General features: G+C 42.8%; 1 protein-coding gene across 1 annotated transcript; it reads right to left on the bottom strand.

Moving 5' to 3' along the window:
• Nucleotides 1-30,495: 30,495 nt before the first annotated feature.
• Nucleotides 30,496-67,633, bottom strand: MINDY4B (MINDY family member 4B). Its single transcript, XM_045503281.1, has 12 exons — nucleotides 67,530-67,633; nucleotides 67,268-67,295; nucleotides 65,451-65,618; nucleotides 56,949-57,068; nucleotides 56,125-56,216; nucleotides 53,190-53,355; nucleotides 52,583-52,648; nucleotides 48,145-48,215; nucleotides 45,748-45,820; nucleotides 44,768-44,929; nucleotides 33,643-33,823; nucleotides 30,496-30,638 (listed from the first exon to the last, which is right to left on the bottom strand). Exons 1-12 carry the CDS (start codon nucleotides 67,631-67,633, stop codon nucleotides 30,496-30,498), a joined length of 1,374 nt encoding a protein of 457 aa, XP_045359237.1.
• Between the last annotated feature and the right edge of the window lie 4,456 nt (nucleotides 67,634-72,089).

The raw sequence follows: 72,089 nt of genomic DNA, 5'->3' as shown, positions 1-72,089 counted from the left end.
TTTTATTACTGCTGTAACAAATTACTGCAAATTTCATAGCTTAAAACAACAGAAGCATATTTTTACAGCTTTGAGAGTCTGAAGTTATCTCCTTAAGCTAAAATCAAGGTGTTGGCCAGACTACATTTCTTCTCACCTTGGTTCCCTCTGGTTCCATCATCACATGGCCTTCTCCTAATCTGACCTTCGCCTTGGGACCAATGTGATTACATTGGGTTTACTTGGATAATCCAGGATAATCTAGCTCAAGATGCTTAATTTAACGACCTCTGCAAAGTCTCTTTCCCTGTGTAAAGTAACATATTCACAGCTTCCATGGCTCAGGACATAGACATCTGAGGAGTCATTGTTCAGCCAATCACTATCTGAGGTCCTTGATTAGACATCGACTTTGGCAGTGGACTTGTCGAGCTGCCCTTTGCCTACCCGAGCCAGACCCTGCAGTCACAGCCTGATTAGTTGGGAAGGGAAAAGGTCAGTTATCTGGAAGGGAAAAGCTTTGCCTCAAACACAAGACGGGGAGGTATAGGCCACATGGGCTTTTTAATAACCTCAGATAACTAGAAAGCCAGCCCCGCCCAGAATGTCGCGCCACCCAGTGGGGAAAGAAGAGTTAACATTTGGCAGTTGGGGTTGAGTGATGAAAACCCCACAACGATTCCGTGTTTGTGTCACCAGCAAGGGCAGGCTCCTCAGTACGCTGGTCAGGTTTCTTCGTGGCGGGGCCGGGACTCCACTGAGGGAATAAAGAATGGTAAAAATACTAAGTCGCAGCAACCATCTTGGCTTGACTGCTGCTTGCAGCGCCCCCAGAGTTTCTGCTCTCCCTCTAGACCCACATTCCCCACAGTTCGGTGTGGTTTTCCGCATCCTTGAAGAGTGTGGGGCTCTTCTGGCAGAAGTGGAGAAAGGGGTTTCCAATCTGATGGTGATCAATTAACATTTCTAAAGCAGCTGTCTTTCTGGAGGGAACCCCAACTGAGCCTCCAACTTGCCTGGAAGGAGGCATTTGAAAATTATCACCCAGCTTACTCCCTCGCCCCCTATTCCATCTCTGCAGCTCTGTTTCTTGCCTTCCGTGAATTCCCCGGGAGGCCCTGGAGTAGCGCACTTAAGAGGAGGGGTTTTCGGGGCAGACAACCCCAGGTTCCAATCCTGGTGTGTCCCCACCAGGTGTGTGAGTATGAGCGGGTTTCCTAACCTTTTATGCCAATATTCCAAACCCAGGTGGGCCAAGCACAAACTTTTCCCAGTAGATGTGGGTGGGGTCCGCTTTGATATTTGGGGGTGGGGTGGGGACCACATTACATTAACCACTGTCACCTCACTACTGAGTGGCAAGGGGTAGAGGTGTCAGGTTGACTTCTGCTGCATGTAGACGTTCACTAGCCGGTAGGTAAGGAGCACGCACACTCCCTGTCCAGTGACCGTGATGGAATCCCAGCTCTGGACTCCTTCTAAGGGGCCCCTTGGGTGAAAGTTGCCTCAGAGACAAATGCAGCTATGTTCTAGTGGCAGGATTCTGTGAAGCAGTTTGTGGGAGTCGGGCAACCAGAACTCCACTGGAATCAGCAGGTGGGCATAGGACCTGTCACAAGGCCTCGTTAGCCGTAGGGGTCATTGATACGGGTTAAGTTTCTCGTGTGCCATTCACGCAAGTGGATTCTTTTTTTTTTTTTTTTAATTTTTTTTTTTTTTTAACATTTATTTATTATTGAGAGACAGAGAGACACAGAGCATGAGCAGGGGAGGGGCAGAGAGAGGGGGAGACACAGAATCTGAAGCAGGCTCCGGGCTCTGAGCTGTCAGCACAGAGTCCGACGTGGGGCTCGAACTCACAAACTGTGAGATCATGACCTGAGCCGAAGTCGGTCGCTTAACCAACTGAGCCACCCAGGCGCCCCTGGGTTTTTTATTTTAGTTGTCCATATGTGTTGAGCAAACTGTTCAATTACTAATGGAAACTCATGTTTAGTGTCCATTATGTTAACGAAAAAAACTTCAAGTGCTGGTTAGAGATAAAAATAGCTGAGGAGTTTACGGTAGCCCCCCCTGGAGTGGGGCCTTTTGATCAAGCCACCCCTGGAGTGTATATTCCTGATTAGGGCATGACTGTTACAAGGGTATAGCCTAAACTAATATACACATTTATAGCACACTTCATGTTGACCTATTTTAAAGCACACTGCAGAAGACACAATACCTCTCACACCTTAGTTTCCTCTCCTACAAAATAAGAATAATAATACTTATTTCACACAGTTGTCACCAGACTGTACAATTATACTGAATTATACTGAAAGCTTAGTATAATGTTTGGTAAGTAGTAACGGCTCAGAAAGTGTTAACTGATATTATCATTGTTATTTTTTGCTTAGATACGCCCAAGCAGACTTCTTTAAAAAACTGTGTACACATGGAACACTTTGAAGTTGCCATCTAAATTTTTTTTATTAGAGACCTGCATAATAGCAAAGGAAATCATTTGTAGCATGTAGTAATTATTCCCTGTAGTTAAAACTGATGTATTGGTCCTTTAAATCTGTCCAATGGAATCTAAATAACACGATGATTTGATGCACTATCCTTACTTTAAAAACACGCAAACAAGCTTCTCTTTCTCGTAGAAGCTCTTCTGTCACGTTTAAAGCAGGACATTTTATTTCTTTACTTTCTCTCCTTGAACTTGTATTTCCATTCCACTCACCCTACAAAATTTTATTTTAGCATATTTTTATGCTTAAAAGACTTTTATTGATTGCTCTGTCGTATTTTCTGCCACAAATTTATGCATGTAAATAAAAGTTTCATCATTCATTTTATTTCCTATTACCTTAAGGCTCTGAAGGTTAAAATCATTATTTAGACTGGGTTATCTTTACATTCATTTTTTAGTGTAGAGTTGATCAAGATAATATAAATGTATTACAAATTTTGACAAATACATACTAAAGAAAAATTAAACTTGTCTCAGAAATAAGCAATATGATTTTAAAAACTAATCCATAATCTGGATAAATATTGTTCATTTCTAGAATGAGACAAGGTTTATCATCAATTATTTCCCAATTTTATTTTTATTGATACAAGAAATGAGCACATGTATTCATGTATATAAGTAGATGGGAGAGGAAGGAGTCTTGCTATCGCAACAGCATTCAATTCTTTGAACTCTGCACATTTCAAGAGCTATTATGACAACTGCTGAGAGATAACTTGTAAGCTAGATAGTGAAAGCAGAGAGGTTATTGTTTAAATCACGTGGACCTGACACAACTGGCTTATCCACCCCACTTGGCAAGGAACCACGATTAGCTGAGGTGTTGGCTGAAGGGAACCGGAACACGACACGAAAGGTAGGAAGGATAAGCTCATGCCCAGTTGCAAAAATGTAATACTTATGGGGTGTTTCTTATTTTGATACATCATCAGCCAAATATTTTTTGTTTTTCCTCCCTTATCCCTTTATCATCTAACATAAAATGTGTCAACAGTATTTGACTATTAACTGAGATAGTTCTATCTCAGAATGTCGGTTACAGGATAGCAAAAGGGGACTGTGAATCAGCTGGGAGAAGAACAAACATCACCCATGGACAAAGCGAGGGGGCTTTGCATCCCCTCCTTGGGAAACGATCAGTGTATTTCTGGTTGTGTGTGTGATAGTTGTATTGTGTCAGGTGGAAGCATGACTTTGCTTTTGTCTTTATTTGGAGATAAAGGATGGTTTAAAGACATGTGTCTCAGTGCCAAGGTGATGGGTGGGCCCCTGTGGCTTTGGAATGTGTCAAGTTGGCCAGGCTGAAATACAGTCCCTAGGATTCCCTTTCCTCTCTGTCTCCCCTTAGGGGGCACCCCAAGGGAGATGCCTGGGGGATTTGGAAGGTGAAAGTGAAATAGTGCTATTTTGTAGCTCACACAAGTGGTTATTTATCTGCAGATTCACCTTGTTGGCAAGAGGCAGCAACTGGGTCTATTTTAGCTTTTCTGACTTAGGGGCGCCTGGGTGGCTGAGTTGGTTAAGCATCTGACTTCAGCTCAGGTCATGGTCTTGCGCTTTGTGGGTTTCAGCCCCGCATCGGGCTCTGTGCTGACAGGCTCAGAACCTGGAGTTTGCCTCAGATTCTGTCTCTGTCCCTCTTTGTCCCTCCCCCACTCTGTCTCTCTGTCACTCAAAAATAAATGAACGTTAAAAATAAATAAATCAAAAACAATGAGCTTTTCTGACTTCTTACGTGTGTTTAGCTACGTGAGGAAAGGCCCTGGCTTCTGTAGGACGCCATTAAGGTCAGATGCAACAAGAAATGCCATAGGCCGTTGTCTGCTTTTGTGGGATCCAGCTCGTGCTTGTGGGTTCAGGCTTGTTCCTGCTCTCCCGGACTTTACATCCGTCTTCTCTTCCTGATTGCCTGTCCAGCATCAGTCAGAATAACAAAAACCTTACTCTGAGGGTTGATTATATGTGTCAACTTCACTGGGCTAGGGGATGGCCAGGAAACATTATATCTGGGTGTGTCTGTGAGGGTGTCTCTGGAAGAGATTAGCATTTGAATTGGTGGCCTGAGTAAAGCAGCCCGTCTTTCTCCAATGTGGGTGGGTATGATCTAATCCAATGAGGACTCAGGGCTGGAATAGAACGAAAAGGTGCAGGAAGAGCAAATTCTCGCTCCCTTTGAGCTGAAGCATTCATTTTTTGCCCTTGGAATTTAGTGCTCCTGGTTCTCAGGCTTTTGGACTTAGATCAGGACTTCCTCCATTAGTCCCAGATTCTCAGGTCTTCAGACTCAGACCGAATGATACCACTAGCTTTCCTGGTTTCCTGGAAACTGACTTCTTGGCATCTGTACCTGTATAAGTCAATTCTTATTATGCCCCCCCCACCCACCTCCTGCCTCTCTCTCTCTGTACTTGTGTGTGTGTGTGTGTGTTTATATATATGTGTGTTATATACATATACATATATACGTCTATAACACAATATATAACTCCTATTGGCTCTGTTCATTTGGAGACTAATACACTTAACAAAGATTACTTAACCAGCTCCCACAATTGCATGAGGTGCAATTGCTATAACAAACCCCATCTTAGTGATTCTACTTCTTTGATAGAACCCTGACTGGTGTGGTAAGTTGCAAAAATAAATTAAATATGCTATCTTTAAAAGTTTGTAATAACGCAATGGAATTTGTGGCTTACATTATAGGTTATTTTATTGTTGAAGCCAGTTGTCTGATAAAGGCCTGGTGTTCCTTCTGAAATTGAATGTGCGAATGAATACATAGGAACCCTGGTGTTCTGTCTTGGAGAATAATTATGTCGAATTTAGCATAATAGTCAGAAATAATTTTGATGCTTTTTGTACACTGTGGTCAAACATTTCTAGTTCATTTTATTTTATTTATTTATTTTATTTTATTTAAAAAAAATTTTTTTTTCAACGTTTATTTATTTTTGGGACAGAGAGAGACAGAGCATGAACGGGGAAGGGGCAGAGAGAGAGGGAGACACAGAATCGGAAACAGGCTCCAGGCTCTGAGCCATCAGCCCAGAGCCTGACGCGGGGCTCGAACTCACGGACCACGAGATTGTGACCTGGCTGAAGTCGGACGCTTAACCGACTGCGCCACCCAGGCGCCCCTCTAGTTCATTTTATAAGAGAAAGTTGCTCAAACTTTTCTAGTTCATTTTAAAAGAGAAAGTTAAAGGGGTGCTTGGGTGGTTCATTCAGTTAAGCGTCTGACTTCAGCTCAGGTCATGATCTCACAGTTTGTGAGTTCTGTGCTGACAGCTCAGAGCCTGGAGCCTGGTTCAGATTCTGTGTCTCCCTCTCTCTCTCTGCCCGTCCCCACTCATGCTCTGTCTCTCAGAATATGAATAAATGTTAAAAAATAATAATAAGAGAAAGGTAAATATCAGTAAAAACTAATTGGCCCAATAGCTAGCATACCATTTTATTATTTGTTAATAAGAAATTAAAAATATTAACTATTTAAAAAAATGAAACAAGTGAAATTTACTCTAATTAAATGTTTCGTGATATATAACAAAATATGTTTTAACTGGATGATTAAAAATATACACTGAATCTAGGAAAATGTGATATATAGGTTAATTCCAAAGTGTCTTAAAAATCTGACTAACCTAGAAAATATTCTTGTTACATTTAAAAGAAGCAGCATCATTAAGCTTTTCCATTTTGGCTGCTCAAAGTTGCTTTTCTTCCCAGCTAATGACAAGTTCTAAGGATGAGTATTGAGAATAGCAGAAAATATTTGCTTGTGTTTAAATACATGAAGAAAAGTTATTTTTAGCATTCAGGAATTCTAATTGATGATCTCTTTGCTTTGCTTTCATGAAATTCTCCCTTAGTTGATTCATCCTTTGAAAATAGGTTCATTTAAAGGGGGATGGGGGAAGGACAAGAGATATGAACAAAGAGTCTACAGGAAAAGAATTGAAAATTGCTTCTAACCTTAAGAAAAAAAATATTTCACTTCATTCAAAATAAGGGAGATGCAAATAAAACTGCCCTGAGGGACATGAACGTCCCAGAGAAGTGAGAGGCTGGGGGTGGGGGTGGGGTGGGGTGGCAGGTGATGGGTCAGTAGGTGGTGAAAATGGGTAATGAGATTCAGAGCTGGGATTCAAGGAAGAGAGAGGGACCCCGGCTTCGCGGTGGCAATGATGAATGAAAAGGACACATACTCCAAGCGTTAGTGATATGCGAGAGCAGCTAAAAACAAAACTCAAGGCCAGAAAAGAATAATGATAACCACTCTCCGAGATGTAAAACTGGCCAAAAATCAGATGCTAGACAACTCTGTTGCAGGTGTCTAGGGAAACAAACTCTTTTTCATTGCTGGAGGGAATGTGCAATGGCACAACCCCAATGGAGGGGATTTGACAAAATCTAGCAATATTACATATACATTTACCTACTCTCTTTACCATCCTACTTCTAGAAGTCCATTTTTAAAGATTCACTGGCAAATTAAGAAATTATACACACACACACACACAAAGATTCTTCGTTGTGGCACTAAACTATACGTGTAAATGGGAAGAAAACACATGTCAATGAATGAAGGACTAGTGGAATAACTGATACACACTCACAATGGAATACCATGTAGTTATAAAAACGAAATTTTTATTTGCCCATAGGACAAATGATGCATTTCTTTCAATAAATGGCAGGAATAAAAAACAGGAAAGGGAAATTGTTATTAATGCAGTCAGATAAAGTGCATGGACTTTGTTTGGATCCTAATTCCGACAAACCAACTGGAAAAAAAGATATTTTTGAGACAATTAGAAAAATTTAAATGTAGCCTGGGTATGTGATGATACTGAAGAATCATTATTTTTGTTAGGTGTGGTAATCACGTTGTGACTATATTTATAGAAAGTTGTAGAAAGATGTTATCTCTTGAGCTGTGTACAGAAATACTTATAGGTAAGATGATATATAGGGTGTGGTATTTGCTTCAAGATATTTCTCCCACATTACCACAGTGTGTGTGCATGTCCATGTGTCTGTGTGCAAGGAAACAGGTGAAACAAGGTTGGCAACATGCTGATTTATTTTTAAGTTTATTGATTTATTTTGAGAGAGAGAGAGAGAGAGAGAGAGAGGGCAAGCATGAGTGGGGGAGGGGCAGAGAGTGACTGAAAAAGAGAATCCCAAGCAGATTCTGTGCTGTCAGGGTGGAATCTGATTTGGGGCTCAATCCCACAAAGTGTAGATCAATGACTTGAGGTAAAATCAAAAGTCGGATGCTTAACTGACTGAGCCCTCTAGGCTCCTAAGCATGCTGATTATTGTTGAAGCTTGGTGATGGGTGCCTAAGGGTTTATTCCACTGTGCTATTTTTGTATATGTTTATATAAGACATTAAATGTTTTTAAATTGAAACAAAAGAGATAGAGGCTTATTAAGTAAAAAGTATTATTTCCCCCTCCATTCTACCGTATATAGATCTCTCCCCACCCCCGTCTGAAAGCAGATCATTCCTGTGAAACCTTTCCTAAGCTGAAATGGCATGAATTGAAGAAGCAATTACCATTAATTTATATGGAAATTTTTTTGAGTGTTCCCAAACCCCCCAAAATAACCTCTCTCAGGCATTTCTGATACCTTAGGACACATTCTGCTAATGGATGCACAAAATCAATGGTGATACAGCACAGATGCTCACAGGCAGTTCAAAGCTATGGCGGCTTGATGCTGAGATGCTGAGTGTAGGTCCCATGGAAGGAGCTCGATGGGGCCACTCTCGCTGCTTCGGGTGTGCACGGCCTCTAGGACAGCTTCTATAGAACAAACCCAGAATGCTATTTTTGCCTTCTGCCTTTTTTCATAAAACTGAAAGCCTTCTTCGAACTTCTTTTGGTTAGCCAACACAGGTATTAATGTGGGCCTTTCATAAAAGCAAAGTGGTGTAACTCAAGCTTTTGAAAAGTGGAGGATACCTGTATTTTAATACCTAACATCTCGACGGGAGCCAAAATACCCAGTTAAATTTAAAAATTACAGTTCTATTGAACAGACCCCTCGAACCATTGGCTCTCTCTGTTCTGAATTTAGAGTGCCAATGCCAGCTGGCCCATTATACGGCTGAGCATCACCTTTAGCAGAATGGCAAACGAGACAGAGAAAGATGGGATGGGTTATAGGTTCCTAATGGATTCATTAAAAAGACATCCCTTTTATATCTTCAGGGGTTTTTGTACCTCGGGGCAACGCAACCATTATATTTGGGATGGGTGTGGGGTAGTGTGGGAGAACGCTGCTGTGAGTACAGCCCCCTTTCCCAGATGGATAGGTTTTAGCAGAGCGTGAAAGCCAGCACAGGGTCTGGAAATCAGGTGTCTCAAAACGATCCATGCCTGTTCCAGTGCTTCCAGGAAGGTCTTTGTCCACCTGCAAAGGCTTACGCTCTCACATGAAGACTGCTAATCTACAGCTTGGTGTAGGTTCTCAGCACTGCCGAATGTCTTGTTTCTTTGGCCACGGGCAGGGCGATCTCTGGCCAGGTCTCAGCATAGGGTGGCAGTTTGTGACCTAAACAAAGGTGCCAGTGTGCAACAGTGGGCATTAAGTCCAGCCCCAGTCTCTCCAAGCCTATAGCCTGGCAAGGAAGGTGTCTTCATGCAACTCATCAGCTGGGGAGTTTTCTGTAATTTACAGGGGCTCCATAAGTGCTGGTGGAGGCTTTAGCCCTGGGTGTCCTTACTTTACATTCTTCTTCCGGTCTCATCACCTGACTAGTATCAGCATCTGCTGGTAAGAACCGAGAATCATCTGCAGTTTGAGGCTTCTGTAGCTTTGTGTTGATTGTGGGGGTGGAGGTCTTCTTCATATAGTCTATCCAGCCATGGTAAGAAGGCAGCAACATTTGGCGTCTCAGGGAAACACAGAATGTAATGTATCTTCATCTGAATCTCTTTTCTCCTTTAAACTCTTTCTTTTACGTTTATTTATTTATTTTTGAGAGAGAGAGAGACAGAGAGAGAGAGAGAGAGAGAATGAGCAGGGGAGGGGCAGAGAGAAAGGGAGACACAGAATTCGAAGCAGGCTCCAGGCTCTGAGCTGGCAGCACAGACCCCCATGCAGGGCTCGAGCCCATGAACTGCAGGATCATGACCTGAGCTAAAGTCAGACGCTGAACCCACTGAGCCACCCAGGCTCCCCTCTCTTTTAAACTCTTATGCCCTTGTTGTAAAGTTAGATGCTTTTAGCATCTTGAAAAGTATACATGGATCCATTTAACACTTTAGATTTACAATGCTTGTTACAGAAATATTTTTAGAATGAGATTTTTCTGATTATCGAAATAATATGTATTCTTCAAACACAAAACCCCTACAACACCTTGGACATTTTGTGAATAAAGACAAAAAACATCTACCACTCAGAATAAGTATTGTTAATGCTTTGGTGTTTTCTAACTACCTCCTTTTTCTGCATAGACCTCTACCTAGCTATATTTGATAATAGGAATAACCTATATTGACAATTTTATATCTTGTTTTTGTCATTAGGTCTTTGAGCTCATTTTTTTTTGTTTTTATTTTTTTTGTTTTAATTTTTTATGTTTATTTGTTTTTGAGAGAGAGACAGAGACAGAGACAAAGTGTGAGTGGGGGAGAGACAGAGAGAGAAGGAGGCACACAATCTGAAACAAACTCCCGACTCTGAGCTGTCAGCACAGAGCCCAATGTGGGGCTCAAACTTGAGAACAACGAGATCATGACCTGAGCCAAAGTTGGACAACCAACTGACTGAGCCACCCAGGTGCCCCTCATTTTTTTTTTTTTTTTTGGTTTTTAATAGTTGAAGAGTGTAATAGGAAAGACAACATAGTGTACATGTATTTGTGCCTTTGTGTGTGTGTGAATTTGTGTATGCATAATTATAGATTTCAGCTTGTTTCCAAAAGAAAAAGAGCAATAGATGTTATCCTGCCTTCCCAGACTTTCCAGTCTAGTAGAAGAAATAATACATGTACATAATTAACTTCAATACGGTGGCAGCGTATAATAAATCACGAATTCCTCAGAGATAACTTGGAGATGGGATGAATCTACATATGCATACTCTGGGCATTTTCCTGTTCTAGTAGCTGACATTGAAGAACTGTAACAATAATCTTGAAGCTTACCCCAGTCTGTGAATGAACAATTTCTGTTCTCAAATGCAGAAATCATTGAAAGGTTTGGTAAGCTCATGACAAAGGGATGTTGGAATCAACCGAATTTGTGTCATTTTCATTGTTTGCCATCTCGAAAAGGTCACGCTGCCTATGCTTTGTTTTGTCAAAGGCAGTCAGAGTCCTGGGCAGCTATGGCACCTGTGTCTGGAATGTTTTGAAGGTGAGGAATAGAGGGGGCATTCAGAGAGTGAGAATAGTTTTTGCTCCTCCCTTCTTGGTGTGCCATGGGAAAACACTAATTTAGAATAATTAAAGCTAAGTAATGGAGCAGCCATAATGGGACGTTAGCCATGCATGTGGCACAACAGGAGACTGCCCCTGCTAATGAGGAGACAAGACCCAGTCACCGGTAATTCAGAGACCAACTGTGAATTCTTGTCTGAGAAGTTAGAATTTCGGATAAGAGAGGTCTGGGAAATCAGAAGAGAACCAATAAAGGGTACATGTTTTGCATGCATCTCTGCATCCAGAGGCAGAGAATATCCCAGGAAACATGTGTGTTTGTGTGTGTGTGCCTTTCATGTCATTTTCCTCTTCTTTAGTGCGTAATCAGCATTATTTATAAAATGTATAATCCAAAGACCAAAGGGTTGCTTTGAGAGCTGAGGGTCTGCAGACCTGACTGGTTCCCCTTCCAGAAAATGAAAGTGGTATTCTAGTGCTTTTTACTATCTTTCGTGGGAAGCTTTCAGGATTTTGGTGAATTTGCTTGTACTCACTGCCCTTGGGGAAATCCCATTAAATCTTGGCTCATGGTGATTTTACCTGGGGAAGAAACCACTTCCCCCACCTTCCAGCAAGGATTTGCATGTGTTATTTATTCTCCCTTAGTGCAGATACGCAGATACTTTACAGAAAAGTGTGCAGATCCTTATTTGGCATCCTTTATTTAAGGGAGAGTCACAATTTTATTGGTATTCACCATTTCGCAAGGAAGGAAAATCATTGCATGATGAGGCTTGGGTGATCCAACACCAGGTAGAGATACTTTGGAGAATCCCCCAGCAGGAGCACTCAGCTCCCAAGGCTCTGTTCAACACACTTGGGTCTTCTGAAGGATGTAAACAAATGGACAAAGTCCTGAGTATTTTTCTCATGTGCTTGTGTGGAAAAATCAGACTAATAAGAAAGTCAGGTTTCATCTTGAGAAGAGCTTCAGTGAATTTACCCTGAGGGAGCCTTGGAAAATGATATTCTTGGTCACCTGACCATGGATATTTTCCTTAGCAAGACAGGAAGTGGGAATCTAGGCTGTTGAATAATCATGGCGAAAGCAATCATAGGTTTTCCTTTTAAGCAGAGACAAGGCAGTGAGCCCCCATCAGACAGAGTTGTGAATTGTCATTACAGGGTAAGTAATCTGTTTATACATAACTCAGGCCACCCATTTTCACCATCTACAATTCACAAAAAGATACTTGTCTAGGGAGTGCAATGTGCACAATAAAGCTTTCCTTTGTGCAGGGTTGAGATTCACTTAGAGCAAAGGACTGACCCCTTCTGACCCATGTGTCACTCTACTGTCAAAGTGAGCCCTCAAAATCTATCTGACTGTGTCAGTTTCCTGCTTAAAATCCCTTAGGCTTCAGGATGAAATCCAAGGGCTTCAGAATGAAATCTTCACCTAAGGGCTAAACTAGGATTTGAACCCCTGTAGTCTGACCACAGACCCCATACCCCTAACTGTTTGGTTCTAGTGCCTTCTTACCTGACAGTACGATGCCCTCTCTGGCCTCGCTGTCTTTGTTTATGCTGTTCCTTTCATTCTTCATACCTTATTAACCTCCCCCCCACCTTACGTTTAGAGGCCCATGTAGACATCGCCTCCTTCAGGAAGCCCTATGCATATATTCCCATAGCACCTACGGTTAATTCTTTCTTAGAATTTGTCACACTTGTGTGTGTAATTTTTTTTCTATAGCCTCCCTCCTCACTAGGCTAACAGCTTCCTTTAGATTGGAACTACATCTTTTATCTCCGTATCCCTACTTGAGTTTCTAGAACTTAGGAAATCCTAAGTGTAGCATATAACAGTCAATACAGCTTTTCCTTTTAGGCAATGAATGCGTGATGTTTACCTTAACTTTTTCTTACCTACCAGTCTGGATGTAAGCATTCCGGGCTCGGCTAGCAGCACCAGGGTGAAGTGCCCCAGGCTCCTTCTATCTTTTTGTTCTAGCGTCCCAATGGTGCTGCTCTCGTTCATGTGGGCCTAGGTCAACTGTCACCACAATGTCCACCCATGTTCAAACCAGTGCAAAGAAAGAAAAGAGTAAGGAGATCACTTACTCTTTCCCTTTAAGGACCCAACTTGGCATTTGAGCTATTCACTTCGGCTTACATTCCATTGGGCAGAACTGAGTTACATGGCTTTACCTTACTACAAGGGAGCCTGGGAAATGTATTCAGGAAGGCATGAGCCCACATAAAAACTATTAGTATTACTATATTGCTGTAGGAGAAAGGGAATGCATATTTGGGAATAACTATCGATTTCTGCCACAGTGAACAAGAATTTTAAAATCACTGTATCTTAGGTATATATTAATGCTGTGTTGAGTCAAATCAACATGTGGATTGTTGAATTTTTAGTTTACTGCACAATAATTTATTTTATAGACTCTAAAGCCTTTAAATGATGTGTTTTCTGGTGGAATAATTTGTCAGTGTATGTATTATTAAGTGAATCAATTTGGTGGAGGAGAGGTTTGTCAGAGAAAGTTTCCTGGAGGATGAGTATCTTGTCTGATTCTTAAAACATGTGGAGGAGTTAGCCAGGTGGAGATGAGCCTGTGACTCCAAGTCCAGCATCTGTGGTGGTGACCAACGTTGCATGGGCCACTGTCAACTTCATGCCATTGCCATATGGCAGCACCCAACCTCATGCTTGCACCTGAGACCTCTTGCCTTCTGTTTCGGAGCTTCCCTGTTAATGTCGAGACGTGGAAAGTTGTGGACCCCCACTTGGTGCCCACATATACACAACTGAAAGTGCAGGGCAGATAATACCCCGTGAAATGGGCCTTCAACCTGAGATGAGAAGCGATGGATAGTTTTTTACCCCTTTCTCTCCCATACGAATGGTCCTGAGGCACATTTTATTTTATTTATTTTTAAAATATTTATTTATTTTTGAGAGACAGAGAGTGCAAGTGGGGGAGGGGCAAAGAGAGGGAGACAGAGGATTCAAAGCAGGCTCTGCGAGCAGCGCCCAATGTGGGGCTCAGAGTCACGTGAGATCATGAGCTGAACCGAAGTCAGATACTCAACCGACTGAGCCCCCCAGGTGCCCTCTGACGCACATTTTAAATGGCTTCTGAGAAGGGTGGCCTGAGGTCAAGCAGTCAGGTGCACTCCACGTGTCGCACCCTCAACATGGCACTCCCGCCTTCCTTGCTTCACCCCCACCACCTCTGTTCCACGGAGTTGCCATCCTTAATAAAGGAGGAATACGCATGCCTTTGCTTCTCAGACTCTGCTTTCTGGAGAATACCTTGTTTCCCTAAGTCCCGTTTCCCATTCCATCAGCAACAGAAATCCATTCTCCTCTCTGTTATATCTGAAAAGGGTGAGGTACGTGATAGCCATCCACACAAGTACTTTCTTTCCTCCTTTCCCCAGAAGAGATTTAGACTTCTGCAAAGATGCGGAGGCACGGGACATTTTCAGAAAGCCATTCAACCACACATTTCAATTTAGATCTCATTGATCCCATGTTAGCATGTAGAGAGAAAGTTATTGAAGTCTGTGGTTGAGTGCCTCCTGTCCTCGCCTCTGTCACAGAGGAGCTTGTCATGGGCACGGGGGAGCCAGACAGGGAGGCAGAGCTGCAGGCATCAGGCATTCCTGAAGCCTTTCAGGAGGTAGAGACATGTCTCAAGTCGAGTTCATGTTAGGTGAACAGTCCCCCTTCCCCACCTCATACCCACAACAAAGCCTCCCTCAGAGATTCAGCAGAAAAAACAGCACAAGGCACACTCTTGACTGTAGAGTTGCTACTTTAAATGATACTCCGAGGAATCTTATCTGTTACCTATTAACCAATCTTGCTTTTGCGTTTCGTTGTTGTTGTTGTTTTTTTTCTAATTACAAGAACATGACATAAAAGAAATTGAAGAAAAAGATAAAACATTAGCCACAGTCTCCCCTCACATAATATAGTGCCAGGGACTTGCTGGGAGCAGCTGGGGTAGGTGACCTTCACGGTGCTGCCTGTGTCTCAGAGTCTGGATCTTGGCTGTGATTGTACTTCTCTCCCCTCTCCTGCTGCGGCTGGTGACAGCCCATTACCTTCCCAAGCCCCATGGCCAGCCCCAAGCTAAGTCCCAGCGCAGCCATTCTCCCCTGTGTTTAAGTGGAGTGGATCCTGGCATGGTCTGAACTGGAGGGTGCCATCCGGGTGGTTCCCTCATTAGCCCGGAAAAGGCAACCCTCTGGGTGTGGGACCAACCTCCTGCCGTTAGGGGGAACATGAATGTTTTTGAGACAATAGCAAAACGCAAGAGCTTAGGCTTTCCTTTTCTTAAATAACTGTAGAAAGTCAAGTGTAAAGAAGAAAATCATCTGCAATAGACCATGTTGTGATAATCATTCTTACTACTTGAATTCTGTTTGCTCTGTATACATGTAAAAAATGTTCTCTGCTTACTGATTGCTTGAGCACCCCCACTGCCTCGTTAGCATGGAGCCCGGTATCTTTCTCTTGAGTTATGTTCTAGAGGATGCCCGCCTCCCCACCACCTCTTTTTGCTGAAAGCTTCAAGAGTTTCCTTGGGCGGAGTGGTTTAGTCCTGCCTGGAGATGCCAGGTGTCAGTAGCACCAAAAGCAGTGATCATTCCTCTGCTACTCAATGTATCACAGTCTTGCTCTCAAAGACAAAGACCAGCCGATTCTGTGTTAATTGGACAGATGACTCGGGTGCTCTTGAAAGCATTACAGAGGTGATTCACGTGTTAGCTTCAAGTTCATCGTCATGGATTCTCAAAGCATGAAACAGCTGGGGAATCTATAGTCCCCACCCAAACCCTCAAGGCCTTTGTGTTGAGTCTGGACCAGATCTAAGCTAGCCCCTTTCCTCAGGGTCATTTTAGATCATGACCTTGTTGGCTTTTGCTAATACTGGGTGTTGCTTGGAATCACACCATGATTCTCCTAACAAATGTCCCTGACTTGAATTTCAGTGAGCAAGGGTGGGGCATCACCATACCTTTTCACCCAGAGGAGTTTGGGTGCTTTATGCTTATAGATCTAAGTATCCCCCAAATCCTCCAGTCTTACCAGGAGGAGGGAGCTTTCACTAAGCTCCACAAAAGATAGAGAGCAGTTATACCCTTTCTTCAGGACCATGGATGGCCACCACCCTACATTTCTATTATTAAAAGGACCTCTCAAGGGGCGCCTGGGTGACTCAGTTGGTTAAGCGTCCGACTTCAGCTCAGGTCATGATCTTGCGGTTCGTGGGTTCGTGCCCCACATTGGGCTCTGAGCTGACAGCTCGGAGCCTGGAGCCTGCTTCGGATTCTGTATCTCCCCCTCTCTCTGCCCCTCCCCCGCTCACATTCTGTCTCTCAAAAATAAATAAACGTTAAAAAATTTTTTTAAAAAAAGGACCTCTCAGGCAGTGACACACTGGTAAATAAGTACCAGATTGTTGAAAAAATATAAACCACTGATTCTTTGTTTGCCAATTGGTGTGATGTAAATAGTCTTACTATGGCCAATTTCATCCTACCAAGGTGATGCCAGTGGACTTGGAGATGGGAATCAATGCACACAGTTGGCGTACACTGCTCGGGGGAGTCTGGCCAGCTCCAGGACACCATTGCCTCAAGTGACCGGCATAACAGACATCTGCTCTGAGGGCACCTCTCGTCTTTGCTACCAGAGAACCACTGGAAGCATCTTTTAAGTAAGTAAATAAGTAAAGTACACTCCGTTATATACTTACAAACTGGGAATATACCAAACAATATATTCTCTAAACATTATCAAAATAAAGCTTCTGCTACCCAGTTTTTCTGTACTTATCAAACACCTTGGAGAACCAGGTTTATTTTTTGTGTGTTTAATTATTAGGTTAAAACAAACTATGCCCATCACTTAAAGCACCTCCTTGTAACCAACTCCGTTACCTCTGTCCTTTCTTCCTCCCTTTGTCCTTCTCTCCCTCCTTCTGCCTTCCTTTGTAACTGCTGGGGAAAAGGAGACATTGAGAAGCCACGTCCACTGTGCAGGCAGGCTGATCTCCATTCCTAGATCCCCAAGACTCGGGTTTTATATGTTGTTTAAAGTTGTGTGATATTTCTTTTTTTTTTTCTTTTTTAACTGTATTTCTTTTGAGAGAGAGAGAGTGCAAGTGAAGGAGGGGCAGAGAGAGAGGGAGAGGGAGAGAATCCCAGGTAGGCTCTGTGTGTCAGTGTAGGGCCTGATGTGGCGCTCCATCCCATGGCCGTGAGATCATGACCTGAGCCGAAATCAAGAGTCAGATATTTAATCGACTGAGCTACCCAGATGCCCCTGAAGCTGTGTGATATTTCAGAGAGGAACCTCTTGTTAAGCATTTAAGCCAGAGGTTGTAATCAGTATCTGGTGACATCAGTTTCCTTTAGGGATCTCAATTTATAAATTATGATATACATTTGCTTTAATACCAAAATTGCCTCAAAAGAGTATCACGGGGGACTCCTGGGGGGCTCAGTTGGTTAAGCATCCGTCTTTGGCCAGGTCATGATCTCGTGGTTCATGCGTTTGAGCTCCACGTCGGGCTCTGTGCTGACAGCTCAGAGCCTGGAGCATGCTTCAGATTCTGTGTGTCCCTCTCTCTGCCCCTCCCCTGCTCCCTCTCTGTGTCTCTCTCTCAAAAAAAAAAAAAAAAACCAAAAAAACAAAAAAAGAAAAAACAAACGAACAAAAAAGCCAACACTCAAAAAAAAAAAAAAAGTATCTCAGGGTTAAAAAAACAAACAAACAAAAACCAAAGAAATACCAAGTTATACTATAATCATCCCCTGCCCTCTTTTCAGTGGCTGTTTTGAAAGATGACAGTGCTAAGCTAGTCTGCCCCCAGGCCCCACCCCCTGGCACAGAGAGGGCCCCCTTCTGGGGCAGCTTCTTCCCACCACATTTCCCTTGTCTTCTGGGGATTTTGCCCGTGGCCTTCAACACATGCGATGGTGAGATAAAATTTAGTCAAAATAGGGGAAGCTTATAAGATCCCTGTTTTCATTCAACGTATTTTTATCCCGAGCTTACAATGTGCCAGGCAGTGTACTAAGTGCTGACATCTATCAATGAACAAAATAGACAAAATTCCTATCCTCATGGAGCTTACGACGTAGAGAGGAGGGGCGGACAATGAAAGAATGAACGAATGAGTGCCGTCCAAACAAGAACCGATACCCTGCTGAGGCAGTGTTCACTTTTTGCTAGAAGAAGCAGAAGAATCTTGGAGTCTTACAGAAAGACTCCAAGACTTGGTTATCCCACCGTACACTCCTGAAGCACAGTGTTTGGGTTCCGGGAGGTGGGGGAACAGTGATCCGGAGCAGCTTTGATGCCACACCTTCCATGGCCCCTCAAGACTCAAACTCGGAGGTTTGGGAACATTGCCAGGCACCCTGGTCTAAGGGCCCTTTGAAACAGTGGCTGGTGTCCTTTCCTGTCACCCACCAAGCCTCATGTCTTGCACTAAGGTAGCATACACAGGTGACCATGGAACAAAGAGGGGAGGGAGCCCCAGATAAAACCAGAAGCCCCAGGTTCAAGTCCTGGCCTTGCAAGGTACCACATGTAACATTTCAAGTAGCTTCCTTACCTTCCCTGAATCTATAGCCTCACCTGGAAAACAGCTACTAAATCCAACTTCAAGATCGTTGAGAAGCTTCCAATAGCTGATACAAGGGAAAGCATGTTGTAAACCTAACACGTCATTTAAATGCAATCTTTTAAATATGATTTTGATCATGAGCTAAAACATACAGTGACCGATGTGAGTCAGTCTGGAAATTTGTCATTTCTTTCTCTCTTGCTATGTAAATGGCATTTCCAGTACAATAGTAGACCCTGAAGCTATTTTCAAGTGGGAATTTAAAAAAAAAAATGTTTATTTTTGAGAGAGCACACGTGGGGGAGGTGCAGAGATGGGGGGGGGGAGAGAGGTTCCCAAGTGGGCTCCATACTGTCAGCAGCGAGCCCCATGTGGGGCTCAAACTCACGAGCTGCAAGATTATGACCTGAGTTGAAGTCAGACACTCAATTGACTGAGCCACCCAAGTGCCCCTCAAGTGGGGATTTAAATCAAATATTAAGGAAGCATCTAAAGTAGCTGGCAATCGTAGTGTGAGACTTCTGTGTGAGTGTGAACCTTGTCTGTTGTAGCAGAGGGCTCTTGGGATTTGACCTAATAGAAAGGTCACAGTGGGTGCTTCCTTGTGCCTGGTGGCTGGAAGGAATAAGGGGCTCCCAGGATGCTGTGGGGCTCAGGTGGAGGTGGAGTGGGTGGGTGACAGAATGTTCAGGTGCGGGAGTGTTGGAGGAAAGACTGCCTTAGTCAATGTGGATCGTGGCCTTGTACAAGTCGGAACCTCCCTGCCGTCTCGCATCAAATTCTGTTGTATGGAATTCAGGGGGAACACCATTTCTTATAGTTGTGAATTGTACATTCAAGATGCCCCTGGTTGTAACCAAATAACAAACTTAATTTGTTTGTCTGATGCCACAACGTTACCATCATTTTATAGGCAACCTTCTTGGGTCACGCTCGGGATGTTTATTGATGCTCTAAAAACATCCAATTTATGTCAAGGCATTTGCATGAATGAAATGGGCAGTTTTAAAATTCGGTAATTAAGAAATCTTTACAGCTGGGGAGGTGGAGTGCAGAGGAGAGAGAGAGCAATTAACAAAGCTTGGACCTAAAACATTGTTGGGAAACATCTATATTCTTTCCTACTATATCTTGAAAGTGTTATTGACACATTGTGCTTATAAATATATGTCGGGGGTAGCTGGCTGGCTCAGTCAGTGGAGCATCTGACTCATGATCCCAGGGTCATGAGTTCAAACTCCACTTTGGACATGAAGCTACTTAAAACTAAATAAATAAACAAATAAATAAATAAGCAAGCAAGCTAAATTCTTAGCTATTAAACTTCACTAAAGTTTGAGTCACTTTTTTTTCTCCTTGATGATTGTTTCACTACTGTCTGAGGGAGCTTTAAGTAGTTAATGAAATTCCTATCTTCTTAAATAGTTTTGGAAATAGATTATGGGTTGTAGTTATTTAAAAATGAGAAAACTGAAGCTCAGGAAGGGAATATTGTTTTTGTTTGAAACAAAATGACAAGCCAGACTTATTACAAGGAGTCTGCTTTTCTTTTCTTTTCTTTTTTTGATGTTTATTTATTTTTGAAAGAGTGAGAGAAAGAACATGGGCCGGGGAGGGGCAGAGAGAGAGGGAGACACAGAATCCCAAGCAGGCTCCAGGCTCTGAGCTGTCAGCACAGAACCCGACACGGGGCTTGAACTCATGGACTGCAAGGTCATGACCTGAGCCAAAGTCGGACGCTTAACCGACTGAGCCACCCAGGCGCCCCAGGAGTCTGCTTTTCTGACTAAACAGGTACGTTACGGTTTTCTAGAAAACATACACAGCTACTAGGCTATACTGTTTTCTGTCTTCTCTGGGAAGCCTGCTCCTTATCAGTCTGTCTTGAGACACTCTGGAGGGTCTGTCCGTTCTCCCTCTTATCATCCTCCACCTCCTCTTTTCTCTCCCCCCTTCACACACCCATCAACGTCACCCCTGCTTCAATCTCTATTCTTTTCATCAAAAGAGGGAACTGTTTGATTAGATCACCAAAAGATAACCTTTCTATCAACACCAAAGGACTGATTTAATCTATTTCTCGGGCCAAAAGATGACTCACGAGGAAGTTTGTGAAAAGGAGCAGAGAAAAATGGAAGGCACTGCATTTTACGGTTCTAAGAATTGTTTACTTAGGAGCAGACTCCATGTAATCAAAACTATCAAAATGCTCCCTGACGATTTCTGGGGAGAAGCAGCTGGGGGGAAAAAACACACACACAAAAAACAGCTCAGATGTGGCCTGTTGGTTGGAACGTAAATTTCCTTGCTGGTTCCTGGAACGGGGTGCCACGCTGAGGGCAGAACAAGGAGATCCATCGTACCTCACATCCCCGGAGCTATTAAATTCTTGGACAACAATTTCATCATTTCTCTTAATGCTAGCATAGCAGCCTCAACCTGAGTGTGCAGGGCATAGTGACCCAGACTCTGACAAGGAGCAAAGTATTTTCTGTGATGTACCATTTGTTTCGAAATGGGAAATCTCATTCCACAGAAGAAATTCCAAATTGGCTCCTCATTTTACATGCCGATAGCTTCAGGCGGCTATAACTAACTTTAAGTAGTGATTACAGCCACGTACACAGCTTTCTGCATTTTTATTAAGTTTGTTAAATTCAGGCCTTGGAGTATATTAATCGATGATGTTATTCTGAACTGGATTCAGTTAGGAAATGACTCAGCGTGCACTGGCACACACACCTCGTCCGTGATCTGGCACTGCTTGTGTTCTGACAGTGTCCTGTGAATCACCCAATAGCAATTGGGTTCAATGACAGTGACAGTTGAGCTCACTTAGCCAGCTCATTTGCACACCTTGTCCCTCCCCGGTGGTTTTAAATTGCTTAGTTAGTGAATCTGTCTTACTTTTAAGCAGCAGCCAAGCGGGTTGCTCACCTGCCACTTTTGTTTTGCCCATCGGGGGCTCGTCTTTCTGCCTGGTCAAGTCTGATTAGTTCTTGCACAACGTGGCTCCAGGAGCTGCTGCCCAGGGGCAACCTGTGTGTTCCCTGCAGCACATCTCATGCCGGCACTGGCCATTTAAGCACTAAGGGGAGGAGGCAAGAGTGCAGTGAACTTGGGTGTCACGGGGAGCACCCAAGGGACAGGAAGGGGCCAGTTGCATCCCTCCTGTGGGGTTATAATCTCACGTAAAACAAAAGCTAATTAGAGGTGAAAGGACTTGATCAGACTGAGGAGAGTCTGAGTTCAGGGTATGAGACAGGGCAAAACGCCAGTCTCTTTGTAGGGAGCTGTGTTGGTTACGTTGGGGATGGGGGGATGGAGATGAAATCTGACCCCCTCCCTCCCCCCGAAGTAGGTTTGCCTTTCCAAAGGTGTTGTTTAGAGGCAGAGATGTTTTGTCTCTGCAAATCTATCAGATCCTTATTATTATTTTTTTTTTCAACGTTTATTCATTTTTGGGACAGAGAGAGACAGAGCATGAACGGGGGAGGGGCAGAGAGAGAGGGAGACACAGAATCTCAGAAACAGGCTCCAGGCTCTGAGCCAGCAGCCCAGAGCCTGACGCGGGGCTCGAACTCACGGACCGCGAGATCGTGACCTGGCTGAAGTCGGACGCTTAACCGACTGCGCCACCCAGGCGCCCCCAGATCCTTATTATTTTGCTGTGGTCCCTTTCACAGGAATGGTTTTGGTACCCTTTATAAATAGCTGTTTTTTTTTTTTATCAACAGCTTTATTGACCTATAATTTACATTCCATAAAGTTCACCTGTTTAAGTGTTCTCCAGTATATGGACAGAGTGTGTAACCATCATCATAATCTAATTTTAGAAAATTTCATCATCCCCCGAAAGGAGACTTGTACCTATTAGCAGCCACTCTCCATCCCCCTCCCCACCCACCCTCTCTCCCTTCCCCTTTCCCCGCCTCCCCCTTCCCTGCCCTAGGCAACCACTGCAACCACTAATCTACTTTATGCCTCTAGAGATTTGACTATTCTAGTCATTCTTTGTAAATGGAAACATACAATATGTGGTCTTTTACAACTAAGTTCTTTCATTTAGCATAATTTTTTGTAATTCCCCTATGTTATAGCCAATTATGATATCGTTATCTATGTATGCTATTCCTTTTTATGGCTGATGAATATTCCATCATAGAGATCTATGATTTTTTGTTTATTCATTTATCAAGTGATAGACCTTTAGGTTGTTTCTACTTTTTTGACTATTATAAATCACGTTGATATAAACACTTGCGTGCAAGTTTTTTGTGTGGACATATGGTTTTGTTTCTCTGAGGCATATACCTAGGAGTAGGATTACTAGGTAATATGGTGACTCTATGTTTAACATTTTGAGGAATGGCCAAACTGTTCTGCAAAGTGACTGTGCCATTTTATATTTCCACCAGGAATGTGTGAGTGTTCCAATTTCTTAGCATCCTCAGCAACTTGTCTTTTTGAGTAGAGCCATCCTAGTGAGTGTAAAGTAGTATCTCATTAATAACTAATAATGTTGAAAGCACTTTATGTGCTTATTTAGCCATTTGTAGGTTTTCTTTGGAGAAATGCCTATTCAAATTACTTGCATATTAAAAATTGGATTTTCTTCTTCTTATTGAATTGTGCAAGTTCTTTGTATATTTTGGATACAAAATATCAGATAGGTGATTTCAAATATTTTCTCCCAGCTTGTGGGTTGTCTCTCCTCGATGGTGTCCTTTGAAGCACAAAAATTTTAAATTTTGAGAAAGTCCAACTTATTAATCTTGTCTTTCATTGCCTGGGTTTTTGGTATTGCGTCGAAAATATCACTACCTAATACAAAATCACAAAGGTTTATTCCTATGCTTTCTTCCAAAAGTGTTATAGTTTTAGCTTTTACATTTGAATCTATGACCTACTTTGAGTTAAATTTCTGTATATGGTGTGAAGTAGGGATCCCAAATCATTTATTGCATGTGGATAGCCAGTTGTCCCAGCATCTGTTGAAAATACCATTCTTCGCTCCATTGTCTTGGCTTCTTTGTCAAAACTCAATTGACCATAAATTTTAGGGTTCATTTCTGGGCCCATAATTCCATTCCATTGATCCATATGTCTATCCTAAACATTCTCTTCAGACAATTCTTTTTATTAACTACAATATACGTATACAAAAGAACCCAAGTTTAAGCATATAATTTTTGAAAAATTTTACAAGGGAACGCAGCTGTGTAGCCAGCACTCAGACTTAGAAATATAACATTACTGTGGTGCCTGGGTGGCTCAGTCAGTTAAATGTCTAACTTTGGCTCAGGGCATGATCTCACAGTTCGTGGGTTCAAGCCCCACATCAGGCTCTTTGCTGGCAGCTCAGAGCCTGGAGCCTGCCTCTGATTCTGTGTCTCCTTCTCTCTCTGCCCCCCCCCCCTCAAAAATAGATAAACACTAAAAAGTAAATTAAAAAAGGAAGTAAAACATTACTGGTAACCCACTAACCCTCTTGAACTCCTCCTAGTCACTGCCCCCAAAGGTACCTACCCTCCTGACTTTATCACTATAGATTAGTGTTGTCTGTTTTTGTACTATATATAAATGGAACCATATAGCATGTACTATTTCCTGTTTGTTTTTTTTCTTCAACATTATGTTTGTGAACTCTATCCATGTTGCTTCATGTAGCAATAGTTTATTAGTAACTACTGTGATTTTTTAATACTGTATTAAAAAATATGCCATTTAAGGATCTTCGTAATTCAACAAAGCAATATTTTCCAAATGACAAATGCATGGGAAAGATCCACTTAAAGTGCAATATACATGAATGGATTTTTATGTAACAGTTTGAAGAATTCAGTGCTATGATTTCAGTTTCTACACTGCAACTAACCTTTCAAAAATGACCACTTGTAGAGTTTTGGTGTAGTATCAAAGAAGAATAGCCACAAAGCTGTTAAATTTCTCCTTCCTTTTCCCGCTAAATATCTATATGAGGACAGGTTTTCTTCATGCATTTTAACATAAAAACATATCACGAGAGATTAAATGTAGAGGCAGATATGAGAATGTAGCTATCTTACATTAAGCTGGGCATTAAACAGATTTACAGAAATGTAAAATAATGACACTCTTTTCACCATTTTTTTCTTTGGAAAATGTAGTTGTCATAACATACCATCATAGGTTAATATGTAATAAGTTTTAGCTTTGCTATTTTAAATGAATTAATAAATAGCTAAATAATTTTTTAGTTTTAATTTCTAATAGGACAAATATTGATACATACAACTCAGATAAACAAAAGCTCTTTGGGGTCACTGATAAATTCTAAAAGCATAGAAGGGTGCTGAGACCAAAAAGCTTTGAGATCCCCTGGTCTAGTGGGTAGCTAGGCATTTAACACATAAGCTTTGAAGTAAGTACATCATTGGAAATCACGGCTAGTGATATAAAGAAGAACAAGGCGCTAAGAGAAATGGACCAGGGAGACCTCTTAGAAGGGGGAAGGCATCTAACCATCTCTAAAGAAGTGGTTTTTAGCAGAGAGCTGAAGAACAAGAGTGAAGAACATTGTGGGCAGAGGGAACAGGCAACGCCCCTGTTTGAAGTAGGGATGAGTTTGGCTTGGGTGGAGTGTGGTGATGAGAAGGAGAGTGGCTTGACATGAATCAGGAGCCAAATCCTACAGGCCCTTGTCGGTCATGTTAAGATTTTGGCATTTTGTCCTAAGTACATAAAAACGACTATAATATGAATTACTATAATATGATCAGATTCAAATTTAAAAAAGAAAACTGATTGCTGTGTTGGAAAAGAACTAGGGGAGCCTGGGTGGTTCAGTCGGTTGAGCCTCTGATTCTTGATTTTGGCTCAGATCATGATTTCACAGTTTGTGGAATCGAGCCCTGCATCAGGCTCCGCACTGACAGCACAGGGCCTGCATGGGATTCTCTCTCTCCCTCTGCCCCTCCCCTACTCACACGCATCTGTGCATACTCTCTCTCTCTCTTTGACTCACTCTCTAATAAACAAAAAGAAAGAAAGAAAGAAAAAGGACTAGAAGGGGACAGGAGAGAGCTTGGATAGCTATTTTTTTAATGTTTATTTTTATTTATTTTTGAAAGAGAGAGAGAACCCAAATGAGCAGAGTAGGGGCAGCGGGAGAGAGAGAGTGCCAAGCAGGCTCAATGCTCGGTGCAGAGCTAGATGTGAGCCTCAATCCCACAAGTGCCAGATCACAACCTGAACCAAGATCAAGAGGCCCACACTTATCCAACTGAGCCACCCAGGCACCCCACAGATGGCTATTTTACTAGTCCAAGGGACAGCAAGTGGTGTCTGCACGAGGAAGGGGGTGGTACGGATGGAACTATTGTGAAGTTAACATTTCCTTTTTTTAAGTTCATTTATTTATTTTGAGAGAGAGAGAGAAAACACAAGTGGGGGTGGGCAGGCAGAGAGAGGGGAGAGAGAGAATCCCAAACAGGCTCTACATTCTCAGCATAGAGCGCCGTGCAGGGCTTGAACTCCCAAACCATGAGATCATGAGAACCATGAGATCATGACCTGGGCCAAAATCAAGAGTTGGACGCTCAACCAGCTGAGCCACCCAGGTGCCCCTGAAGTTAGCATTTATAGCTCTTGCTGCCCCTCTTGGAAAGAGGGGGAAGAGAGAGAAAGACTCCTAGGTTAGAGCACTTCTACCCACCATGCTTAGAGACACCAGTTCCAAGTATCCGTTAAAGATTAAATATCCTTTTGTATCAATTTTATATTTATTTACTGCGTTTTTATGTGTGACTGAATCGCCCACCTTTACTTGATTATTAGAGTTGGTAATGAGATTGAAAAAAGTCACTCTTATAGCACCACCTTGTGGACAGTAGTGAGAAGTTTTCTCGTTGGGTTCAGTAGCCGAGAAAAGACACAACGTTCTGAGAGGCTTACCGGTTATCAGCCGCACCTAGTCTTTCTTGGAAGGAGATGGGATATAAGTACACGCCACAGAATTAAAGTTAAACTGGCTATCCGGAAACTAACTGTCTGGATTTATTCAAACGTGATCCCCTCTGCTTGACGTCAACGTCAAGAGTCGTTGACTGAAATACTTTCATTTAGTTATCAGCTGATGGCCACCTCTTTTACCTTATCTGCTCCTTCCCTGCCTCTTTCCTAGGCTCATCTTACCTTACTTGACCACTGACCCTGGAATTTGCTCAGTGTTAGGCCCAGCCATCTTCTTGGTTCGTATTCTCCTTTAGGCACGTTTATTCCAAACCCTCATGCTACTTCCCATCAGTGACTCCCAGATGTGTTTCTCTTGTTCAAGCTGCTGCTCCTAAGTTCCAGGTCCTTACTTCTAATCCACTGTCCTACCTCTCCAGGTGAATGTTCCGTCCAAGACTGAACTTGGGATTTCTTCGTCTCCAAATCTGCCATTCTTTTAGTGTTTCCCTGTTCCGTGACGGCACGGTCTTCGACCAGTTTCCAAATCAGAGACTTGGAAGTCATTCTTGAGTCCTCCCTGTCCCTCCTCTGCCTATCCTTACAATTAATCTCTTGTCCATTTTACTGATAGTTATCTCCTGAGTGGCCCACTTTGGTCTACTTTTTAAAAAAAAAAATTTTATTTTTAATGTTTTATTTATTTTTGAGACAGAGAGAGACAGAGTGTGAGCAGGGGAGGGGCAGAGAGAGAGAGAGCGAGACAGAGAATCCGAAGCAGGCTCCAGGCCCAGAGCCCGACGCGGGGTTCGAACTCACAAAGTGCGAGATCATGACCTGAGCCGAAGTCGGATGCTTAACTGACTGAGCCACTCAGGCACCCCCTCTTTGGTCTACTTTTATCGCCACTGCTCTTCCTGGTCATCTCTTGCTGATACCACAGCTATAGCTTCCTAACTGGTCTCTGCATCCACTCCGGGCTCTCTCCAGCCCATTCTCCACACTGTGGCATTTTTTTCAAAATGCAAATATTACCAGGCCATTTAAAACCTGCCAAGGTTGCCCCTGCCTCATAGTCTGCGATGCCCTGTGGTAGGTCCTTCCCACCCCCACACAAGCTTCTTCACACTCACTCAACACCTTGCTCCCTAGGCCGCAGCCCCATTAGCTTCTCTGTTCCTCAAGTGCCTTCCCCACCGGGATCTGCCCCTGCTCATCCCTCTACACCTCTCCTGGTTATTTCTCCTTAGTTCCTACCTCAGCTTAACCATCTATTCTCAGAGAAGCCTTTTCCTGAACTTCCAGGAACTTCTTTATTCTAAGATATTACACATCAGAAATCTCTTCCCACTGAACAGTTACCTCACTTTTCAAGATGGCATTCCTTAAAGGGGGGTTCTGATTAATGCCATCTCCTCAGAAGAGCCTAAGCGCCATGAGAGAAGAGGGCCCAAGGCTGATTGTGCCCACCATATTTCTCTAGCACCCAGCAGAGTGCCTGGCACATAGGAGATGAAGTTCCCTGGATGAATGAACAAACGGTTGTGTCTCTGAGGCCCCGAAAAGGCAATTACAACAGTCAACGGTATATATCTGTAGTTTGTGTTACTTACTTGTAAATAAAATCAGGTCCGGGTGTGACTGAAGGCTGCATCTGGCGAGCATAATGCCAAACCCAGCCAGCGTGAGTGAAGGGAATCTCAGGCTGTCTGCCCTCCGGCCATTTCCCACCTGGTCCCGTGCTACTGGTGAACATGTACTTGAAAAAAATCGTACATACATCTTCTCTAAGAACAAACAATAATTTTGAGGGTCATACCAGGCCAACACAATATTGAGGCGAAAAAAAGTATTTGTCGTCTTCTCAGGGTCATGGTTCCACTATAGATAGAGTCAGTTTAGGTAACTATTATTCTCTCTGTCTTCAAGCAAATAGCCTTTTCCTGTATGTCTAAGAAGCTGACAGGACAATTAAAGTCATTTATCTCAAGACACAGAAAGTTCAAAGGTGAACCGATTATCCCAGGACATTTCCAGCTACTTCTAAATAACATTTTTTCCACCTTAAAAAAAAAAAAATTAGTGGGTGCCCTGTTTATAGGACAAAATAAAAACTCATTTTCCAACATTGACATGCAAAGTGATTAATACCTTTACATATCAAAATTATTATACCTTTATATACAAAACACAGGTTCTTAATCTTTGTTCTCTTATTTTACTTATTTATAGATTTGTTCCAGGAATAAGTTAAGACAGATTACAACACATAAAATACAGCAAAATAACACAAATTTATAAATAAATTAAAAAATGCAAAGGCAAAAGAGGATAGGGACCAAAAATAGACTCAGAAATGAGGCCAATTAAAAAATGCCTTGTGTAAGGACTGATACACTTGCAGGCAGTGCTGCTGTTGTCTATACAACAGTCCTCCTGCCCTTCTTCCTTCTACAGAGCCCTGACTCTGTTGTGGTAACAAGGGTCCTGTTCTCAGTCCTAGAAGATGAATTATGATTGACCTAAGGGAGTCATGGATCCCTTGCTGGACCGTTAGAAAAGAATGTCCTTATTGTCTGAGATGCCTTTAGTGAAATCTCTTACCTGTGGCTAGGAGCTTTCTCACTGAGGCACGTGCTATTGTGTTTCATTTGTCTCTAAGCTTTCTAGCAGTCCACTCTAAGAGGGACATTTGGTTAGAAATAACTCAGTATCCATAAAACAAACAAAAAGAAACCCAGGCCTGTACCTAAGGAAAGGCGCAATATTGCTAAGACTAAGACAAAATAAAATCAGGGTCTAATAGGATCCACATATTCACCCAGTGTGTTTAAAATCCCACAGGAAAACAACAATGTAATAAAGATACTGTAATCAGCAGTCCAAGCCAAATTGACTTTCTCTCTTGACATAATTTATTATTCACCTTGAAGTTTCATTTTCTCCATGCTCCTTGAGTTAAAATATTATTCTTTGAGCCAAATGAAAGTGCATTTCACAAATTAATTTGGACAATGGGTGCAGAAAAGTTGTTCTTAGCAATCTAACCTTCGGCTTGTGAATACAGAGCCCTAAGTCTATGAGTTGGCAGGCAAGTGGGGTGGGTAGGAAAAAGGTCTAGATGGTTCCCATGTATTTTTTTTTTCTTTAGAAAGAATACGTTGTATCTTACTCTGTGTAATTCTTCAGAAAAAGTGCAGGCATTCAACAGGACAGGGAAAGATCACATCCTAAAAAGGATTGTTTTCCCCTTTTAACAATGACATAAGAAAAGATTCTATTTTTATATATAATTACATTTTATCTAGGAATAAGTCTTCTTTCTAAGTTTATCTATTTGTCTGTCTATATATTTATGTTTAGCTTTTAAAGGAAAGAAGCATAGCACTGGTAGAAATAATGTCTTCTTCTGTGTGTTCGGCTTGACTGCTTGAACCCTAAGTCAACTGTTATAGCTGCCAGACTACCAGGAATAGTCCCTGCTTCAAGCCCAAAAAATCCCATTTACTATTTTAATGACCAGAACTTGCTAATGTGGGCATGTGAAATGTAACCTTGGGAAGGAATGCTCTCCATACCAGGAAGTCTTTGAGAAGGCTTGAGTTCTTGCCATAACTAAAAACCTGATGATGCATTACTGATGACTTCATCCCCAAATGAAAGCTAGCTGCCTGCTTCCATAATCCTCGGGGAGAATCGCACCAACAAAAGGCTAATTTGAAAATAACATAGAGGAGAGACACTTCATTTGCTCTATTGAATAAAATGAAGGAGCCCGTCTATGCAAGTATAGAGAAGACACCTTGCAGATCTTGTTGTTCTATAGCACTGAAAGCAACTGCAGAGGGCTTAACAGAGGCACAAAAAAAGAAAAAAAGAGAGAACAAGTTGCTGATGGGGTTTTTCAGTGGGGTTCCCATGAATGAGGACCGTAGAAGGGAAACGGTCTTCCCCCATATTAGGCTTTTATGACAGCAGTTCTGACACCTCAGACATCATTGTGCATACTGGCTTTCTTTTTAGAAAAAGGGAATGGTTCCATTCCAGTTGATGGTGGCTTCTCTCCACTTGGTTCTGATTAGCATCTCCACTGGAGAAAACCGTCTTCCTGCTCCATGTCCATCTCCAGGTTGGTTTCTTTCCCAGTGATGGGAGTGAGTATCTGGGTGAGGAACAGCCAGCATTTAGGCCCTAGCCTCTATACAGCATTCCAGAGGAAGCCAGGAAGGAAGGGAAACAGGATGGGTGGACAGGAGTTGGGCTCAGCAAGCGGTGTTCCTAGAACCGGTTAAACCCAGGGGATTCCAGTAGATGGTCAGTAAAAATGCCCCATACAAAACATGTGTGGTAACACGGGTGGTTGTGTATTTTGGAACATGAATATTGGTAACTCATGAAATGTACATTCCAGCACCATGATGCAACACATAGAGCCAGGTGTAGATCACAGCATGTTGTCCGGAAAACCAGGAAGAGGAGAGCTCCTCACTTCCCAGTGCTTCTAAGAATACGTTTACATTTTTGGGTGAAGGGTGAGGTAGTCTAGTGGGGTAGTCAAGAACTGGGCTCAAGGGCAAGCTTTGTCGCATATGACATTTGAGAAGGTACTTAACATCTCTCAGCTTCATTTATTCACTGAGTATTTCTTGGCTACCTCAGTTTCTTCTATGTGAAAATAGATATTCTAGTATCTACCTCATATGACATTTGGGAGAACATAATGGGATTACCTGTAAAGCTTCTAATACAGTGCCCAGAAGAGAATGCTTGCAATGCATGTGAGTTGATAAAAAATGATGCTTTCCTCAAAGAAGAGAGTAAAGTAGACCCAATCATATACAGTAAAACCTTGGATTGGGAGTAACTTGTTCTGCTTGTGTTGCACAAGATGAGTAAACATTTCTAATAAGTTTTAACTTTATAAATGAGCGATGTCTTGCAAGATGAGTAGTATGTGACGGCGAACGTCATATGGTCACCACTGAGCCAATGGTTTCTGAAATTCTCTTTAATATACAAGTGCTTTGGATTATAAGCATGTTTCCAGAATGAATTATGCTCACAAACCAAGGTTTTAGTGTATATATTTTTAAATATATATATTTTTAAATGTAAATATATATTAAAAATATGTTTTTAAATGTAAATATTTTTTAAAAACATATTTTTAAATGTAAAAATATATTTAAAAACATATATTTTTAAATGTAAATATATATTTAAACACATATATTTTTAAATGTAAGTATATATTTAAAAATATGTTTTTAAATGTAAATATATATTTAAAAACATGCTTTTGAATGTAAATATATATTTAAAAACATGTTTTTGAATGTAAATATATATTTTAAAATATGTTTTTAAATGTAAATATATATATTTAAAAATATGTTTTTAAATGTAAATATATATTTAAAAAAATATTTTTTGCAGGGGTGTACCTGGGTGGCTCAGTCATTGAAACGTCTGACTCTTGATTTTGGCTCAGGTCATGATCTCATGGTTCATGAGTTTAAGTCCATGTCAGGCTTTGCACTAACAGTGTGGAGCCTGCTTGGGATTCTCTCTCTCCCTCTCTGCCTGCCCCTCCCCTCTCTCTGTCTCTCAAAAATAAATAAACATATATATTTTTTTTAACAAACTTTTTTTTTTTTTTTTTTTCAGTAGGCTCCATACCAGTGTGGAGCCCAATGTGGGGCTTGAATTTACGTCCCTGAGATGAAGGCCTGAGCTGAGATCACCTCAATTGTCATTGTCTCCCCAAATTAAGTGGGCTAGTATATATTTCTCAAAATTAAAGAATTAGGAGCTGCACAGATAAAACAGTCACTAAGATACTTTTCCAGATTTCATTATACTGAAAAGTTGCTTAACGCCAGATCTGGGATGCTAAATGCCGAGTCCAACATCAAACCAACAAGCCTCCACCAGTAAAACCAAGATGCCCAGTGCAGACTCCAAGTCTCATCATGTTTATTCCCTTGTCCAAAGGGCCAATGCTTAAAGACATCTTAGGTTTAGTCTTTTTCCTTAGGAGTTAAAAAATTTTTTTAATGCTTATTTTTGAGAGAGAGAGAAAGAGTGCGAGTGGGGGAGGTGCAGAGAGAGAGAGAGAGAGAGAGAAACAGAATCCGAAACAGGCTCCAGGCTCTGAGCTGTCAGCACAGAGCCCAACTCGGGGCTCAAACTCACGAACCGTGAGATCATGACCTGAGCCGAAGTCGGATGCTTAACCAACTGAGCCACCCAGGCGCCCCCTCTTTTTGAGTTTAAAAGAATATGGTTGTGGGCGCCTGGGTGGCGCAGTCGGTTAAGCGTCCGACTTCAGCCAGGTCACGATCTCGCGGTCCGTGAGTTCGAGCCCCGCGTCAGGCTCTGGGCTGATGGCTCAGAGCCTGGAACCTGTTTCCGATTCTGTGTCTCCCTCTCTCTCTGCCCCTCCCCCATTCATGCTCTGTCTCTCTCTGTCCCAAAAATAAATAAACCTTGAAAAAAAAAAATTAAAAAAAAAAAAAAAAAAAAAAAAGAATATGGTTGTAATTGAAATGAAATAACCTGTGTGGCTGTCTGCTTTTTCCATTGGGCGTGGAACCTCGAGTTTTGCCGGGACTGCGCCTTAGTGACTGTTGCTCTCCTAGTGTCTGTCCACACTGCCTGGCACTTAATAGAGCCTCAGAAATGCTTTCTGAACTAACCACAACAGAAATGCACTCTCAGTTTGCTTACTTCTGTCACTGGATGATCATCTGATCAGTTGTAGGATAGAATCGACCAAATGGAACACACCTTCTGCCCCAATCCCTCTGGTTTTCCATTTCTTTCCTCAGGCATTAAATGCCTTATGCTCACAGATAAAAGTTCCTAGAGAGGGCCTTTTGGAAATTTGGTTCTTCCCTTTTTGTTTTTTCTCTTACCTAAAACTCATTTGTTCCTCTGTGCTATGTGTAAACCCCCCTGCTCCTATTCAAAGCAGCTTCAGAATTCCCAGGTTGCAAAGCTTGGGTTTAGGACTGTGGGACTCATGCATAGGTTTCATTTCAGAAATCAAGCCTAAACCTTTTCCTGCAAAGCCAGTGTGAATATCTGCACAGCTGGGAAACACCGGCTGCTGCATCTTTTTGAGTGCATTAAAGCACTCGGCACTTGGAGTCTGAAATGCTCACCTACTGTAAGCTGCACAGGCTTCTTCTGTGGGGGCTGGCCTCCATAAAAGTACAGATCAAAGCGACGCTCCCCTTTCCAGTCTGATAAGAGCTGCCTGTTTGTGCTAAAAAGGACACTGGAATTTCCATTAATGTTGCATAGCCAAATAGGTAATTTGGGAGTCTTCAGCCTGCTGCCCACCTGGAAGGGAAGAGGGGAATGCAGATGAGGACAGAGATTTAGTCACATTGCGGCAGATACTGATGCATCATCATGATCGAAACACAGCTCCGAGGCATCTTGTTGAGCTGGTCCGCGCAGGGCACTCTGCGTGCAATAAGGTTTGAAGTGAAGGCTTCCTTACGAACGAATTTGCCTGTATGAATGGTGTGGTGGGGTGGTCACGCTGTTATTGGGTGGCCTCATGGAGAACATAGAACCGCCTCAGGTTGGTTTTGAAGTTAAGTAGAGAATAAATAAACTGAATTTATAAGTGTACAGGTGGAATAAGAGGACTTCAATCTGTCTTTGTCATTGACTGGTGTATTTACTCCTATCCCCCAGATAGGACAGTATTTCATTCAGCAGGTGGTCAGACTTTTGGAAACCATATAGAATATAGGAAAAAGAAAATATTTAGAATACAAAAATATAGACTATTTTGAATATAGGAAATAGCTCCAGGGAAATGAAGGGAATACACACACACACACACACACACACACACTCGTGCATATATACACATATCTACATGTTAACATGGAGATCAAATGTGAAGATATACTTAGAGCTGAATATACTAGTTTAGCGTCACAATAATATTAAATTTACTCTTTTAACTAGTTTATCTAGTTTTTCCAGGCAACTGTCAATTTAGCAACTCGTGAATTAGATGGACAAAAGTACTACTCTGACAGGCATAGCCCCTGAGTGATATTATAGTGCATTTCTATTTATGGTATCTGCCAGTTTGTTTAAAGAGGCAGGAAAGCACATGTTTTTTAAAGATTGCCATTAAAATTCATTAACGTTAAAAACTATTTTTTTTTTCTACTTAGAGAAATAAGCCTGAGCTACATAGAAAAAAACCATCATTTTCATGTGATGCCAGGGAAAGCTATGGACCTTCAGCCTTGGTGTGGCTTCCCATAATGGAAGGATCTGATTCTGTTTCTTTTCTTCTCAGTCCTTAGAGTTGTACTGTGTGTTCAGGAACAGATTCTGTTTTATGGAAAATCCAGCTTTGAAAAATTATCACGTTTCATAAACCTAAGTAATTAAAGGCTAATAACTTGACATTTTGATTTCTCAATAGTTCTATTCAAATCTCTTCGTTTTGCTTTAGTTTAAATTCTTCAGTTGTGGGTGAGTGGGTGAATCAGAGATGCTTTTGTCTTTAAGGTCTTCACTTTTAGCTACCATAGAAAAATTGTATTACTGTGTTTGAAAGACAAGAGTTCAATTTTAGTTAATAATTTAAAAAAGGGTTGCAAGCCTAGCATCCCAATTTGGACATGATCATTGTAGGTGCAGGATTTGCTTATCTAGTCTCATTAGAATTAGCCCCTCTGGGCTGAGTGTAATATGAGCATCTCACATATCTAACAGGCAAGTCGCCCACTGGCTACATTGAAAATAAAACACAGAGGATATGCCCTTGAAGCAGCCGAATGCGTTTATGTTCCAAGATTCCACCCACAAGTTGCAAATAACATTGCAACCATTCATTAGTTATAAAATAAGCACTTTCTTAGACCTTTTTGCCATGGTACCTTAGGTACTCAGTTTATATGGAATCAAAATATGATCTACAGGACATGGAAGTATGAAGGTTGGAAAACTTGGATAAACTAATTGGGAAATTGAGGGCTATTTGGAATAAAATGTCACTTATTTTGAAAGTCAAAAGAATGGTATTTTGGGTGATCTTACCCCAATGAAAGTTCCTGTAAATTGTGTCTAGGTGGAGGCAATAGAATATAGACATGTATGACATTGGAGTTTTTGTAACGTAGGCAAAAATCAACTGGCACTCAGGTGACACTCAGCAACGTGCTGACAGCACACTATTGTTACTTTATGCAACAATGCAACAGTTTTCTGAACTCACAGCTCCTCAAGATTTTATTAGAGGAGGAGGAAAATGAAGTAGTTATAAATACAACAGTCTCCAGCTCCCAAAGTAACCATACAGAGACTCCACACTGAGCAAGCAGAGCCTTCCTTACTTGCCTTGAGAGATGCCGGTGAAAAGGAAAATGTCATGCACGACTGTCAAGGCAGTGTAGGTATTAACTCTAAGAGGCAAGCCTTAAGATTACGGCTGAGAACACACCTGGTTTAAAGTGAATTCTGTAGGGGCGTGTTAGGTGGCTCAGTCAGAAGGGTCCAACTCTTGATCTCAGCTCAGGTCACGATCTCACAGTTTGTGAGTTTGAGCCCCGCACTGGGCTCTGGGCTGACAGTGCAGAGCCTTCTTGGGATTCTCTCCCTCCCTCTCTCTCTGCCACCCCCCTCAAAATGAATAAATAAACTAAAAAAAAAAAAAAAAAAAAAAAAAAAAGCGATTCCTGCAAAAACAAAGCCAAGCACCTCCTGTTTGAATCCAGCCAAGTATATATCCCCTTCTTTTCTTTTTTTAAAGTTTATTTATTTTTGAGAGAAAGAGAGACAGAACATGAGCTGAAGAGGGGAAGAGAGAGAGAGGGAGACAGAATCTGAAGGAGGCTCCAGGCTCCGAGCTCTCAGCACAGAGCCCCATGCGAGGCTTGAACCCACCAACCGTGAGATCATTACCTGAGCCGAAGTCAGAGGCTCAACCCATTGAGCCACCCAGATGCCCCATCTCCTTCTTTTCTTAGCATACCACATTATGTGTTTGACTGGAACGTTCAATTAAGAATTTGTATTGCTTCTGGGTAGACAGTTTATCAGCTACCCCCAGCCCCAAAAGCAGCATTCTAAATATGTTTTATTGGTGAGATTCCCCAAATGCAGAATTTGTGCATGTTGCCTCATGTTGCTATGGTAAAAAGGAAATTAACTTGTGATACAGTAGTGCTATAAATAAAATACCTTTCTCCTTAAGTTCACTCATTGTATAATAAGCCCAAGAGGTTTAGCATTACATTCAGCAATGAAGCCTTTCCTAACATGTATCATTTAAGCCAGTGTAAAATTACAAGGACAGGACGAGGGATGGACAAATTCTAAACACTACAGGGCAAGGATTGAGTCCGTGTAATTCTTTTTTTTTTTTTTTTTTTTTTTTTAACGCCTTCTAGAACAATGGTGCTTACAATGTGCTTTTGCATAATGAGCTTGATATTGAGAGTCCCAAGGGTCCAGTCTGGTAATTGGAACGGGAGGAAGGTGTTGGAAATTTGTGCTTTCTGCCCTGATTCCTGGTGGAGATTGGCGTGCACGAGTGGTCTGGCTCTCGTCTCTGCACCTGGAACACAAAGTTGATGTAACTTCCTTCAGCGAGTGTGCAGATAGGTCGTAGTGTTCGCAGGGTCAGCACCTTAGCGATAGAGCGCCGGGGGTGGAGCTTCACGTGGTGGGTGGAGCTTCACGTGGTACTTCTGTGGTTGGATTTCTTCCTACCGGTCCCTTTAAAGGGAATTTCGAGAGGACAGAGGCTACGGCGGGGATGGTGGTACCCTGTGCCACGGCTACCAGGGGAGTAATTCCAGCAAGACCTAAATGGCTTCAGTCCCTTCTAAAAATCAGAGCTGGTTTTTTCTTCTCCGTGGCAGGTGCGAAGATAATGCGAACCTCCTAAGGCTTTCCAGATGGTGTTAGACTCAAACTGCTTTATGTTCTCACTTAGGTATTGGAACCTCACACTCCAACCTGTACCTTCAAATAGAAAAGTGACGGGAGGCTTCGAAATAGTGCCTCATCTTGTAGGTAGCTGGCTGCGTTCCGTAAGAACTGTCAGTCTGGTGGGCTCTGGGGGGGCTTGCCGTGTCATCTAATGAGAACTCCATTTTTTTTTTTTTTTTTAAATCTCACCCACTGGGTTGTGACATTGGGACTGAAAGACATGTGTTTTTGCAGCCTCTGCAATTTTATCCCAGAGTAAGGAGAGATTTACTTTAGGAAGACAGACACAGCATTTACAGGATGGGTTTCACCAGGACAGCAGAATCTGTTGGCATGCTGGTTTTCTTTTGAACTCGGAAACCTTTCTTACAGATTTTTATTATCAGTGGATACATATAATCCGCTGATATGAAGCACGCAGCCTAGGCAGGAGCCCCTAAATACCCATAAAGTGCTTATGTACCCAGTGGGCACATTCATGAATCCTCTGTGGAGGGGTTACCCTACTCAGAGAAGAAAGGAAGGCGAGTGGCGGTGGGGGTCTTCAATCCAGTGAGCCGGAGAGCACTGTTCTAGAACCACATCTAGTTCTTTCTTTTTTTAGTATACGCGCTGCCCAAGCGAGCACATATCTGGTTCTTTCTTGAGCAGACTTTTGTTCAGTTCTAGGGCAGAGGACTCTGAACTATCAGACTTCTGGATACACCACAGTCACGTGGGTCCTCTGGTTAGCACGACTCTGAGTCCCACCGAGCTTGTCCTTCCGGACACACATTTGCCGGACCTGGCCTGCCAAACCGGCAGGTGAAGGGGAGCAGCTACTTTTCAGACTGTGCCCCAAGTACAGGTAGTCCACGATCAACCTAAGCAAGTGCTTTAACACAGAAGTCCACGTAAGAAGCTCTAGCTTGTTGAGTCCTGCCTTCTAAACCCTAGCTGTGCTTTTGCCACCATCTAAATGTGAGAGCCTAACATCTGTGTACCTATAATAGATATTACAGGTGATGTCATACAAATAAGTCTACATCTATATGTAAGTACATAGATACGATAGATTATAAAAGCACTTAGGATGGAATATAATTCTAACAACTGGCACTTTGTATTTATCACTCTATCAGAAGACGAGAAAAGATAACGACAGGCAGCATGGCACAGTGGGCAGAGTGCGGACACCAGCTCTGATGCCTAGCGGGTGGCCATGGGCAAGTTCCCACACCTTTCTCAGCCCAGATTTTCTCGTCTTTAAAATGAATGGCCAAACAACAGACACTGGACTAAACCTAACACTTACACCTTTGGGTAGGAGTGAGGATTAAATGAAATAAGGCATCATTGCAGTGGCTCAGAAAGAGCCTAGCACATAGTGTGTGCTCTATACAAGAGGCTGTTAGCATTCCAATGAGTAAATGAGCTTCATATATATACTTTAGTTACCATCTTCAGGGATGTGAAAATATATGTAGAATTATATATATACATATGTATGTATATATAATTATTTTAATAATATGATGAGTTACGGATTGCTTTTATCTCCAAATAATGAGCTGATATACACAATAAAACAGGCACCTTCTGATAAAAAAAAGTTTACATGTATATGTGTATATGTCTAACATAGTCCTATATCTCAGTGGTTCAAGTAAGAAAACTAACCGCCAGCCAGGATTCGCTCTTTAATACATTTGTTCTGAAACCAAACTCCAAGTGCATGACAGAGACAACATAATAAACATCCTCAGGGTTTCAAGCCATTAGGGTACAATTGCAGGCAATTTTCACTGAGGGCAGGATCATAGGAGTCTCCCTGGAGAGAGAACACTGAGTCCAAGAAGGAAGGATGAAAAGTCACATGAGTCACTTTTCGAAAAGATAGAAGCATTGCAGATTTGATTTCTATGTAGATTTTAAAGCTAACCTGCGCAGTTCCCATGCTTTGTCCTACTTCCAATTTGTGAGCAAGCATTTGGATGGTGGTCCCATGTCTGGCACATTTTGCCCTCTTCTCAGCAGGAAAACCCCCTTTTTTTTTTACCTTATGCCTTGGCCTTTTGACTTACTTTAAGGTCCCTGAGAACATCCACTTTATTATTGGAGGATATTTTAGGCTCTGCAGGTAATTTTCTTTAGAGCATGATTTAGCAGCTGAGCCGACTTGTATAGAGAGAAATGGGATCCAGAGAAAATGGTAGCACGGGATCTCTGTAAATTCTTGACCCTTTGAGGCACACACTCTCTTTCTCTTGGTCTCCCTCTGTCTTTGTGTGGCATACTCTTTGACATAGTCCCTTTTCTCAGAGCAACTGAGCAGCTATTTAGCAAACATCTATTTAATTTTAAGATGAGGTCTGAGACTTGTCCCCAAAGCCTTGCAGAGAAGGCGAAACCTGTCAACCTTTCTGATACCGATTGAAAGAAAAGACTCTTTCTTGTAATTTTAGTTGCAATAACTAGTTTTCCAATTCTACACACATGGATTTAATCAGTTAAGTCTAACGAGATTATTTTTTTCCCCCTTCCTTTAAATATCAGCTCAACCAGGGCAATTTTTCCCCCAGAGAATATTGGGCAATGTCTGGAGCCTTTTTGGTTGTCACATTGAAGGGCAGAGCTACTCGCATCTAGTGGGTAGAGGCCAGGGACACATCTAAACGGCCCATAATGCACAGGCCAGCCGCCACCACAAAGAAATGATCCGTCTAAAATGTCCACGCTGAGGCTTCACAGCCCTGCTCTAGAACAGAGGCCTCTAAACCCGGCTGCACGTCAGAATCACTTGTGGGCTTTAAAAATTCCAAAGCTCAGATGCTCTCTAGACCAAACAGAACAAGGTCATTGGCTAGGACTGGCTAGGCAATTGTGGCCCAGTGCAAAGTGGAAACACAGGGACCCTTATTTAAAAAATTATTAAGAATTTTAGGGTGGTGACAGCAAAGCATTAAACCAAGGGCAAGGCCTTCTGAGTGTGGGGCCCTGTGTGTCTCCACAGCTCCAATACACAGGAAGCTGACACTGTTCTGGGGGATGACCTGGGCATTGGTAGTTTTCAAAGCTCTCCAAGTGGGCCAAAGAGTTTAACAGACACTCCATCAAACAAAATATACAGATGGCCATGACAGGGAAATGAAAATGAAAACAGCAAAGAAATACGACTACACACCCATGAGAATGGCCAAAATCCAGAACACTGACAACACCAAAGGCTGGCGAGGATGTGGGGTAGCAGGAACCCATTCATTGCTAGTGGGAACATGAGAATGCCTAGTTGCTTTGGAAGACAGTTTGGCAGTTTCTTAAAAAAGCTAAACACTGTTTTTGTTTTTTAAGTTTACTTATTTTGCGAGAGAGAGCACGCGTGTGCATGCACACACAAGTGTGAGCAGGGGAGGGGCAGAGAGAGAGAGAGAGAGTGAGGGAGAGAGAAAGAGAATTCCAAGCAGGCTCCACGCTGTCAGCTCAGAGCTTGATACGGGGCCCGAACCCATGAACCATGGGACCTGAGCCAAAATCAAGAGTTGGGACGCTTAACCGACTGAGCTACCCTAACTAAACACTCTTATCATGTATCCAGCAATTATGCTCCGTAATATCTATCTAAAGATGTTGAAAACTTAAGTCCACATAAAAACCTGCACATGTATGTTTATAGCAGCTTTGCCCGTAATTGCCAAAACTTGGAAGCAATCAACATGTCTTTTGCAGGTGAATGGATAAATAAACTGTGACACATCAATGGAATATTATTTAGTCAATTAAATATTATTTATAATATTCCCATGGAATACTATCCAGCACCATAAAGAAATGAGCACTTGGCCTATGAAAAGACATGGAAGAACCTCAAATTTATATATTATTAAGTGAAAGAAGCCAATCTGAAAAGACTACATACTGTGTGATTCCAACCATATGACATTCTGGAAAAAAGGCAGAACTATAGACACAGTAAAAAGATCAATTATTGTTAGGGGCTGGGGGAGGGAGGGATGACTAGCTGGAGTACAGAGGATTTTTAGGGCAATGAAACTACTCTGTATCATGCTATAATGGTGGACACATGTCATTATAAGTTTGTCCTAATCCATATATTATGCAACATCAGTATTGTAACGTAATGTAAGCTATGGCCTTTGGATAATTATATGTCCGTGTAGACTCATCAGTTGTAACAAGTATGCCATTCTTTTTTTTTTTTTTTTTTTTTTTTTTTTTTCAACGTTTATTTATTTTTGGGACAGAGAGAGACAGAGCATGAACGGGGGAGGGGCAGAGAGAGAGGGAGACACAGAATCGGAAACAGGCTCCAGGCTCTGAGCCATCAGCCCAGAGCCTGATGCGGGGCTCGAACTCACGGACCGCGAGATCGTGACCTGGCTGAAGTCGGACGCTTAACCGACTGCGCCACCCAGGCGCCCCAACAAGTATGCCATTCTGGTGGGGGATGTTGATAATGGGGAAGGCTATGCATGTGTGAGGGCAGGGAGTATATGGGAAGTTTCTGTACCTTCTGCTTAATTTTGTTGAGAAAAAAAATTGCTCAAAAAAATGAAGTCAGTTAAAAAACCCAATCTCCCCAGTGATTTCAACGTGCAACCAGTGTTGAGCTCGCTGTTCTCTAGCATTTATTGCCTATATCCTTCCCAAAGTAATCAGTGTATATATAGGTACTGGCTCACGTAGGACTCATCACCATATCTGGACACAGAGCTTCACAGTTAGGAGATGGTGAGTGAATGTGGCCAAGTGAAGCACTATAGTGTCATTCGTTATCACCTATTGTAGATTTATACGTGTATAGGTCATTTTGCCTTTCCAACAGGCTTTGGCATTCATGATTTTGTTCGCTCTTCACCTCAGTCCTGTGGTGGCAGAGCAGGTGTTGGGACACTACTGTAAGATAAGGAAACAGGCTTAGAGAGGGGTTAAGTGACTGGTCCAAGTGACACCCGTGTGATGGCGGGGCAAAGCTTCCAACCCTGTCTCCTGGGTTTCTGGTCAGAGCTGTTTCCCACATGTTACAGAAACTCCTTCACTCTTATGCTAGGTTTGCAAAGTGTGGCAAAGTGCCAATTGGTGGCCTGTGGCAGGAAAGTTAGTGGCACAGGGATGAGCGTTAAAACAAAACATATGGGGCCTGGGTGGCTCAGTCGGTTAAGCATCCAACTGGCTTAGGTCATGATCTCACAGTTCATGGGTTCAAGCCCCGCATCAGCTCCCTGCTGTCAGCGCAGAGCCTTTTTGGGATCCTCTATCCTCCTCTCTCTCTGCCTCTCCCCCCTCATGCTCGCTCGCTCTCTCTCTCAAAAATAAATAAACATTAAAAATATTTTTAAAATATTTATTTAAATATGTATTAGAAACAAAATCATACGTCAAGTCTGTGGCTTGTATTACCGCTGCAGAAAAGGTTACATTTAAAATTTTAAAGTGAGTTGATTTAAAGAAAAATATTAATCAAGTAATAGAGTGCGGAGCAGGTGTGGATATATGACAAAGCTGTGAATTACCTACTCAAATGACTGAAATGTGAGAAACACTGTTTTAACTCTTGTAGTTGATCATAAGAATATAGTGACATAGCAGAAAAAAGCTTTGTAATAATAAACAAAGCAGTAAAATTACTATTGTGGTGTTTGTGCCCCCATTCCTTGAAACTTGTCCTCCGTGTACCCCTCCATTTTTCTCCAAACTAAGTCTTGGCATATTATCGGGCTAGGATGGGTACAAAGTGCTTGACCACGGACATCAAGTGACCATGTGTGGTTGAAAAAGAAGAAAAATATGTAAAATGAAATCTATAAGTCCCTTATTTGTGGCTTAGTTTTCCTATTTAGTATACATATCAGATTCTAAGGGGACTTTCTAGATTATCTGGGACCAAGTGATTAGGAATTTTGTAACAATAACAAATCCCGTCTCTGTCCAGGGTATATTCAAAGTACGGCCTTTCACATTCATACGGTGGAACTCTTGGCATCCATTAAATATAATGAAGGACATACATTCACTGACTGTATGTACAGATATTTGTATTAAATGAGAAAAGCAGATTTCAGAGGAGTAGAATAGAACATATTTATATAAGAAAGAAAAAGAGAAGGGAGCATTTCTGAAAGGATTGACCCCTGGGTGATGGGACTGGGTTCATTTCTTTTACTTTTAGCTTATCTGTCGCTTCTCGTTTTTCTATGATAGACCTAGATTTCAAACTCAAGGAATGATAAGCAAACTCTTAAACACGCCTGTATGCAAAAGGTACTTAATTCTGCTGTGGTCGAACTCTGCTTTTCTGATGACATCAGACTCATGACTTTGTAGGTGTAACGACATATGGATTTCATGAATAAGGCATTGTGGCTGGAGCCAACAGTAGTGGGAAAGACTAGCAAAGCTCTGGATATAAAAGGATCTTATAAAGCGTGGAGTCCTGTGCACACGAAAGGGATTTTGAGCTGAACTGGGAGAGTGAAGGACAGGCAGGTACTGAGCAGCAGGGTCCTCATTCAGTGCTGGTGATTGGGAGAGGTTGGGGATGTTTTCACCATCATATTGGATTACATCCTAGCTAATTTCCTGGCCACTCCAAAGAAGTGTCGCTTTTCACAGAACCTGCCTCGCCTTCCCTGGGTTTTAGGATGAAGATCTCTGTGAAAATATCACAGGAGCATCTTTGATTTGTGGTTTAGGGTGGGTATATTTGCTTTCTCACCCTCTCTCCTGTTTATTTTTGCAGAATCACATCTTACTTAATTCTCTGGTTATGTTTTCCAACAGCACATTCTATTTTCTGGTTGTCAGAGGTTGTCAATCCTTTGAGTTAGAAATCTTCTTGAGAAGAGTTTCCTGACGAGGGGGCCCCCTTTTTTCCCCAGTGATTTTTTTTTTAAATCTTTAAGCAATAGGTAGAAAATATGCATTCATTTGCACAAATGAAGGATTGGGAAGATACCCATCCGTGGCTGACAGTATTGATTTCTGAGAAGGAAGCCGGAAGCTGGGATAAAGGGGACCCTCCCTTTATCTCGTTATATTTCAAGTATTGTTTTTCAAAAAATTATTTGCATATTACTTGTATGACCTGTCCTCTATATGCATAAAAAAGTATAAAATAAAATATGACACAAGTACAGTAGACTTAGATATTTACATTTAGACTCTGAAAGTCTCTCGGTGTACATATGTGTGGGGGGTGGGAGATGTGCAGGAATATAGTAAAGGAAAAAGCTCAGATTTTCATTGCCTTAATAATGACCTTAAAAAACAGTCAAAATATTGACACTCTGGCTGTGTGGTTGAGAATCAAAACACACTCACCTGTGAAAGCCTGTCATCCTCTGAGGTGTCCTTACCCCACCACAAATAGCCAACGTCACTGCGGGTCAGGACCCCGTGCAATATTTCTTGAGACTTTCCTTTCTGACAGCCATTGAAGACATTCGGACTTGCTCTTCCAGTTAAAATCATGTTCAAAACTGCCTAGTTGACACATTTTACAAATTTTTATATTTTAGGTAGCAATGACAAAAGGCCTTAATTTTTTTTAATTTTTTTTTTCAACATTTATTTATTTTTGGGACAGAGAGAGACAGAGCATGAATGGGGGAGGGGCAGAGAGAGAGGGAGGCACAGAATCGGAAACAGGCTCCAGGCTCTGAGCCATCAGCCCAGAGCCTGACGCGGGGCTCGAACTCACGGACCGCGAGATCGTGACCTGGCTGAAGTCGGACGCTTAACCGACTGCGCCACCCAGGCGCCCCTCTTTTTTTTTTTTTTTAATAACCACTGCAAAGTCACCAGTTTTACTTAAATGAATAGAAATCACCTAATACATAATTCAGGAAAAACATGTCGTAAACATTTGGCAGCGTTAAAACAGAAGTTTGTTGACTTTGTTTCTGGAGCCATACACAATAACTCCCCACGGGCCCCACTTAGATCTGACTGCCCTTCCTCCCTTTACATTTCTTATAAACTCTGGTTTCCATACTTGTGATTTAAGAAGCAATAAGCGAAGATGTTTTTATAGTACTTTTCTTTCCATGATTAGGGATTCCTGGTAGGTCCTGTCAAGATATTTCCTAACAGGTCTGTAAAACGTCAGGAATGTGGGGCTCTCAGAGGTAAAATAGAAATTGGAACATAGACTCTGAGAGCAAACTCACATTAGCATCTTCTTAGTCTTTCAAAGATAATCCAATCACTCTTCACTTGGGGAGCGAATATGCTTAATTGAAGAAAAAAAAAAAAAGCCTAATTCAGATTCTATAATAGAAAGACAAAGCCTCTCAACCTACCTGCCTGCACAGGAAGCCCCCAGCATGTGGTTGTAACAGATGAGTGCTGGAAGCATCTAGGTCCTTCTGAAGCCTGTAGGATGCAAGATGCCATCAGCCTTCAGTCAGAGACAGTGACCTCACCAGGAACCCACGGCCTCTCCTTCTTCCACCTCCCAACATTAGGTTTGCCTAGTCACTGTCCCTCCCATGTGCCTTGCACCTTTGCGTCTCTCACCGGAAAAGCTTCTAATACCCAGGCTGCAGAGGTGATGGGAAAAGCTATGGGTGAAGTTGGGGGATGCTGACAGGTGGTGAGGCAGAAGGGTGAAGTGACAGATCTCACACGTTAGGATCCCTGTGTGGGTGCTGGGCTCAGTGGAGAAACTGTTTGCTCTGAGTGACAACGGACCCTTGGCTTAGGGTAGTGGCACAGAGAGTCCTGGCTCAAGACAGAGTCGAACAGACTGTTCAAGTGGAAAATACTAGTTTGCGGGTTAAACCCATTTGTTGACTGCAGAAGGGCTGCCTCTACTATTTCACCAGGGACCGGGGCTTGGGGTCCCACCCCAGGCGATAGAAAGTCCAGGCAGGATGTGGCTCCTGCTCTCGCTTAGGGAGAGGTGCTGAGTTCTGGTATATGAGTTGTAAAGTGTTCTTGAAGGAACCTGTTCACAGGACTGAAGTCATGCCTTTCTTTTATTTAAAAAAAAGTTTGTTTTTTTTTTTAATTTTAAGTTTGTTTATTTTGAGAGAAAAAGAGAAAGAGAGCCTGCAGGAGGGGCAGAGAGAGAGGGAGAAAGAGAGAATCCCAAGCAGAATCCACACTGTCAGCGCAGGGCCTGATGCAGGGCTCAGGCTCATGAACTGTCGTCAGATTACGACCTGAGCCGAAACCAGGAGTCAGACGCGAGCCACCCAGGCGCCTCTGGAGTCATGCCCTTCCTGAGTAAGAACTAAAAGCTTGGGTCCAGCATGGTGAGTGCCTTGGTGGCATCAGATGTAATTCAGGGCAGTGTTGCCTTAAGTGTGGCATGATTTTAGGTGGCGTAGGTATGAGCATTTAAAAAACCATATGTTGGGGGCACCTGGGTGGCTCGGTTGGTTAAGCGTTGACTTGGGCCTAGGTATGATCTCGCAACTCGTGAGTTTGAGCCCCGTGTGGGGATTGGTGCTGACAGCTCAGAGCCTGGAGCCTGCTTCCGGATTCTGTGTCTCCCTCTCTCGCTGTCCCTCCCCTGCTCATGCTTTGTCTCTCTCTGTCTCTCAAAAATAAATAAATGTTATAAAAAAAATTTTTTTTTTAAACCGTGTGGTGGATGTGCTTAATACATTCTTCTTTAGCACAACAAATACACGATTTGAAAGATATTAATGTTTAGGAAGAAGTTAATATTTAAATTTGTGTTGATTTAAAGAAAACTGTTAAGCAGCTAAAAATACAGACCACAAAAATGTGATGATGCTATGCAAAAGACAAGTGTTAGGAGATTTTTGCTTCAGGGCTTGTAACTCTTCCTTTCTAGAGACTGTATCTCTCTGTGATTCTCTGAAAGGTTATTTTCCTTTCAGAGCCCAAAAGAAAGTCTACTTCTTCTAAGAAGCCTTCCTTGATTAGTCTATCAACTGGTGACCCTTCCTCCTCTGGAATCTTCCAGACTGCTCGTCTTTACACCTCATTTGGTACATTAAGTACCCCCTGTGACATACCCAGTATCTCTACGTATAACTCCTATCTTTCCCAGATTGGGCCCTGAAGGAGGTCAGGCCATCTCTTCTTTTATTTGTATTTCCCATTGTGCCAAGAAAGGGGCTTTGCATATCATAGAGACAAAATAAATACCTGTGGGTATATTTTATTGTGCGTATAAATAATAAAATACTTTTATTATGAAAGTTATACAAATAAATTTTGGTATTATCCGTCAATATTTATAACCACAAGTAGAAGGAAGCCACCACTGTACGAGAAAAGCAGATTCAAACCTTTCTGGCGATATCCACTCACCCATTAATATGGCCAAACTGACCACAGAAAAGGATGAATCAGGAGCGCCTGGGTGGCGCAGTCGGTTAAGCGTCCGACTTCAGCCAGGTCACGATCTCGCGGTCTGTGAGTTCGAGCCCCGCGTCAGGCTCTGGGCTGATGGCTCAGAGCCTGGAGCCTGTTTCCAATTCTGTGTCTCCCTCTCTCTCTGCCCCTCCCCCGTTCATGCTCTGTCTCTCTCTGTCCCAAAAATAAATAAACGTTGAAAAAAAAAAAAAAAAAAAAAAGGATGAATCAACAGAAGAGCAGCCACTGGGAAAAACTACTCAGGTTTCCAACAGGGCATGAAAATATTTTCCGATGTAAGAGTACTCTGCGTATGTGATCACGGAGCTATAGGAAATACCTGTGCAAATGTTTGTTGAATTTACCTTTCAAATGTTCTGGAGAAGATCAGGCTGTAAAGAAACAAGATGACACCATGGCCTCCTTCCTCTTTGAACTGTTTGGGGGGGACAAAACAAAAGCATGTTTGCCTAAAAGCAATGCAGCTATGTATATCTCCAGGCATGAATTCAAGGATTTATAGCCCGAGATTTTTTTTTTTTTTTTTTTTTTTTTTTTTTGGCGGCTGATAGGACAGCTTCCCTAGGCCATCTTCACTCTCGAATGCATTTGTCTTCCTTGTTCAACATCTGCCCTTGGTGCTGTCATTCTCTTGCTTTTCGACCTATTTTTCTTTCGTCCACTTCTATCACATGATTGTCTTCAAATCATGGCTAAGATGTAGTGTACCTTTCCTCTCCATCTTTCCAGCATCCATCCCAGCCCAGACCCTTAGTGTGCTCTTGGCTGGCCCCCTTCCCAGCCTCTCCTTGGTTGGGACATCTCTCCCTCCTCATTGATTTCTAGAAATACCTTTGGACTTACACAGATCTAGGTTCAAAACCAGTTCTACCATTACTCCTAGTTACTAACTTATTTGAGTTTCAATCACCGCATCTGCAATTGTGGATAAATTGCAGCTTTGTTGCAAAAGTTAAATGAAAATAATGCACAGTACCTACCTTAGTTCTTGGAACATGCTAGAACCACAACAAAATTATTATCTTTCCCTCTTTAAGGCACTTCTCCCCTCTCTCTTTTCTTGGGAAGGCTATTTTTCTGCTCAAGAGTTTCCAAAGGTGCCCTGTGACTTCCAGGATCAAATCCAAATTGCCCAACTGACATTCAGGTAGCAGGTCTTAGCTTTGTGTGAATATTCTGCCTGCTGGAAAGAAGCTCCTTGGCTGGCTTTTAAGGTTCCCAGGGTTAAAGTATCTCCTTTAAAGGCCTTGTATTGGGAAGGCTTCTGCTAAAATGCAGGTGCTTTCCCTTTTATGGATTAACCTGTCCCCATCACTCTCTGTGACCTGGCAGGGGCAGGACCCTCAGGCAGGAACAAATTCCAGTGCCACAGGCATCAGACAGGAACCCAAATGGGTGTGCTACAGAGTGTCAGAGAAATGAGGAAAGGTTGGTCCAGAGGCACATTGGGGACCCTGGTGTATTCGTTTCCTGTTGCTGCCGTAACAAATTACCACAAACTTGGTGGCATAAGACAACATGAATTCTTTGTCTTCCACTTTTGGAGGTTTGAGGTCCCAACACGGATGCCACTTCATGAGTCTGATTCAAACTGCTGGCAGGCTTATGTTTCTTCTGCAGGCTTTGTGGGGAAGACTTTTCACTTCCTCTTCCAGCTTTTAGAAGCCATCCTTATCCTTGGCTCATGACCCCAAATTGTGACCCTACAGGTGATCCCTCTTCTCTCTCTGCTTCCCTCGTCACACCACTTTCTCTCGTCATCCACTTTTCCTGACAAGACTCTTATTATTAATAGCCTGCCCCCCCCCCCCCCGCAGGAAAATTCAAGATAATCTCCCTATTTCAAGGTCTTTGACTTAATCACATCTTCAAAGTCCTTTTACCAGGTAGGAAGCATCATTCAGCCTATCACAACTTGTCCAATAGAAATCACTGCCCCCACGTCAGCTAACTGAGAATGTGCCAGCATATAGGCCCAGTGCGGCCAGGTTTTCTGATTCTTTTGGGAAAAAGCTAAAAATCCAGGTTTTTATGTGGAATCTTCTGGTTGTTTTTGAAGAGTGGCTGGGTCAAATGTTTAAAAATACAACACTGGGTGGACGAATGCTGCAGATCACATATGATAGGTGTATCAGGGCTGCTGTAACAAGTTACCAGAAACTTGAATTGCTTGAAACAATAGAAATGTATTCTGTCACGCTTCTGGAGGCCAGATGTCTGAAATCAAGGTGTGGGAGCATGGCCGTGCTTTCCCTGAAGGCGGAAGGGAAGGAGTCTTTCTTGCATCTTCTAGCTTCTAGTGGCTGCTGGCAATCCTTGGAGTGCGTTGACTTGTAGGACACATCCCATCATGGAAGCTCTGCCTCCATGATCACATGGTGTTTTCCCCACATGACTGTGTCTGTGTCCAAGTGTCCTTCTTCTTGTAAAGGTACCAGTCACTGGATTGGGCCGACCCTAATCCAGCGTGACTTTTCCTTGACTTGATTACCTTTGCAAAGACCTCTTTTCCAAATAACATCATATGCACAGGCATGGGGACATATCTTTTGGGGGGATGAAATTCAACCCATAAACTTAGGTCTACTGTCCACATGTAGCCCTCAGACCTCTGTCTTGAGATTTCTGTCTTAAGATGGGACACAGGAATGGGACCTCAAAATGGGTGCATTTTGAGAGTGAGTGGGGTTTGGTAAAGGTTCGGTGAAGCACATCATAATGTGCGGTCCCTGGTCAGGGGTGCCCTTGAGAGGAGTATCAAGTGCCCTTGATGGAACCTGCCATCAAGTGCCCCCGTCACTGAGGAAACGGTGCCAGGGCTTCCTCAGAGTGGCTATGGCAATAGTCAGCATGGGTCTGTTTGACCCGGGCAGCTCTCGCGTCAGGCTCACCCACACCGTACAGTTGGCCTCTGCATAAGGCCTTTGTTACTTATTCCAGCTTGACTCTTAGCCTTTGATAGAACAAGCCTGTGTAGAGTTTCAGCTCTGATCCTCTGATTCTCAACTCCGGCGACACTAAGGAATCCCTTGTAGATGTGGGGACCTTCCTTTTGAATCAGACTGCCCCAGGTCTGAGTTGAGGAGATGGAAGACAGAAAGGAAAGGGTTTGCCTCTTTGTGCTGGAAGGCTCATTACTTACATGGTCCTCTCTATCTGTGTGACTCCATTCAATATCTGCCCACAACAGAGTCCCTAAGCAGGCTTCTAACTTAATATTTCATGCTAGGTCTTTAAAATCCATTATACAGGCTTGTTATAAATTTATATTATATATAATTTATATTAATTATACATTTATATTAAAAATATAAATATATATTATAAAATAACCATAAATTTAGTACCGTAAATAATAGAAATTTTGAAACGAATGTAACACTGCAAGTTAACTATACTGGAATTAAAACTTCATAAAAGTTAAAAAAAAAAGCACAAAAAAGAATGCAAATTTATTATCTTACAGTTCTGGAGATCACAAGTCCAAAATGGCTCCTACTGAGCCCAAATGGAGCAGTCAGCAGGCCTGCTAGAGGCTCTGTTTCCTTGCCTGTTATAGCTTCTAGTGGCCGTGTCCCCCGTTTCCATCTTCAAAGCCAGCAGCGGCAGGCAACACTGTCCTCACATCGTACACTCTGACTTCCTCTTCTGTCTTCCTCTTAAGGACCCTTGTGACTACATTGGGCCCATCTGAGTAACCTGGAATACTCGCCCTATTTTAAAGCATTTTGTAATGCACCCAGAGTTGTTGAATCACTCTGTTGTGCACCTGAAATTAATATAACATTGTAGGTCACCTATACTTAAATCCCACAAATTTTGAAAATTAAAAAAAAAAAAAGTCAACTGAGTTAGCAACCTTAATTCCCCTTTGCTATAAAGCATAAAATTCACAGGTTCCACAAGGTAGGGTATGGACATCCTTGTGGGGCAGTTGGGGGGGGGGGGGCTTTCCTCTGCCTACCACACAGACATATGAGATGGTGGGGGAGGTAGTCCTGGGGTGACTAGTTTAACCAAGAATGTATGGCCAATGTGTGGCTGAGAACTCATGCCCAAGTTTTCTACCTCTATAGCCTTTGGAAGGAATGGAGCAGTGAGGTTCATGGACCCCATTTCCCCCTTCTATATAATCCACCGTTGTATGGCTTCATGGTTACCCTGCTAATTGTCTTCTTCTTTTACCCTGTAGGGTTCTAATTCTTTAGAAATCAGCTTTCATTCCTTTCTCTGCAAAGGCATCTTAAAAAAGCACCTTAGATATTCCACCGACACTGTCCCCACATGGGAGGTTGGGAAGAATTATTGCCAGGAGGACATTGTGTGGAAGGTGCTGATAGAAGAGGTAAAACAGGGCCACCTTTTTCAGACTAGAAGTCGTTTCCTTGGAGCCAATGTGAGTGGTCATTTTGGCAATTTAGACTAGGGCCTCAGTTGTCTAGCATTTTTGTGTTTTATCCATTAGATGAGGCAAGACTGCTTTGACGTATTCTCTTCCCACAAAAGAAATCTTGGCATATGCCCTCTATAGTATTATTCTCTGGGTTTGATTAGCCAAGGACAAAGAGGCAATTGTGAATGGCCTGTGTGTGATCTGGCCTCTTTTTAGGCTGTGGGGAGGGAGAGGCGGGCTTTTCTTTCTCTCATTCGGCCCTTTCTTAGCTCTCAAAATGACCTGGTTTTCTTAATAAGCATCATTAGAAATACGCTTTGTAAAAGAAAGAAGATTTCCTGTAAGATCGGTTCAACATAAAGGGATTATCTCAACACTTAAACACTTACACATTGTAAATGATCATAGATGAATTTCTCAGTGGCTTCTTTCTCTAAAAGTTCAAACAGCTGGAGCTATAAATCAAGAATAGAAGATAAAAATGAAAAGGAAGATGAAAGCTACATCTATAAGATGTCAACTTACTGTTATTTCCTCAAGGGAGCTTTTTGTTTCATTGCAAAATCACTTTGCTGAAACCTGACAGATTATCTTACACAAGGCCATGTGAAACATACATGGTGAAAGTGGATGGCTACCGGCCTCCCTTTTACAGTCCTTAGTTTTAAACCAATGTGATATCTTGAGCAGTAAAGCCATAAACATATTTTTTCTTAATAGGTAAAATTCAGCAATGTTGAAGACAGTGGATATGGAAATGGCATTTTGTGATGATTTCGGGTCTGGGATATTCTTGGTCCTGGTGCATTCTGGAAGGAAAAATTCACAGCAGGCACTTCCAACCCTTGGTTCTTACCTCTTTGGAAGATGCCTTTGGCCACATCTGACCCTTCTGGGAGCATCGATGGGGCTCCGCCTTCATTTCCATGTTGAGTCTAGGATACTCTCAGGTTTCATTGGCCCTTTATCTGGCGGGACGGGCAGGGGTGCACTCACCCGCTCGGTGAAATCATCGCCCGAGTAGTCAGGATTGGAGGTGACATAAGTGTGCTCTGTGACAAGACAGACGGTGGCCTTCTCAGCTGCTCCTGCCGCCCACAGGATGCCAGCCAGTGCCGCAGCCAGGGCCTGCTGTTGCTCCTGTTTGCTGACTGCACACAAACTGCAATATGGGAGGTTGGGTATGAGAACACTGGCATGGACAGTCACCTAGCTGAATGTGAGGTGCCTCCACTTTTAAGTCCCCTGCTGCATACCAGATGGGTCTCTTCACTTCCTTCATCAACCCACCCCGTGAGACGGTCGCAGAGGGCCTTGTCTACACTCTGTCACTGGCAGTGGCATCCTCACAGCAGCGTACTATTTCTCTTGGTGATCTTAGCCAGTCCCACCCTGTGAGTTACCCCCTCCCCCCCGGAGTCCCCACCGCTGTCCTCTAGCCGAACTCCAGCAGAGACTGATCCAAACGTTTTAACCCAGGAACACAGGCCCTTTGCAAGTGTAGCCCGTCCAGTGTTATCTCCCAGGTTTCCATTCTGCAAACCTGCTGCCCCACATGGACCAGTCCCCTGAACGTATTTTCTGTATCACCCCTCCATGCCTTTTCTCATGCCCTTGTCTGCCTTTAATGTGCTCGCTGTGTCTGTGCTCCCCCATCATGTCTGTCCCACGCGGCACTGGAGGCCCGCTTCATGGTGCCCATCCTGACTTGTATAGCAGGCACACTCACTGTCCCCAGAATTGCTCTAAGCACTTCATACCTGTCCCCTCATCTAATCCTCACAACAACCCTGTGAAGTAGATACTACTATTACTGCCGATTCAGAGGTGAAGAAAGAAAGAGGGGTTGAGGAATTGGTCCCCAGTCGTTTCAAGTCGTTCACCTTGAAAGTGGTAGAGTGGTGATTTTACACCAGGCAGGCTGGTTCCTGACTCCCTGCCCTCAAGCATTATACTCTCTGGAGCGATCCTGGGCTGTCAGGATTTCCCAGGAAATGGGAGCCAATCTTTATGCGGTAGACCTTTGCTCTGCTTGTTTTCTAAATATTTAACACTGACAACTGTTGTCCCGATGGAGAAACACGTGATGGGGTTTATTAACGGACTCAGCGATGATTTCTATAATCCCGCTACCTCCGTGGCAACACAGAAATGAGAAACAAGGAGTGCTCCATAGTCTAAAAGCCTAATTTGAGGAGGTGGATGGGGATACAACAAAATGCTCTGAGAGTGAAGAAGAAGGAGACAGAACTTGGGACTGAGAAGGTTCTGGAAGGTTTCATGGAGCGGGTCAAAGCCAGTGCCCGGCTGAGGTGGGAAGTACAAAGGCCCCCACTTTGTTCTTTGAAAATGGGGCCACTGAGGCTTTAGAGCTCTCATGGGATCAGACTGAGGCTGGGCGTCACTGGAGACCGCATTCTTCCTCAGCTTCTCCTTCCCTCTCCTTTTCCTTCACTCTTCCAGGTTTCTCCTGAGGCCCGAAGGGGAGCAAATCTTGCCAGCCCAAGATGCCACTTTGGCATGTGGACTATTTTAAACTGGTTATTTTTAAAAAGTTACAGACTCAAGAGAGGGTCCAAAAACTCAATAGAAGTTGCCCTTTTGTAAAAGACGTTATAGGAGAAATCTCCGTTTGTAACGGGATGTCCTCATGGGAAGAGGGGGATGGCTCTAAATCTCTAGAAACTCCTATCAGTGGAGAAGGCACAGACGTAATGTGCAAAACAACCCTATGCTTGTTCACTGCGATTTCCCCTGTAACCTCCCATAACTGACTCCCCACCCCCAACATCTTCTTTTGTCTTTAGCTAAAGATGGTATTTAACGTGATGCCTTTGGCTATTTGGGGGAATTACAGAGATTTCCTAGGTCTCTCCCATGTATACAAGAGGTATACATGTTTTTTTTTTTTTAATTTTTTTAATGTTTATTTTTGAGAGAGAGAAAGAGAGAGAGAGAGACAGAGCATGAGTGGGGCAGGAGCAGAGTGAGAGGGAGACACAGAACCCAAAGGAGGGTCCGGGCTCTGAGCTGTCAGCACAGAGCCCAACGCGGGGCTCTAAGCCACGAACTGTGAGATCATGACCTGAGCCGAAGTCGGACACTTAACCAACTGAGCCACCTTGGCACCCCGAGGTATACATGTTATTAAGCTCGTGTTTATTTTCCTCCTATTAATCTGTCTTCTGTAAAGTTAATTATTAGACTAGCCAAAGAAGCTAGAGGGGTAAAAAAAAAATTTTTTTTTTTTCTCTCCAACAGGGCCTTCCCTTCATAAATCACTTGCATAAAGAATTCTCATCTCTGGCTCTGCTTTTCAGGAAACTGGCAATTCATGACCTTAGAATAAATTATACATTTAGTTCCTGTTTTGAGTGATAACTTACCCTGCTGAGGGCAGATATATACCTTTACTTATTTATATTTTTTCTAATATCGAGCATAGAGCTTTGCCCATGATAGGGACTTGACTTCTAAGTAAAATAATCTGAACCGATTTTCTTGAATAGGCAACTACCAAACACAGTACTTTGTTAGCCTAGTTAAATAGGAGAATTATCGGGGCTTTATCGGGGCTTTTAAAATCACCCCTTTTGTTCCTCCTTGAAATTGTCAGTTTGGGGCTTCCCATCAAATATTTTCAAGTAAGCCCACCTGAGACCAGGGGCATCATTTTAGCTGACAGGAAGGTCTGCAGTGGAGCACTAAAACTGTCAACGTTATCCCTGCAACCAAACATTGAGAGTGACTCCAGGAAAGTCCTCCCCAATCACAAAATCCCGTCCGTCTGGGAGAACCAGAGCCGTTTTCGTCTCGCGGGGCAAGTCTACTTCCTGAGGTCGCCCAGGGGATTTTCCATAATGACCGTTTGGCACATAACAGTTCTTGTGACATGAGGAATGTGTCTGAGAAGTGCTGCTAGGCCTCTTACCTGTGAAAGTTACAGTCCTTTCCCTTCCTGGTAAACAACAAGTCTTTGATGATGAATCCTTGAACTGCCATCTGAATGCTTCGGGCACCTCCCTGAAACGGGGAAGATAAATAGTGAGGTGTGTGAGGCTGGGGGCAGGCTGTACAACCGTAATGGAACCTCTTGGGGCCAATATGACAAAGAAGAACTCTGGGAAATGGATGTGGCCTATTCTCTGCTGACCTGTCCCTCCTGGTATATACAGCATCCCCTTAGCTTAGTGAAGGGACACTGTACTCCATACGTGGGTTGTGGTCAAATGCCATGGCTGGGCCGGAATCTTCACTGACCAGCTTCAGTAGACCAGCACCTGGGGACATCTGTCCTCTTCCACCCTACCTTCGCTATGCTCCTGCTTCATAGCAAACTTTTGGATTTGTAGGATGTACAGAACTTGTTGGCTGGTCTTTGAAATCTCTGTGTGACTAGTAATTGATGACCTGAATTACTGAGATTTTAAACAAGCCAGAAAGAAGCTCCTGGATCTCCTCCTGCCTTCTAAATCCTCAGGGATACTTAGAACTTGGAGAGAAGAGCCAGGAAACCTCGAATTTGGGAGGGCAGGGTGTGCGACAGCAGGGAAGGAGTGTGAGACTTTGCTATAACCCTGACAGTAAATTGTAATTTTAAATAGTCTCATATCATTTAAGGCTAAATGTTAAATTATATTAAATATGCTTTGACAATGTAATGAAAACATACATTCATATGGATAAAGATGGAAGGAAACATGGCTAGGGAATACGGGATTAGGATTTTTTAAAAAAATTTTTACTTACTATTACCTTTCCCACTTCCAAAGTGAAAGCCAGGTCAGAAAAAGGATCATGGAACCTGAAATAGGCCTTTTTCCAGTCATAGCTGAAGACATGGATAGTATTTCCAAAGAGGCTCTGCCGTAACTTCTGAGAAGAGGGGAAAGAAATGATTCAAAGAAAGATGATTCTTCTTAGACACATTCTTCATCTAACAGCCTTAAGTAAGGTGGTGGGATTGTGGAGGTGGGCCTGTCCTCTCCCTACATCCTGGTTTACATTTTACCCTACTCCTCTATCTGTAATTGTAAAGTCTTGTGTGAAAGGTTCACACCAGGTTCCCTTAGACTATTGTATCCCGAAGGCTCAGTGTGTTAACCTTGTGCCCTGTTGTCCCCATCTGATTTTTTCCCTTGTGTCTGTCTCCCCTTCCATCGCCAGCCATCTCTCCTTTATGCTTTGCAGTCCGGCCTGGGCCACTGCTCTGCCCCTCTGCCTCCTGTCACTGACGATCCATGTCATGGGCATCCGGGATACCCATCTGCAGCCATGACTGCAGTGCTCGCCTCCCCCAGCTTTGAGTCCTTCTCTCTTGCTCAAGGAAAGAGAAACACACAGGACTCTGTTTCTAGCTTGAGTACAATATTGATTTAAAAAAATTTTTTTTTTTCAATGTTTATTTATTTTTGGGACAGAGAGAGACAGAGCATGAACGGGGTAGGGGCAGAGAGAGAGGGAGACACAGAATCGGAAACAGGCTCCAGGCTCTGAGCCATCAGCCCAGAGCCTGACGCGGGGCTCGAACTCCCGGACCGCGAGATCGTGACCTGGCTGAAGTCGGACGCTTAACCGACTGCGCCACCCAGGCGCCCCTAGTACAATATTGATTTAAATGATACTAAACAGGGGCACCTGGGTGGCTCAGTCAGTTAGCTGTCCAACTTCGGCCCATGTCATGATCTCACAGTTCATGGGTTCAAGCCCTGCATCGGGCTCTGTGCTGATGGTTCAGAGCCTGCAGCCTGCTTCGGATTGTGTGTCTCCCTCTCTCTCTGCCCCTCCCCTGCTCACGCTCTGTCTCTCTCTCTCCTTAAAAAATAAACGTTAAGAAGATTTTTTTTAAATGATACTAAACAATCATTCTCTGTCCTCTTGCCCCCCAATTTTTAAGGTTTTGCTGGATATCCTATAGCACGTTGAGATTGGAGAGGGTCTTCTAAGGCTTCCCAGAAAAAAGAAGCCTTTATAAATCAAATACGTGAAGAAAGGGGAATCCATCCACAATCAGGGGCGTAGTAATTGCTTAGCATGTGCTTGGTCCTACCTATGTGGGGTATAGATATGTAAAAAGTCTAATACCCCGCAACTGTGTACGAGATAGAATGTGTGAAGTTCCAAAGTAAAAAGTACCTTGAGAGAATAGAGGGAGGAGAATTTCTGACTAAAGAGCTCAGGAATGCTTCATGGAAGAGATACACTTGAACTAGGCTGGCCAATGGCATCTAGCATTTATTGAGTGTTTTCTATGTACCACACACTGGTCTAAGTGCTTTACATTCATTATGTTAATTTAATTATTTGAGGTAGGTACTCTTATTATCCTCCTTCCACAGGGAAGTACCCAGTGGTAGAAACTGCTGGAATTTGCATCCAAATTCCAACACTACTTCTCTGCTTCCCCAGCTTTAAGTAAGTGGCATCCTTGGGGTGTCTGGGTGGCTCAGTTGGTTAAGTGTCTGAATTCTGCTCAGGTCACGATCTTACAGGCTCAAATCATGATTTCACAGTTTGTGAGTTCAAGCCCCGCGTCAGGCTCTGCTGTCAGCACAGAGCCCACTTCAGATCCTCTTTCTCCCCCCTCCCCCTCCCCTGCTCCCACACACTCTCTCTCTCTTTCTCTCTCTCTCAAAAATACATAAACATTTAAAAACAAGTATGTGTCATCCTGTAATTGCTGTCCTTTTTGTGGGCCAATCATTATTTAATTAATATTTTTCATTAGCTTGAGCTACTCTTTTATAAATTAAAAAATGCTTATTTAATAGGGACACTTCTTGCCACATCTTTAAGTGGGAATCAAAATCACTTATTTAAAAAAAAATCACCATATTTAAAAAAAAATGGAAATAAAACAATGTTATTGACTTATGCTAGAAACTATTGCCTATGAAAGCTTTGCCTGAGCTCACATTCTATTTAATTAAGAAAGGAAGTAGGAAGTGTTAAAGAGGTGTGAACGTGTGCACCACTTACAGAGTCTTTCTTCAGGGCCTACCAGCATGAAGAAGGGCTCAGTGAAGAAGGTGACTCAGTCTATTTAATGTCACTTAATAACATATCCCTAAAAGCAGCCATGCTCTAGCAGAGGCACACATCCCACACTCTGGGACAGACCACATAATGACCTATTTCCTATAATGGAGGGGAGGCTGGACAGAGAAGACCTGCAAACACACAGACACACAGACACACACACACACACACACACACACACACACACACACACACGCATGCACGCACACACACAGAGAGCACCCAGAGTGTCCAAGGACAGGGGGTGGTTCAAAGGAACGAGGAGACTCTGTGGTAAAAAGGAAGGATCAGCCCAATTTATCCAGAGCCTAATGGTTTCTAATAAGGACAGATGCAGGAGAGTGAGCATCTGGAAAGTTCTCCCCTTGTCAGACCAGTGTCTGGTTCCGTGGCTGGAGTTTATTTCCTGGCCACCTCTGCTCCCCCCTTGAAAGAAAAGATTGTCTCTACAAAGAAAGAGAGGCAGGTGCATGTCAGTGTGAGCCCAGAAGTGCACTTGAAGACAAATGGTTTGTCCGGTGGCTCAGGGCAACAGCAAGAGAAGGAAAGGGAGGAGAAGGGCATAGAGTCGGCTCCCGGAAGACACAGACTCGATGTGTATCATGACCAACAAGCCACCAACCCAGGCCATCCCCAACAGAGGACTGAAAATGACATCAAGGCTGCACAGCACAGAAGAAAGACCGAGCACTCCCCACTCCTGTGTTGAGAAGCCCAATTCTGCTCCTCACTGACCTCATGAACTTGGACTGATTGCCCATCCTCTGTAAGACTTTATTTGCTTATCCTGAAATGGGGTCAACCCTTGCTCGGCCCACATCACGGCTATTATTGAATGGGAAGACATATGGAAAAGGGCTCTGGGAACCGTTAAGTGCTGATTAAATGCAAGGTGTTCTCCCTTTATGAACACACAACCTGTCTGCCCTGGAATGCTGTAGGGAACAGAGCCCCACCACAGATGAAAAAAGACCAGAGCCTGGCAGGAGGAGGGGAGGGGAAGCCGTGTATAAATGTGAGAGATTAAAACTGTTGAGACTAAGAAGGCTTAGAATTCAAATTCAATGAAAACAACTCTGCCAGCCAAACCAAGCTCCTGTTTTGGTTGCTGGATGTCACTTCCAACTTAGGGAGTGTCACCATCCAGATGCACCTGTGTCTGACTTAGAACAGAGAGGCGGCAGGCCTCTCAGGCCAGACCCACTGGCCAGTGTGACAATAAAGATGACTCATCTTACCTATGTAACGTTTACTTTCATATCAAATATAATTTATAACGAGATTAGCCTGGCTTATATTCAGTAATATGCATATGTCACTTGTGCTGCCTGGTAACTGGACACAAATGGTAAATGGTCCTAATAAATGACTGAAATGATCATTATTATTTAACACAAGCACGGTTTATAGTTTTTCTCTTTTCACTTTGTTAGTTTTCCAGGATTTGTAATGAATAACTCTTTCCTGATTGCTATGATGATGATAATGATGATCATTATCTCGCATGCCCACACATACACACACACACACTCATGCACTCACACACACACATGCACATGCACATGCTCACACACACGCATGCACACATACACACGCACACTCACACACACATACACCCCCGAAGACAGAGTTCCTGGATCATTCTTCCTGATGTGTTTAATTTCCTTGCCTTGACTGCCTTTTTTCTGGTCCCTGGGCTTAGATTTTCCCTGTGACAACCTTGCCCATCCTGTCCTCTCCCACCTCTGCACCTGTCCGCACCCCCAACCCGAGATAGAATAATTTTCTGAAGCTTCTTCCCTACATCATTTCTTTCCTTAGAAATTACTGGCTCAGGGGTGCCTGGGTGGTGCAGTCGGTTAAGCATCCAACTTCAGCCAGGTCACGATCTCGCTGTCCGTGAGTTCGAGCCCCGCATCGGGCTCTGGGCTGATGGCTCGGAGCCTGGAGCCTGTTTCCGATTCTGTGTCTCCCTCTCTCTCTGCCCCTCCCCCGTTCATGCTCTGTCTCTCTCTGTCCCAAAAATAAATAAACGTTGAAAAAAAAAATTAAAAAAAAAAAATTACTGGCTCATCATGGAATCAGACTTTCGAGTTAGCAAAACTTAAGAAGCGTTTCTCTCCTAGCCTATCAAATAGAGTGGTAGATTCTTGGCTTGATCATGTTCACCATGGATTCCTCAGCATCTGGTACAGTGCTGGGTGCACAACAGGCTGGCCGGAAGTAGTTGCTGATTTTTAAAACAATCTAATTCAGCCCTTTCATTTTACAATGAAAAGCTTTGGGACACAGAGCGGTTACGTGTATGTAAATGGCAGCTCCAGCACCCAAATGCAAGCCTTTCGACTTGTATGGTAAGAGTCCCAGCAGGAAACAGATGGCACGCTCAAGTCAGGATAATTAACTTGAGGAAAGTTTAAAACAGGGACTATTTACAAAGATATGGACTGCATGTGGGGAAACCACAGTGGCCAGCGCAGGGTCCCACAGCTAGCAACAGTATCTCCCGTAGACCTGGAGGGGCTAGGAGGGAGGAGGGGGGACCTGAAGCAGAAAGGACAGAGTCCTGGGGAAAGAGCTTCCAGAAGAGGAGAGGGATTCCGCCAGCTGTGCACAGCCTGTCTTCTTTCCCTTTCCTCCCTCCAGGCCCCCTCCAAGGCTCCCATTGTTCAAACTCAGTAGGAAGCCGGAGGAGGAGGGAGCCCTGGTGATGGAGTCCCTACAGGTCAGTCTTGGCAGAAAGCAGGTTGGGGAAGGGTGGAGTGCCTCTGAAGGAGCACCTGGATGATGCCCATTGCCCTGAACTGAGATGTGGCTCTAGGGGATTGTCCAGAGCAGTGAATTAATTAAGCAAACATCTCCTGAGGTCTGTTGGCCAGGCCTTCAGCTGGGGCACCAGGCTGTGCTTCCGGCTTCCAAAAAGCCACCCCACTACCTATCATCCTCCATTGGAGCTTCATTCCTCTGGGGCTCCGCCAGAATATTTTGATCTCCCGGCATTGCATTGTTTAATACCATCCTGCTGGCTGGTATTGCAAAGACACCAGGGGTTTGTTTATTGACTGTGGATAAAAGAGGCTACGGGATTGTGTTCCAGGCTGGGTTCTGGAGAAGGGCCTGGTTGGGCAGGAGGGTGGGAAACTGCCCTGGAGGGAAGGCAGGCAGTTTGGGGTAAGGGCGGGGAGGTGCTGGGGGAAGAGCAGAGGGGAGGAGGATGCTTACCTTCTCCACAACCTTACCTGGGCCGGGAGCCTCGCCGGCATTCGCTCACGGTAAGATGTTAGGTTGGGGGAAGGCAGAAGGCTGCAGTGTCGGAAATGGGGCAACAAAGGGTGAGAAATAAAAGAGCTGGGGAGGGAGAAGGTTCGTAGGGTGCTCCACCCACCCCCTCCTTTCTCAGCAGAATCCCAGCAAGGAGTGAGTGTGCTCAAGTCAGGAAATCCCATGCATCCCTACCCTCAACAGGGAGGGGAAGGAGAATGGCAGAATGACAACAAAAGGCACTCTCAAGTGAGTATTAGGATTCAGTAGCTCTGATAATTTGCCAGGCAGCTGCACGGCTGAAACGTCCTCGATTAGAATTGGTCAGGCTTCCAAATCGCCCCCCTGGAATCCACGTGTTCAGAATCCCAAGGCTCAGCATCTCGAAATCCCAGGGTGTGTTTAATTAATGCTACTGCTATTTAAAGGACACACTATCATCTGGCCCACATAATGGGAATAAATTCAAAAAAAAATTTTTTTTTAAGAAGAAAATCGATTATCTCCACTTCTGGGACTTCCTTAACACTCCATCGACTCGGGTTCAGGCTACTGTGGTCTGATTCTTTTGTCCCCCAGGCTCTTCCAGAGGGAGAGAATTACCTTGGAAAAGTTATGGGGGAGGTCTGCAATCACACCACGTTTGTGGTGGTAGAAAAGTCTCGGACCGAGACTCTCTTGCTTCCACAGTATAAAGAGAAACCAGAAGATTTTGGAAACATCTGCGAATGCTTTTTTTTTTTTTTTTCCTGTTTTTAAAATTTCTATGTGAGTTTTTAAAAATAGATTGCACATTCACATGGTTCAAAATCCAGAGAGTACAAAAAGGTATGCTGAGGGAAAACTCCCTCCCACCGTGTCTCCTGCCCTACTCTTTCCTGGCACTGTTACATTATCTGAAGCCTTCTAGAATTTCTGTAAGCCTATATGGGCAAATGCCAATATGCCATCATAGTTTTGTCTTGTATTCATAGACAAGGTGGCCTACTGTCCCACTGTATATAAATTCTAAAATGACAGTAGAAATTCATTACAGGGCCAGTAATACATTTTTATTAAAGATTGTTTGTTAAAAACATTATCTCATCCATTAAAATACAGGTAGTCACTCTAACGTCTGGTGCTATAGTCCACTCTACGCAGAATCACCACTGAGGAGGGAGACTCCAACAGGATTACGTATTCATTACCTGTCTTCATTCCCTGAAATGTGAGCCATTCACTAGATACATGAGACACAAGTTAAGGCCCTATCCAGGGGCTGTGAGGCCAATGACCCGGTGCAGCATCTCATGAGAGCCCTGCTGACCTATCTTCCTGTGACATCTGGCGTTTGAGCAAAAGAGGGAAGGTGGATTGAGGCAGAGAGATTTGTGATGAGAAAGAACAGTGGGCCCCTAAGTACATTTATACTGCAAATATGACAGGAAAGAGAGTCGCCCTATGAAGCCTGTGAGGAAATGCACGATAAAAAAGAACGCGGGACCCTGTATTGGATGATGTCCCATCTGAGGACCTTAAGGGAAGGCTATATTCAGCGTTGGAAACACTACAGCCAGAGCCAACTTAAAAAGCAGACGGAGGGGCGCCTGGGTGGCTCGGTCGGTTGAGCATCTGACTTCGGCTCAGGTCATGATCTCGCGGTCTGTGAGTTTGAGCCCCGCATCGGGTTCTGTGCTGACAGCTCGAGTCTGGAGGCTGCTTTGGATTCTGTGTCTCCCTCTCTCTTTCTGCCCCTCCCCCGCTCATGTTCTGTCTCTCTGTCAAAAATAAATAAACATAAAAAAAAAAAAAAAAAAAAGCAGACGGAGACCGTGTGGTTTCCCCAGAAGGGGTTCTAGTCCCCACTCATCCCTCTCAGGGACCCTGTGTGCAGTGCACAGACTGTGGAACTGGATGTACAGGACGGGCCTAACTGTAGGACAAGTGTTGTTGGTCCTCACCCATGTGACCAAGCTAGTCTTCGGTGGTTTCTGCAAGGTTGCCCCGGTGTAGGGTGGCATGTCCTCAGGAAGGAAGTGCTTCTTCCAATTCTTGTTCTTAGGGTCCCCAGGAAAAGTTTCTGCCTGAGGCTCCAGAATGTAGTGTGGAGTTTGAAGGGACAGGGTAAATGTGGGAAAACGGTCCTGAAAAGCCGTGAGTTTCACTATGATTGAAAGAGTTATCTTGGGTGCAATCTAACTGAAGGAATCTCTCACCCTAGCTGGTACTTTTCCCCTGGCTTGATACGTGCCTTAGCTTCCCCAGTGCCCAATCACGCCTCTTTGACCTTGACAGCTGGGCCTTCGGACATTTGCCAAGGCATTGCCTCCAGCCTTGTCCTGTTTGATCCAATGAGATGCTGCTAGTTTGCCTCCTAGCTGGGTCTGTGCCTCAGCTGGTGGGGGTCTTTGCTCCGACTCATCAGGTTTGGAACTAAGCAAATGGTCCCTGGGATCGGTAGCTTCCAGATCCTTAGGTTCTTTTCAAACCTGGATGTTATTCGGCAGCCCCAGAAAACATTTCTTTCCTGAGATCAGCTCTTTGCCCAGGCCCAGGCCCAGGCCCAGCACAGGGCTTCACCTCCCTCCCTCCTGCCCATGCACAGACAGGGTCCTGCCTTACACAGCTGCATGGCTTTATGCATGGTTGTTTATACCACTCGTCACCTGCCCTACCCCACACTATAGAGTGACTTATTTGAAATTAACTCCCTCACTACCTCAAATTTAATTGTCACACAAAGGAAGTGAATAGAGAGACTCTCAGAGTTGGGGAGGAAAAGACTGTAACATCACCAGTGTCCTTGAAAAACACCATAAATAAGTCATTTTAATTATATTCTCCCTTTACCAATAACAACCGTGTGTAGTCTTATCTTCAATAATACTGTCACATGACAGCAGATAAGATTCCCCAGCCTTGTTGTTGGGGGAAGATTACGTTTCCTTTCATGTTTAATTGACAAGCTATACTTACCGTGGCCATTGCCAGGGAGATAGGAGAGCCGCCTGATTCTGAAGAGATGATAGAGGGTTTGGGGATAGAACAAAGGCTACTGGATGGCAAATGTCCTTGTCCCCTGGGCTGAGGTATCCCTGTTGCATTTTCAGTTTCATCAGCCGATACATGGTTGCCGTCATGATTCTGTATAAAATGCCACCACCAAAAAACAAAGCAAACAGAGCTGGTGACGACCTGTTTTCCCTCTCTTCTCTCTTTCTCTCTGAAAAATCAGTGTTCAGAAAATATTGTGTCCCTTTGAAAGACATCTGAAAATGGTGATAAATAGCAATAAAAGAGGAAGGAAAATCCCAGTGTCTGTGTCAAAGGGGTTTCTCACAAGTTTTATGTGGCTGGGAGAGGTTAAATGTAACTATGGAAACATAATTAATGCTATCAAGACCTTGACTTGAAATTATGTTTAGAGAAAAATGTAAATGTCACTGTCTCTTATTTCGAGAAGACAACATTTTATAAACATTGAATCTTTCCAGTCTATACGCGATGTTTCTCATTGTGTTTTTAACTGGCCGATAAAGGAAGTCAGGCTACCTCCTGTTAATTCTCTCAGATTCCTGCTCCCTAAGAAGTGAGTATAATCTTTTTTTTTTTCTTTAAAAAAATCCATCCCCTCCCTTTAAGGAAAAAAAAATCTACTTTTTCTTTTCTTGACTGATTCTTACGGCATTTAAATATGTTAGAATCAACCCTTCTTCCAGTTTACTTAACTTCTATACTAATGTCATGAAACAAATCTGCCCTGTTGGTAGCTAAAACATGAAGGAAACTGCCTTCTTAGTTTTCTGGATTCCTAGAGGCAAAGATGCTCTCTTATCTCAGAAACACAGCATCCCAATGGCAGACTACTATTGGGATATGATGCATTTTGTAAATCAAACAGAAAATCTTTACATTTGTGGCAATGGGTTTCCCTCACCCTGTATAAAGCATAACTTGACATTTATAATTTTTTTTCCCTTCAAAGATTGTTTTATCTTTTGAATATTCTATTCTCCCAAATGGTAGCTATTTCCATTTAATGCTTCCAGGACTAAAATGGAAGCATTATCTCCCTGATTCTAATTTAGACTATGGTTAAGAAAGTTTTAGCACAAATAAGGCTTTTGATTACAGGTCACTTGTAGGAAGATGCTTTAGCATTACCGTTAAAATATTAACAATTCAGTTGTTTGATCTTATCATATATTAGTGATGCGAAAATCACCCTAATATTTTGTGCCGTGTTTGTTCAGAGACTGAATTAATATCTGAAATACCAAGTTCATTACCTTCTAACCTTTTCAGGTTACATGAGATATCTTTCATCTTATAATGTATAACAGATTTTAAAATACCTTGTAACACCTGAATTCAGTCACCTTTCCCTTATTTGAAAATGATGAAGGAAAACAGTTTTTCAGAAGTGGAATAAAGATGATGGCTACTTTCAAAATCACTTTTCTTCGCGAACACTGAAGCATTTGGCTATCAGAACCTAGTGTTATTTCACAAGTTTAAGAACTCTAGATTCTAGTATTACTTTTTTCTAAAATAATAACCATATGGTGCTCTTAGTGATGAAAAGTACTCTTAAAAGTAGGAAGGGATTTTCATGAAAAAAGAAAGCATGAGAAAAGATTTCAAAGAGCTTTCTAGTTTTATGTGTTCACACATTAAATGCTGGGTGCCTGAGTGACATTCTGTGCGTAAAATAAATGCAGATTATGCTGTTAATGTGATTGTTTGAAGAAGCAACGAGAGGAAAACACACTGGCTTTGAGAAAAGTAATTACCTGAGGAATTGCATTATTGGTTCCCAACCTGTAAATGAAAGAGAAAACATCAAGGAAATTACTCACTCTTACTCAACCCACAAACCTCCTCAAACCCAACCTTGCTAGGGCAGCGTCTCTCTACAAATGGTTATACCCGAAGCATCTTAAATGTAAACCCATAATGGAGACTTCTCATGTAGCACAACATAAAAGCTGATTGCTTGCTTACACACCAGAAATCCCTCTGGTTCTAGAGAAACGCGAAACAAGAACATCTTACCCGCAGTAACTAAAGATCTCCCGCCATTTGTCAAGAAATGAAATTTTCCTAGTTATCTCCTCTAAATCCAGCTCTGTTCTTTGTTCTTGGTCCGAGACTTGCATAGTCCCTTGGGTAATGCGGGGAACTGAAGAAGGGAGTTGTTTCCTTGGGAGAGAGAGGTCTGGCAGAGGGGACAAAAGACGCTGGCTCTGCGGACGGCGAGCTGAAAAGCTCTGCCTCTTCGGACCATCGAGGTCACACCACACGGATGCTGCTCTGGGCTCTCTGTAAGCCCCTGCCATCAGATCACGATTAAACTTTCATTCGAGGTGGAATACTTTGTGTATTGTTCTCTGTACAGATGCTATGAACGTTTAACCTGAGACACACGCTTATAAACCAAAGGATTGCAATTACTTTTTCTGTATCAAAGCAATTGGGATAGTTTAGTTGATGAAGGATACCATCCTGGTGAAATGTGATAGTACTTTGTGCTGTCGTGCTTCTGTGGAAGTGTTTGTGGTACAGAAATACTTAGCCAAGGGCTGGGTAAGAGCCGTTCTGCTGATTATCTAAAAACCATATTAACTACTGTTGGATAATATGCAGGCCAAGGAAGAAACTGTCCAACAGATGTTTGGCATAGGGTTTAGTACGCAGAAGTCTTGCACACAGTTTGAAAAAGGGCCGGTTTGCTTCGTTGCAGGGACAAGTCTAAAATTATGTCACGTGCTAGTGGCTGTATGAAATGTAGCTGCAATAAACCGGCATAATAGAGAATGTCCATTGTTGTGATGGTGAATCTTATGTGTCATCTTGTTGGGCTACGGAAGCCAGCCTAACACCAATCTGGTCCAACACCAATCTAGATGTTGCTGTGAAGTTATTATTTTTTTTTTTCGATGTGATTAACATTTACATGGTAGATTTTGAGTCGAGTGGATTATCCTCCAAAATGTGGTTGAACCTCCACCAATCAGCTGGAAGGCCTGAAGAGAAAAGACCGTGAGGTCTCCGGAGGAAGAAGGAATTCTGCCTCTAAAAAGCCGTCAGACTCAAGACTGAAGCATCAACTCTTCTCTGGGTCTCCATCCTGCTGGCCTGCCTTGCACATTTTAGACTTGCCAGTCTTTTGTGAGCCAATTCCCTAAAAGGAAGGTCTCTCCTCTCTCTCTCTCTCTCTCTCTCTCTCGAACCCTGAGTAATAGTGTTTATCAAAAACAAACACTGGTTACCAGTAAAAGTGTTTTGGCTCCTCTGATTTGGTTGAATATCAAAATTGAATCTCAGGAGGTCATTTTTCTCTCTGAACATTTCTGACCATGAGTTTTGTAAAATCCCGAGAATGTGAAGAGGTCAAGGCAAAGAGGCTATTTGGATTTATTATGATTTGAGTAGTCAGGGCTGAGGGGATGTATATATATATATACACATATATATATGTGTATATATATATATGTGTGTGTGTGTGCATATATATATATATATAAAATATTGCAAAGACCTTGAAACATAGCAAGTCACTAACGAAACCAGAGGTGGATTTAGGTGTCCACTGTTTTGCTTTGCTTTGGAAGTCTCTGCCTCTGGTTTCTTTAACTTTTGGTGATTGTTTAACCATTTCATATTCCCAAGTCCCATAAGCTTCCATCGGATTTCGTATTTTTATTGTAAACATAAGAGGCATAAATAATTCCTTTCTTATTTCCCTTCTCTAGCCATAAATGCTTTTTTTTAAAGCCTTACTGTTCCCTTCTTTATAATTTTATAGTTTTAGTGGTAGCATCAGTATTTAATATTTATTAGGCAGTCCCAGTATAGAAAAAAAAAAAAGAAATTATGTGATCCTTGCTCTCAAATAATGATGAGAAATGTCTTGAAATTTTTTATTTAGAAAGTCACATTAAAAAATAAATTCTGGATCTGCCATTTAAATTGTTTAATAACCCCAAACCAAGAAAGGAGAGTAGCTATCTTTTTCTTAAGAATCATTATTAAATCTGTGTATTTTTGTCTGTGGCTATGTCCTACTTTACAGAAAATTCTGTCGGTGAATAGACAGCTTACCAATAAACTGTTCTGTTGGGTTTCATAAACATATATTGGGTATTTCCTATGTGCCAGGCACTTGGAAAGGCCAAGGTAAATAACATGAGGTTCCTGCTCTCTCCAGTGGTGGAAACAGACACATTGAGAGAGGAAAATGCTGTGAGAACAGAGGCTCAGCGGGCAGTACGTTCACAGGAGATGGACAAGACAGTGGAGTGGTTACGAGCATGGCCTCTGGGCCCCAACTGCTTAGTTTTGAGTCATGGTTTCACCTCTTGCTATCTGTATGGCTTTAGACAAGTTATTTGACTTTGCTGTACCTCAGTTTATTCATCTGTGAAGTCGGGATACTTTCATATCTTTACCATATTAAGACTTCTAATCTATGAAAATAGTATACTACTCCACTTATTTAGACCTTATTTCTCTTCCCATTGTTTAATTCCCAAAAGTGGAATGCCTGAATCCAATGCTATGATCATTTGATTGATTGATTGATTGATTGATTGATTTATAAGTTTATTTTTTTTTGAGAGAGAGAGAAAGCATGCATGCATGAACAGGGGAGTGGCAGAGAGAGAGAGGGAGGGAGGGAGAGAGAGAGAGAGAGAGAGAGAGAAAGAGAGAGAGAGAGAATCCCAAGCAGGCTCTGTGCTACAGAGGCTTGACATGAGGCTTGATCCCATGAACCATGAGATCATGACATGAGCTGAAATCAAGAGTCAGACACTTAACCCACTGAGCCACTCGGGCACCCCCAATGGTACGGTCGTTTTAAAGACTTTAGATACATATTCCAAATTTCATTGTTGTTTGTAAGCGTCCCTTGCTCAACCTCTCTTATTCCTTTAATTCTCAAATTGGAATTCATGGTTCTACTCTTTTTAATAAAGAAAGTGCTGCCTTTACTTCCTTACCATTCTCTCCATTTTCAGTTGGATACTGATTAGGGTTCTATGGATAGAAAGGGCTGGCCTCTGGAATATACCAAGAGTCAAGAATGTGATTCAACCACATCTAGAGGAAGCCACCACTCTCTTGGGCATTGTATCAAGACTTAGAGCAGGAGGCCTGGGTGTAAGAAATGAAGTACAAAATAAAAATGGGACTGGGGGATCCTGGGCCAGGCTGGAAGGACAGGGCAGGGGAGGGGTACAGAAATATGTGGAATCTGGGATTGTCCTTTTCTACAGTCTTATGCCTTTGTCCCTACCTCATGGCATGTGAAATCACCCAAAACTCCTGTCCCAAGACTTTCCCCACTGCAGCAAAGGATTGGGGCTGAATACGGAGTCTCAGGCAGCAAGAGGTCTGCAGCAGCAAAAGGAAGGAGTAAGAGCAAAGCAAGGATAGTTGGGGAGAAGGAGGGTTTTGCAGCCATGTGGTGGGGGCAGTGGGTGATGGTGGAGGGTCCAAAATCACTCATCTGTGAAGGAAGTATACTACATAAATGCAGAAACCTGTGGTCTGAATCCATTTGTATTCTTTGTGGATAATTTAAAAAAATAATACCAATGATTTCATGAGAGAGGCTAGTATCTCTTCCAAACATAGACATCAGTATGTAAAAATTTAGTGTTATTAACATTTGCTGTAGTTTCCCAGAAAGCTATGACTGATCAATCAGCCTTATAGTCAAATTTGAAAATGCTGGGCTTGCAAAGGTTTTGACTAGCTGGCAAAATTATTCCCAGACTTTCTTCTTGCTGTTTTCTTATGATGATTCATAGACAGAAATCTGGAAATAAACTTTTAGAACCTTTTGATTTTTTTTTTAAAGCAAAATCTCTTTAGTGTTTAATTAACCTTACCCCTGAAAAGCTCTTCCTTAGGATTAAGTTAAATCCTTTATGCTTTAATTATCATTCATTCTCTTTAGTTCTACTTTCTGTGAAGATGGAAATTTCCTGATTACATTCCTTCCTAAAAGAACTCTGCCAATCCATAGAAACTAGAAGATGGCTGATATATTCTCTTTTTGTTCTTCGGTGGTGTAGTGAGGAGAAGAGGGTGTCAGGCTCAGGGTCAAGTTCCAAGGCCTCCCCCATGACTTCATAACTTTGGAAAAGTTAGTCAGTCTCTCTGAGCTTCATGTGCTGTGGCTCCTCTGACTTACTTCATGGAATCATAATGAATATGACTTATGTGAAAACTCCTAATCTTTAACCAATGTTATCTTACTTCCTATATGTTAAAAATACTCCTTTACAGCCTACAGAATGGGAGAAGATATTTGCAAATGACATATCTGATAAAGAATTAGTCTCCAAAATGTATAAAAAAACTTATCAAACTCAACACCCCCAAAACAAATAATCCAGTTAAGAAATGGGCAGAAGACATGAATAGACATTTTTTCCAAAGAAAACATCCAGATGGCTAATAGACACATGAAAAGATGCTCAACATCACTCATCATCAGGGAAATACAAATCAAAACCACATTGAGGTACCACCTCACACCTGTCAGAATGGCTAAAATTAACAACACAGGAAACAACAGATGTTGGCAAGGATGCAAAGAAAGGG

Source organism: Leopardus geoffroyi, chromosome C2 (assembly GCF_018350155.1).
Source record: "Leopardus geoffroyi isolate Oge1 chromosome C2, O.geoffroyi_Oge1_pat1.0, whole genome shotgun sequence".
Taxonomy (NCBI): domain Eukaryota; kingdom Metazoa; phylum Chordata; class Mammalia; order Carnivora; family Felidae; genus Leopardus; species Leopardus geoffroyi.
The sequence above is the reverse complement of the archived record's forward strand: the minus strand, read 5'-3'. Positions and strand labels throughout refer to the sequence as shown.

What these genes read in the sequence shown, in the direction of transcription:
- MINDY4B (XM_045503281.1), bottom strand. Translation starts at nt 67,633, where the DNA reads ATGCAAGTCTCGGACCAAGAACAAAGAACAGAGCTGGATTTAGAGGAG. An exon ending in TCACTTTGGAAGTGGGAAAG is followed by an intron (nt 56,217 to 56,948) that starts GTAATAGTAAGT and finishes TCCCCGTTTCAG; the next exon opens with GGAGGTGCCCGAAGCATTCA. An exon ending in TTCTCCAGAACATTTGAAAG is followed by an intron (nt 45,821 to 48,144) that starts GTAAATTCAACA and finishes TGCATCCTACAG; the next exon opens with GCTTCAGAAGGACCTAGATG.